Genomic DNA, 72,089 nt, shown 5'->3' with positions numbered 1-72,089 from the left:
CTCTCGAACACGCTGGGTGTGCTCCAGGAGAGAGGGGGAAAAAATCTGAATATCATATCACCCGGCACGTCATTAATGAGGCCCTGGAAGACTGCAGAAGCATTGGTCAGACCAAATGGAAGAACCAAGTACTCGTAGTGTCCCAATGGTGTATTTTACGCCGTCTTCCACTCATCCCCCTCGCGGATGTGAACCAGATGATACGCGGTCTAGCTTAGTAAAGACCCAAGCTCCCTGTTACCGGGCAGTTCGTAACGACATGGTCTGCCTTGCCACACCAGGCCGTAAGGCGGGAACGACCTATCTGCATGGGTTCCGAATCTGCAGACTGACAATGTACGGCACTGGTCTCCCGAACGGAATCCCGTCCGGACTCTCCATCAGGCTGCAGGTTGGAGTCTCGACGTCGACAGGCGGGTGGAGAAGTGCGTCTTCGGCGGCGCGCGTTGATCCGACTTTCAATCTCATCGACAATGGGTTTGTTGATTCCATCCAGATATCGCGCTCGTAGAGCCCCAGGGTTTCACTCACATGCCACCGCTAGGGTCTTGAACCGGATGGCGTAGTCAGTGATGGACGATTTCCCCTGGGTAGTGCGAGAGAGTTGTGCAGCCGCCTCATCACCACGAGCCGACCTTTAGAACAACCTGGTCATCTCCTCCTGAAACTCCCGGAATGAGCGACAACAAGGATCCTGGGACTCCCAGAACGCAACTCCCCACTGGCGAGCTTTTCCAGTTAGTAAGGTGAGGACATAGGCGATCCGAACCTCCTCAGAGTCGTATCTGCGAGGCTGGAGAGTGTAGACCAGAGTGCACTGGGAGAGGAATGCCCTGCAGGAATTGGGATCCCAATCGTACAGCGGTGGGCAGTTGGCATGGGGCTCAGGACCGCTAGTGGCCCCACGTGTATATGGGTTATGGACTCCTCCCGGGTGCATGGCACCTTGTAAGAGATCGGCTACCTGGCGTTGTAACGCTGCCATCTGTGCTTGCAGTGAATCCACCTCCTGAGCGACTGCGGCAAGACGCTTGCTGTCCCAACAGAATCCCCTGTTGCTGCAACGCCGCTCGCAGCGGATCTTGTCCCGCTGGGTCATGTACGTGGTCTGACTGTTCTGTCATGACAGAACACAGGATAGACCCAAGTGCGGGGTAAGAATGTTTATTTAGCAGTGTACAGATAATAATACACTAGTGTACAGCTGGGTGAATGCCCCCGTCCACTGCGGCGAGAATCCTGAGCACCAGATCCCAGCAGGTATGGTGAACGCAGATAAGTAAGATCTGAACCATTGTAGTGCTTTTCCCTGAATACCGGTATAATTGTGTAAAGGATCTAATAGTATTTTATGGTCTACAGCAGGGTTTCTCAAATCTTACCCTGGAGGGCCGGAGCACTGCCGAGTTTAGCTCCAACCCTGATCAAACTTGAATACCTGTGATTTTCTAGTGATACTTAACAACTTGATTAGCTTGCTCAGGTGTGTTTGATCAGGGCTGGAGCTAAACTCTGCAGTGCTCCGGCTCTCCAGGGTAAGATTTGAGGAACCCTGGTCTACAGTATCGCAAACAGCACTAAGGTAATTTCTCTGTAAAACAATTCATGAATTCATTGATACCAAGGTGCGGCGGAAGAGCCAGGTCAGGTGAAGTCTGTTTGTTTGTTAGTTTAGCAATTGTACTAAATAAAAACCTTGGATTGTTTATGTTAGTTTCTATGAGGTTACGGAAGTGCTAGGCTTTTGCAGCTTCTAGTGCCTTTTTGTAACAGTTTCCAACTCTTTCCATGCAATTTTAAAGACCTCTAATTGGGTTGGTTTCCATTTGCGCTCCAGTTTACGTGTTTCTCATTTTAGGGCGCGAGTGGTGCTATTGTACCATGGTGCTATGATCTTTTCATTAATCTTTTTTTACTTCATAGGTGCGACCACTTCTAATGTATTAGAGAAAATAGTGCCCATATTGATGGTCATTTAATCGAGCGATTCTGTATTTGTTGGCAAGGTTATTAAAGGAGTCAGATCTGGCAAGTTCTTTACGAAACTTTCTTTAGTAGTTGAGGTGATTGATTCAATTCAATTCAATTCAAGTTTATTTATATAGCGCTTTTCACAATGTGTATTGTTTCAAAGCAGCTTTACAGGGGCAAACAAGAAAAACAGAAAAGTTAAAACACAGCACAGTGCATGGTATTTATACAACGAGTAAGTTCATTCTAATAAATAACATCTAATTTCTAAATAAATAAATGAATGAATGCAGTCTCCCGGTGAGCAGGCCAACACTGCCCTGCTGTGGCGAGGAACCCAAACTCCAATGATTGATTAATGGAGAAAAAAACCTCGGGAGAAACCAGGCTCAACCGGGAGGGCCAGATCCCCTCTGACGTGTCATAGCTGCACTCAGACTGGTGACATGTGATTTTAGTTTAGCATTTAATACCAAATATTGTAACTTCAGCATTAATAAGACAAATAGTCCGTCTTTGCTCTTGGTTGGGGATGTAGTGGTCTGAGCTGGGATGGTCCGATGGTCATATTTCTCTTGGCAGCTGGTGGAATTGCCTTAGATGGAGCTGGGATGGTCAGTCAGTCTGCAGCTGTATCTGGTGTAATCTCAAATTGGGGATGGGCATCTGTCGGTCGTCTGGACATGGTGGAACTTCTTCCTACCTCGGGATGGGCATCTGTCGGTCGTCTGGACATGGTGGAACTTCTTCCTACCTCGGGATGGGCATCCCGAGGCAGAGGCGGAAAGAGAATAAAGAGAATAATTAGCGTAGCTGCTGTTCATTAACTATGCATTAAGTGAAAGCTTGGCTGAAAAGATGTGTCTTTAATCTAGATTTAAATTGGGAGAGTGTGTCTGACCCTCGAATAGTATCAGGAAGGCTATTCCAGAGTTTAGGTGCTACGTATGAGAAAGCTCGTCCACCTTTGGTGGATTTTGTTATTCTAGGTATTGTCAAAAGTCCTAAGTTTTGAGATCTCAGCGAGCGTGATGGGTTGTAACGTGATAAAAGCTCGGTTAAGTAAGTAGGTGCTAAACCGTTCAGGGCTTTGTAAGTAATTAAAATAATTTTAAAATCAATGCGATACTTAATGGGTAGCCAGTGAAGCGATGATAAAACTGGGGTTATGTGATCGTATTTTCTTGACCTAGTAAGAACTCTGGCAGCTGCATTCTGAACTAACTGTAGTTTGTTTATCGATGATACAGGACAACCACTAAGTAGAGCATTACAATAGTCAAGCCGTGAGGTCACAAATGCATGAATAAGCTTTTCTGCGTCTGCAACACATAAACTATTTCGTAATTTGGCAACATTTCTAAGGTGGAAGAAGGCTGTTTTTGTGATATTTGAGATGTGATTTTTAAATGACAGGTTGCCGTCTAATATAACGCCTAGGTCTTTAACTGTATTTGTTGGAGTAACAGTGCAGCTTTCAATTTGCAGGCTGTAATCGGAGATATTCGGTTTACTTAATTTTGGTGCTATAAGTAATATTTCTGTTTTGCTAGAGTTTAAAAGGAGGAAATTACTAGTCATCCAATGTTTTATGTCCTCGATGCACTCTGCCAGTTTGGATAGCTTAAAGGAATCATCTGGTCTTGATGAGATATATAGCTGAGTATCATCTGCATAACAGTGGAAGCTAATTCCATGTTTTCTAATAATGTTGCCGAGGGGCAGCATGTATATGGAGAAAAGCAAGGGTCCTAAAACCGATCCCTGTGGTAATCCATAATTGACTTGCGTAAGATTTGACGATTTCCCATTTAAATGGACGTATTGATATCGGTCTGTTAAGTAAGATCTGAACCATTGCAGTGCCTGTCCCTGAATACCGATATAATGGTGTAAACGATCTAGTAGTATTTTATGGTCTACAGTATCGAAAGCAGCACTAAGGTCAAGCAGGACTAAGAGTGAGATGTTTCCTTTATCTGAAGCAATAAGAAGGTCATTTGTAATTCTAACGAGCGCAGTTTCAGTGCTGTGATGCGGTCTAAAGCCAGACTGAAACTTTTCGTGCATGTCATTATTTTGTAGGAAGGTACACAGTTGAGTTGACACTACTTTTTCTAGTATTTTAGACAAGTACGGGAGATTTGAAATCGGTCTATAGCTTCCAAGTTCATTTGGGTCTAAATTTGGTTTTTTGATAAGAGGCTTAATTACAGCCAGTTTAAAGGGTCCTGGGACATGTCCTAGATTAATAGACGAGTTGATTATGTTACAAATGGGCTCAATTACAGCAGGTAGTAACTCTTTTAATAAAGTAGTCGGAATGGGGTCTAATAAGCATGTCGTCGGTTTGGATGTTGCAATAATTTTAATTAAATCTTCCTGATTTATAGGAGAAAAACACTCTAGCTTTTCTTTTTGTCTGACGGTTGAAACTAATTCTTCCGACAAACTTGGAGGTTTGGTTTTAGCTATGTTGTCTCGTATTATTTCGATTTTCTCTGTAAAAAATTTCATGAATTCATTGCTACCAAGGTGCGGCGGAATACCCAGGTCAGGTGGAGTCTGTTTGTTTGTTAATTTAGCAATTGTACTAAATAAAAACCTTGGATTGTTTTTGTTATTTTCTATGAGGTTACGGAAGTGCTCGGCTTTTGCTGCTTTTAGTGCCTTTTTGTAACAGCTTGCACTCTCTTTCCATGCAATTTTAAAGACCTCTAATTGGGTTTGTTTCCATTTTCGCTCCAGTTTACGCGTTTCTCTTTTTAGGGCGCGAGTGGTGTTATCATACCATGGTGCTATGTTCTTTTCATTTATCCTTTTTGACTTCATAGGTGCGACCGCTTCTAATGTATTAGAGAAAATAGTGCCCATGTTGCTGGTCATGTCATCGAGCAATTTTATATTCGTTGGAAAGGTAATTAGAGAAGTCAGATCTGGCAAGTTCTTTACGAAACTATCTTTAGTAGTTGAGGTGATTGTTCTACCTTGTCGATAACGAGATATACAACTGATTTCTGCAGTGCGCAGTGTACATATTATAAGATGGTGATCGGAAACATCGTCGCTTTGAGGTATAATATCGATATTGGTTAGATCGGCTCCGTGAGATATAATCAAGTCTAGGGTATGATTAAGGCGATGAGTAGGTCTATTGATGTATTGTGTTACACCACAAGAGTCTAGTAGTTCTTTAAACGCCACAGCTAATGGATCGTTAGCACTGTCTACGTGGATATTAAAATCTCCAACAATCAGTACTTTATCGACGTTAACCAATAGATCCGATAAGAAGTCTGCGAACTCTATCAGAAAATTAGTGTAAGGCCCAGGGGGTCTATACACAGTAACCAATGTAAGAGAGACCAATGATTTTTTACTTTTGTTTGGAACTGTTATGTTCAACGCAAGCATTTCAAATGATTTAAATGTATGCATTGTTCTCCGAGTAACGGTAAGAAAGTCTCTAAATATTGTTGCGACACCACCACCTCGACCAACCGGACGTGGCTCATGAATATAACCGTAGCTTGGAGGAGTAGACTCATTTAGACCAAAATAATCATTTGGCTTAAGCCAGGTTTCAGTGAGGCAAAGTATATCAAAACTGTTGTCTGTGATCATTTCATTTACAATAACTGCCTTTGAATTTAGTGATCTAATATTAAGTAGCCCAAACTTTAGGCGTTGGTTTTGCTCATTAAATATATTGTCTTTTGGTTTAATCATGATAAGATTTTTTCTCTGACTTTTAAATAAATTATTATTTGGTTGTATTATTCGGGGGACAGACACAGTCTCTATGCATTTGAAAGCAGTAACATTCTTAACAGTTGGGTGAGAAGAACACAGACTGTAGTTAAAATTTGTACTTACTAGTCAAATGGTGCGTAGCGTCTTTGAGATGTTGTCAGACAGAATTTCCGCTCCAATGCTGCTGGGGTGCAGCCCGTCGGGGCGGAAAAGCCTTGGTCGCTCCCAGAACAGATCAAAATTATTTACAAAGAGCAGCTTCTGTTCAATACACCATGACATTAACCAATTATTAAGCATAAATAGTCTACTGAACTTTTCGTTCCCTCGTCGGTAAGTTGGAAGCGGCCCTGATACGATTGTTCTACCATGTCGATAACACGGTCGATACACGACTGATTTCTGCAGTGCGCAGTGTACATATTAGAAGATGGTGATTGGTGACATCGTCGCTTTAATATAATATATATTATATTATATCGATATTGGTTAGATCGGCTTCGTGAGATATAATCAAGTCTAGTGTATGATTAAGTCGATAATTAGGAGTAATGATGTTTTGTTTTTCACCAAAAGAGTGTAGTAGCTCTTAAAACGCCACTGCTAATGTATAGTTAGCACTATCTACATGGAAATTAAAATCTCAGACAATCAGTACTTTATCGACGTTAACCAATAGCTCTCTCCTCTCGCTTCCTCCTTCGTGCCTTAAATGCGTCTCCTCGCCAATTACTAGAACGAGAAGCAGGTGATTTCACTATAGCGTTGATCTGCTTACTCACCGTCATTCTCCCGACACGCCCTCTCTCTGCAGACCATGCTAAACCACGCCCCCCTTGCCACAAATACCGTATGCAAATCTGGGTCGAATAATGCGAGAGCAGGGCTGTGAACAAGCAATTTTTTTACATCCTCAAAGCATTTCTGCGCCTGCTCCGACCAGGCGAAATCGGAGCCCTGTCTGATGCAAGCCCGCAGAGGCTCCATGAACATGGAGAAATTTGGAATGAACTTACTACACCAGGATAATAGACCGGGGAAATTGCGGAGTTGTGTTGCATCTGTTGGTGCAGGTGCATGAAGAATGGCAGAAAGATGATCCTCATCAGGTTGAATTCCTTGCGCATTCACCGTATGACCAAGGAAACGCAGACTGGATTTGTTGAACTAACACTTCGATTGATTCAATTTCAATTGAATTTTGTGGTCATGTTTGTTTTGTGTACGTCCCCAGACAATGATATCGTCAAGGTAATTGGCAACATTCGTAGGTCCTTGTAAAACTGTTCCCAACATTTTTTGAAAGGCGGAGGGTGCTGAAGCGAGGCCATATGGTACTTGGCAAAATCTGAAAAGTCCTTTGTGAGTAAATAAGGCGGTCAGATCTCGGCTGTCTTCATGCAATGGCAACTGAAAATAGGCACTCTCCAAATTGATAGTGGAAAATACACTCGCTCCCCGTAACAAAGACAATAGTTCATCAATGTGAGGTAGAGGGTAACTATCCGTAACCACAGTCTTATTGGGTTCTCGCAAATCCACACACATCCGAATGGCACCCGATTTCTTCTGTACCACTACCATAGGAGAGACCCACGGTGGGTGAAGCATCCACACTCTCGATAACGCCTAACTCAAGTAGGCGATGGATTTCCTCAGTGACGGCATCTCTAACCGAATAAAAGGTAAGCGGCGGCGTTTCTGGCGCACAGGGGCGACAGCTGAAGAAATCTTAACTCTGTGCACAAAGCCTTTTGCACAACCGACATCTGCTGAAGGCGTCAAAGCAGACAATCGCAGGACAGGAGTAGAAATCTGCTTGGGCAGCACAGAATTGCCTTCGAAACAGAGATGTAAGCCATTGATAAGATCCATACCCAGCAAAGCCGTACCCGATTCAACCACAAAGAACGAAGTAGAGCAGGTGATGTCATCCCTAGAAACAGTGACAGGTAAACATCCAAGTACAGGAATCGGATCACAAGAGTACGTCACCAGTTTCAATGACGGAGGCAGAAGGGCGTCTTTCTTGAAGTGAGTTTCATACAAAATTTTCGGAAAGGTAGAAACAGATGATCCAGTATCCACAGTAAGCTCGACTGGCACAGAAGTAGTCGCAGTCGTAATGACAGCAGTGCACCAAATTTTATCCGTCAACGAATCATGCATATAAAGAATCTGCACTTCAGGCAAGTCAATTTCACACACTGAGCGAGCTTGTCCCGCAGGACACACCCGAGAATAATGTCCCATCTTTTGACAGTGATTACACTGTGCTGATGCAGCAGGACAACTACAATCGTTCACGAGGTGTTTCGTAGACCCACATTGATAACACTCACGTGCCGACGAACAAGGTGCAGAAGATGAAGACTTTGAAGAACGCGCTGTAGACGGCGGTTTTGGAGGCAGTATACGGTGATGACACACAGCTGCAGACGGAGACTTGGCATGTATCACTTGCACAGGTACTGAACGATGATTTGATAACACTTTGGCTTGTTCACCAGCAGCTTCTGTTTGCGAAGCGATAGTAATGGCTTTTTCAAGAGTCAAGTCCGTTTCCAATAGCAACTGTACACATTCTCCACCAGCTGATCACCAACATGTCATCCAGCGTAACTGAAAAGTCACAAGTAACCGCTAAATCCCGTAGAGCTGCTACGTACTTGTAGTAGAGTAGACGGGGCGAGACCGTGGTTCGAGACCAGTGAGTAATTGTGAATAAGCGCCAGCTGTGCGCACACGGGGCTCGAATCACGTAGGAGATTGGGATCATATAAAAGGAACGAGCGACCGGACCGTCGATGAGAGAGGACCGGGCCCGAACTTGTGTTATGTTTGTATTTATATTTATATTTGTATTTATGTAATTTCGCCGGCGGTCATCCGTGAGGGGCCGCCGGCTGTTATTATTTATATTAAAACTTTATTTAAATGTCTGCCGGTTCCCGCCTCCTTCCTTCCTTTTATTAAATTGTGTTACAGTACTGAATAATGGATTCTCCCGGTGCTTGAACTCGTTTCCTGAAAGCATGGCGCTCAGCCACGATGTTCCGTGGGGAGTGATGGACTTTTCTGTCCTGCGTGGTCAAAAATTGAAGAGGAAGGCAGCTCAAATAACTCTAACAAATGTTGAAGTTTATTGATCCGAAACAGCGCGCCGGGCTTCCTCAGACTACAGAGAGAGTCAGCCCCGCCTCAGTGGTTTACAACAATTCTATATGTGTATGTGTGGGTGTGTCTTCAAGCTTGCTTCGGACAGTGGCCAACCCCTGAGCGCCTTGACCTCTGCTACTTTCTTTGTGTCCAATGGAGTGATGCTTCATCTCATATTTTCGTAGACTAGGTCCTTTTTCTTTTACTATCTGCAACACAAAATACTTCCCCCACCTGCCTCCACATAAACTTAGGACCCCCCACTATTAGGGTATGTGTGTTTGGATGTGCAGCACACATCTCTTATCTTCTCCCCTGCATGGAATGCTGCCCACACATACTCAACCCCCACATCCTGTTGAAAATACCTCTTTGCCCTCTAATATTCTCTCTTAACTCTGAGGCCCTACTCAACACAGTAAAATAATGTAATGTTATATAAGGTAAGCAGTAATAAGTAATAATCATATAAAAACACACACAGAAAATGTAATTGATATAAACCCTTAGATAAAACATATAGAACCCAGATAAAATATATAAAACCCTTCAATCCCTCTCTTGACCTCTGAAAGAGGTCACACACACATTATTGTTATCACCCTTAAATGGTAAGAAACAGACAAATTATACTTAACATGTAAATTGTAAATGACATATTAAATTGTAATTGATATATAATTGTAATTGATACAAAACATTTCCTCATACATTGTCTTTGTCCTCCTCCTCACTGTCATCATAGAAGTGGTCTGTGGTCAACAATGGCATAACATATGGTGGGGGCTCTCGTTTTTCAATTGCAGTAACAATTAGGCGGTTACATAATGATCTAATACATGGCACACAACAGCAACATCCGCAGGTGATCAAAATTCCCACAAACACAGCCATAGACACAATTATATGGTTAAAATGAAAAAAGTTTATCATACCTGGTAAAATCAAGACTCACAGTTGCAGTGTGGGAAGTTCTGGTTACAGAAGCTTCCCTGAGTCTTTTGCCAATGCACCTTTTATACCCAAGAATGATGTACTGTACTCAATGTTCATTGTGAATACAATGGTCACTGTGAAATTTAGTTTAACTCGTGGCTGACGAGATCATCAAATGGGATGCCAATTTATCTGTGAACAGGATTCCCCGATAAAGCCAATCCTCTTTAGAGGAGTGCAGGTTATGGATTAAAGTTTAAACAGTTTTAATATACTCCATGTTAGATTTGAAAGAACTAGACCCTTTCACCCATCGCACCATGACCTTTAAAACAATACCAAACATGAATCATCAAAACTTCATACTATGACTATAAATGATATACACAGAATAAAGGGTAAGCATTTTCCTAGTGATCAGGGCCTGAAGAGATGAAGGGGAGAGGTGTGATAAGAAGATGGGGTTCAATTCTTGGACATCAACAAAACCTGAGGGGAGGGCAGGATATTATTCCTCAGAATCTAGCAACAAATGGTGTTTGATTGTTTAGTCCCAGCTTTACAAACAACCTTAATTCTTTGCACTTTTCCAGCTGCCTTACAGTTCCTCCCCTGACCCCTTTGGGCAATCTCAGAGCAGTCCCAACGGGGACACAGTTAGGCATTTTTTTGGTCTTTTTTTATCAATTATTACCTCAGAAGTCTCTTTAGAGCTGGTGCTGTGCAGAGCAGGTGGATCTTTGCTGTTCTTTTTCCCAGGTTGGTTTCCACCTAAGTCAGATAGTCTGCAATATAATTTGTTTTACCAAGTCCATTCAGTCAGAGCCCATGTGCTCTGTTCGTAGAAGGTGTCTTCCCACCGAAGAGAAACATCTGTGTGTAGTAGTATGCTCCCCATGATATTTATCTGACCCTTTTATCCTTAGGAACATCTAAGTAGAAGGTATGGTTTGCAGCGCAGCTCCATAGGTTAAGGAATTCATCTCACTAATAACACATCATTGTGTATGAGACACCTGAACGGCATCTGTATAAGCATACAACAACTGAACACTGATGATTTTAATAACATTGGGAGAAGATTATAAAGGGTTACAAAAAAATATATATATATATATATTCATGGTACCTGGTGCGAGTGGTGAATAAGGTCTCAATTTCATCCAAAGCCACATAAAGTGATCCCATTTGATTACCTGATTCTTCACTACTATAGTGGAATTTAGATACTCTGAGTATTTTATAGGAAGAGTGGCAAAAGTCAATTTAACTGGCATATTCTCCAGTGGTATACATCATAAAATAATAGTTTATAATTATATCTTTTAAATATATTGCAACCAAAATACAAGTCTACAGTATGCATATAAATGTATTTTCATGCATTTATAAAATCCAGATACAACGTTATGCATAATATGGTATAGTTATATAACTTATTTTAATAACCATAACAGTAATTCAGAATACTCAAATACGAGTTAACCCTGCAGATCTATCATTACAAAGAAGTATTAGGACATATTCTGAATCTCTAATATAGCTGTTGTCAAAAAATTCTGTGAATGTTGATGTGTACAGTACGCCATTTCATGTTCAATGGTCAAAATCTGATTGAGAATTGCGAGGCCGATTGCAGAAGCGCCAGGACTTCAGATCTAACCACTCTTTAAACATATCATTAGACATATGTTAAAAACCAGTGTGCTATCTGGTTTGGAACAATGCCAATGATTTCAATTGAAAATTGCACAAATTTTCAATTTCACCTCTCTTCAACAGAAATCAAACCATTTACCATACATAAAACTATAAACATGCAGATTTACTATGTACATTGCAAGGTTTCACATAAATCAACAGAATTGTAACAACAGGTTTTATCTTATAATTAAATTAGCATCATGAGTTTGTCCTATGTGTGAGATGCTATATAGTTGTGTGTATGCATGACAGGCTATAGATCCTTCTTTTGTATCATATTTGAAATCTAGACTAATCATCCTAGGCGATGTGTAGTGTTTTGAGTCTGGATAACTTTTAAGATTATGCCAGATAATAAATTTATGAGGTTGTAGTGGCGAAAGTGTGTCCACAATGCTATATGTTCATGTCTGGGAGATGGGTATCTACAACAATCTGTGTTGCACAATTTGGATCCGGTGCTACACCGGGAGGCCGTGTAACTATTTCTTTGATGTAACTGTGAAGTGTGAATGACCCCTTGAAGTATAATCTCACCCATCTCCTCCATTTCAGGTTCTAAGACACCTCTCTGGTATCTGGACTCTAAAGGAGTCATAGTGATCAACTTGAAAAGAAAGACTTTAGGATAACAGACAGAGATACATTTTTTCTCTCAATTCAGTCAAATCTGTGGGTTAAATATCAGTCCATATGTTGTGGTGCTGTCTGTTTAGCAATTCATTTTTTATGGCACTACCCACACCTGTCCATTTGAGATCTTTGAGGCCTGTAAGGACTAGGGAATTTCTGTGTGATATTTAACAGATGGTTCACTATCACTTGTGCCATGGTATCTATAGTGTTAATGAAAAAGTATAAAAAGTATAACCCCCTCCCCTTTTTGGCACTGGGTAGTGGACCAATGAAATAAAAATTGAAGAATTCTATGAGTCTTTGAATCGGTTTGACCAATAAAAGTTAGAAATGCATGTGATGCTTCACTTTTCACCATATTTATGCTTAAATATTACTGCAATGCCTGCCGCATATGCACAATCTTCACTTACACAGTGCGCTAGAGGTTCAAATGTCACCTTTCTTCTATATGACCAATGTTCCTTTTTCTGCGCTCCCTTGTACTTCACCTTCAACACCCTCCCTCTCTTGGACCTGAGATCTCAGGTCCACAGCCGTCTGTTCCAGAGACCTGTTTGGGGAATAACAAGCAGCACAAGGAGACAAATGGTACCACATGTCGCCTTTCCCTTCAAGTGGGACACAATGCGATGTTCGGGAGGTGACACGCAATGTGTTGACCACCGTGGTTCGCTCCACCTCCTGTGGAAGGTCTTCAGTCGTACCCACTCCATTGGTCGTGTAACAGGTTCTGGTTCAGGTCCTGGTGTGACTTTCTGGGAAAAGTGTTAGATCAGAGCAGTTATTTTGTCAAAATATGCACAATGTGACAACGGTTTGATGGTGTCTGGTCTCAGCGGTGTGCTTGGTCCTGGAAAAGATCTACCTGTAAGCAATTTAAATGATGTAAAGCCTGAAATTCTGTTAACAGAAGAATGTACAGACATTAATGCTGGAGGGATTTCAGATAACCAGGTCAGTTTTGTCTGTGCACAGATTTAAGCCAATTTCAGTTTCAGAGTGAGATTCATTCTCTTCACTTTGCAATTGTTCCTTCAGCACTATCTAAACTCTGTCTGCTATGCAATGAAACAGGGGGTGTGTGGTGATTTATTAACTGTCCACACTCCTCTTCCCCCTCCCCTTGTGGAATTTGTTCTCCCTGTTCTTCTCCCTCGGTGGCTAACTGTTGTGCTGTTCCACTGACTAATCTTGTTAGTTGGTGTAATTGCTGTCTTATTTCATTTATATCAAACATTGTGTCAGGCAATTCTTTACTACGTTTCCTTGGTTTAATTTTACCATAACTTGCTGCAGTTTTGCATCATACGGTTGTGGTTTTGTCTATAGTTGCAAGTCTTGATATAGTTTTGGGGGTGGGTAATATGCTGTTTGTTCCCTGACTCCCTGACTTCTTTGTCTGCACATTTTCTCCCCCCTCTCTTTTAACCGGACTCAGAGCAGTGGCCTTAAGCACAATGCATGTCCATAGTCTTAATTCTTGCTTCATTTTAACTTCTTTATTTTTATGTTTATTCTTTTTTAACCACTTTATATATATTTTTATTTCTTCATCAACATTTCTCTAACGTTTGGCGCTCATCTAACCAACATTTTTTCCGGATCTAGCCATCCGTTTTCAATACACATCTGACTCCATTTCCATTCCCAAATTTTCCTTTCCTTTTTCTGATTTTTAACCACGGTCTGGGCTAACACCATATTTACCACATGTCCCCATTAGCTTTCCACTAGCAAACACCCATATTCATCACATTCTCTATCAAATTCTCCCTCCATTTTTTTAAAGTTATTCAATTCTCTTAATTATACAGTTATCAATTATTTTATTATTATCTGTTTTCTATCAATTATTCTAAACAAAATATTATTTCCAATTTTCCGTAATTTCCAACACGCAATTTCATACACATAAATTACACATAAATTTCAAATGTGTGTAGGGACTCTAACCCCACGCTCTAAAGTAGGACTTTAACCCACTGCTTTAAAGTAGGACTCGAACCCACTGCTTTATAGTAGGACTCGAACCCACTGCTTTATAGTAGGACTCGAACCCACTGCTTTATAGTAGGACTCGAACCCACTGCTTTATAGTAGGACTCGAATCCACTGCTTTATTTGAATGTGCCGTAAGACTATAACCTACGGTCAGCTGTGGGCCTTTCATCCACAGTCTTCTAAATTTAATGTGCCGTAAGACTATAACCTACGGTCAGCTGTGGGCCTTTCATCCACAGTCTTCTAAATTTAATGTGCCGTAAGACTATAACCTACGGTCATCTGTGGGCCTTTCATCCACAGTCTTTTATTTATTCTGATCAACAGATATCAACACTATCTATTAAATGGAACGGAATACATATCAAATTCAACACATGAAATTTAGAGTGTCCAATATGCAGAAGTTCGTTTAAACAGGTTTCTGCTTACCTTTTTATTTTGGTCGACCGTATGTTGAACCCAAAATCGTTCCGTTCCGAATTTTCGGTCCTTGCCGAATTCTACGACTATCCTTACTGCCTTTTTTCTCCAATCACGATACTCGGGGTCACCATCTGATGGACTTTTCTGTCCTGCGTGGTCAAAAATTGAAGAGGAAGGCAGCTCAAATAACTCTAACAAATGTTGAAGTTTATTGATCAGAAACAGCACGCCGGGCTTCCTCAGACTACAGAGAGAGTCAGCCCCGCCTCAGTGGTTTACAACAATTTTATATGTGTATGTGTGGGTGTGTCTTCAAGCTTGCTTCGGACAGTGGCCAACCCCTGAGCGCCTTGACCTCTGCTACTTTCTTTGTGTCCAATGGAGTGATGCTTCATCTCATATTTTCGTAGACTACGTCCTTCTTCTTTTACTATCTGCAACACAAAATACTTCCCCCACCTGCCTCCACATAAACTTAGGACCCCGCACTATTAGGGTATGTGTGTTTGGATGTGCAGAACACATCTCTTATCTTCTCCCCTGCATGGAATGCTGCCCACACATACTCAACCCCCACATCCTGTTGAAAATACCTCTTTGCCCTCTAATATTCTCTCTTAACTCTGAGGCCCCACTCAACACAGTAAAATAATGTAATGTTATATAAGGTAAGCAGTAATAAGTAATAATCATATAAAAACACACACAGAAAATGTAATTGATATAAACCCTTAGATAAAACATATAGAACCCACATAAAATATATAAAACCCTTCAGGAGTAAAGTGAAGTTTCAATGCCGCAATCGTATCTTCCATAGAATCCCCTAGATTCGGCAAAGTATAAAACAATCGCTGGCCTTCAGTCCCCACACAATGTAGAAGCAATGCTCACCTGCGTGCAACCGGCCATCCATCTCCAGAAGCATTAACCACCAGTAAATAATTCTGGAACATCCGGAGCCACGTGTCGAAAGGGATAGCTGGATCTCCAGGACATGGCAAAAACGGCGTGGGAAACAAAGAAACAGAAGCCATCCTCATCACAAAAAAAATCCTTTTCGGCAATTTGTTATGTCCTTACTACGTAACAATAAGGAGGCGTATGGACATAAAGAATACTTTATTTAAAACAAAGAAAGTAGCAGAATAGTATAGCGCATGTAGTTGCTGGTGTAACACTTCTCACTCTCAGTCTCCTATCCCCACATACCCATAGAAGCAACCTCTACTGCCACCTACAGGTCAACATGCACATATGAACACAACACCTATGTCACACTATTTGATGCCATAAGATGATCAATATTTATATTTTGTCCCTATCTGCAGCATACAGGTAAGTTGTCCGCTGGGCCTACGGCATTCTGGGCAGGCACATTAGGAAGCCAAAGCCTTCATGTGTTGTGTCAGCCATTAGAAGACAGTTTCCTGAAGTAGGAACTTACACAAGTTTTGAATGGCCCCATTTTGGTGAAAACCAATAAAAAAAATCACAAATCACAGATTTCCTTACTGTAAAAAACTTGTTTATGATCATATATATATATATATATATATATATATATATATTTCACGAGTTCACCTGCGCAGATAACAGTGATGTTGATAGGGATAATAATGATACTTGGTTATGAAGGTTATGCGTATTTGGCGTGCTGTCCGGGAAGCGGGCTCCGAGCTCGCCAGATCTATCGAACCCGAAACACTCCACCTTGGTCAGGGCGAGTGCGCCGAGTTCTGAACTGGTCTGAGCCCAGTGCACACCCCCATAAAGCGAGAAAGTGGGACAGGCGCCGGAGTACGCATACCCCCCAAACACAATGCTGAGTGCTGCGGAGGCGTTGGCCTGCGTTCGGGTAAAGACAAGAGGATGAGGGCTCCTAAGGAGATGTGGTTTGTGATGACTTCATGGGTGTTCCTGTCATTTAAAAATCACATCTCAAATATCACAAAAACGACCTTCTTCCACGTTAGAAATGTTGCCAAATTACAAAATATTTTATGTGTTGCTGACACAGAAAAGCTTATTCACGCATTTGTGACCTCAAGACTTGACTATTTTAATGCTCTACTTAGCGGTTGTCCTGTATCTTCAATAAACAAACTACAGTTAGTTCAGAATGCAGCTGCCAGAGTTCTAACCAGGTCAATAAAATTCGATCACACAACCCCAGTTGTATCATCGCTTCACTGGCTACCCATTAAGTATCGTATTGATTGTAAGATTCTTTTAATTACTTACAAAGCATTAAACGATTTAGCCCCTACCTACTTAACAGAGCTTCTATCACATTACAACCCATCACACTCTCTAAGATCTCAAAGCTCAGGACCTTTTATAACACCTAGAATAACTAATTCCACCGAAGGGGGTCGGGCTTTCACATACGTTGCACCTAAACTCTGGAATAGCCTTCCCGATACTATTCCAGGGTCAGACACACTTTCCCGATTTTAAATCTAGATTTAAGAAACATCTTTTCAGCCAAGCTTTCACTTAATGCATAGTTAATGAACAGCAGCTACGCTAATTATTCTCTTTCTGCCTCCGCCTCGGGATGCCCATTCCGAGGTAGGTAGAAATTCCGCCAGGTCCAGATGATCGACATACTGTATGCCCATCTCCAACTACAGATTACGCCAGCTACAGCTGCGGAGTGACTGACCAATCCAGCTCCATCGAAGGCAATTCCACCGCCACCCAAGAGAAATATGACCATCTGACCATCCCAGCTCAGACCATTCCATCCCCAACCAAGAGCAAAGACAGACTACTTGTCACATTAATGCTGAAGTTACAATACTTGGTATTTAATGCTAAGCTTATGTCACATGTCAGCAGTTCGAAGCTACAGCTGCATTCAGTGGCCCTGATTGGAGGTTGCTGGTTGGGTGTTTTTGGGGAGTGGGGGGGCTCGTTGGTTGTGGTCATTTTATTGTTGGGGCTGTGTGGGTCTGGTTTGGTCTTGTTTTGTGGTCGAAGTTGGACAACTGAGGATAAAAGTTACAACATGCCATTACTATTTTCCCTGGTTGTTCCTCTGTTTTCTGGTGTCGATTGTGGAGTGGGACCGGGTTGGACATGCTCGGTTTGTATCGAGTGGGACTTTCTGGGTCGCAGATGGTGGGCTCTCCCTCTTCCTCGAGGATATTTGCTCAGTGGCTTTTGGTCGGGGTCACTGAGTGCAGCTATGACACGTCAGAGGGAATCTGGCCCTCCCGGCTGAGCCTGTTTTCTCCCAAGTTTTTTTTCTCCATTAATTAATCATAGGAGTTTGGGTTCCTCGCCACAGCAGGGCAGTGTTGGCTTGCAAACCAGGAGATTGCATTTATTTATTAATTAGATATTATTTATTAGAATGATCTTGCTTGTTCTATAAACACCATGTACTGTGCTGTGTTTTACCTTTGTGTTTTTCTGGTTTTCCTGTTTGGTGATTTGGAACAATGCACATTGTGAAAAGCTCTATATAAACAAACTTGAATTGAATTGACAGAAAAGTAAAATTTATTGCGCCATTGAATGCCGAAAAGGTCCCAGAAGTCTGGGTGGATTGGCTTTAAATGACTTTAAATGTGGATGTGATGTCGCCTTTGGATAGCCAAGCACCATGACCGGCATGTTTAATTAAAGTGACGACTTGATCGATGTTATGATAGTGCAAGGAAAATTCCTCCATCGGAATGAGGCTATTAATGCTAGGAAAGGCAGAGCCGTGTGGTGACGAGAGATCGAATATTAGGCGCTTTTGCCAGAAAGTCGCTACGCCATTGGGGCTGATGCGAAATGCAGTAAAAGGGGGAGCGTCGAAGGGGCCGATAATGAAATTAGCGTTGATCTCCTTTTTATGAGGAGATCGACTGACTATGGTTCTGGGAACGCATACTGGAGGTAAGGGCAAATTAAGCTGCATGATGCAAGACTGATAACGCCGGGTCGAAGCCGTTCGAGAGACAGGTCAGAAGATGGTCAGGGAACTGAATGTCAGGGTGCAAAGAAAATTCGAAAGACAAGCAAGAAACGTTCAGAGGATTTGAGAGGTAATTTTTTTGATTTTCATTCTGAGTTTGAGACATTGGGCACACAATTTGAGCGTGTGTGCTTGGCAAAATGAGCACACATGCAGGAAGCGACAACGCAACATACAGCACAGGAAATATTGCAGACGCCAAGGAAAACCCTGTTATTCAGCTCAGTGTCCAGTGCTCCCCAGTAGGGGCACTGGTTCCACTGAGCCACACGAATGGCACATTTGGCAGAAAATAGTTTGTGACGTATAAAAATGCTCGACCCCATTGGAGAGAGCGAGCTCTGCCACGATGGTGAGGTGGCACGAGGGAACGCAGTGCAGATCAAATCAATGTAGCGGGAAAAGCGACGGTAAATTCAGGAAAGACAGCATGCGGGTGTGGTCGGGTGACTGATTTTTTTAACGTGAGCGATAGATCGCTGTAAGTGATCTGCCGCTCGGTTGACGGGGGTGATAAAGGTGAGCGGAGAAAATAAAGGTCTGTGTCCGCTGCTGTCAAGATCTGAGATCTGATGTTCCCTGAAACCGGAGGCAGTTCCAAGTCTGGTGCATTAATCGGCACTGGCAATGCTGTCACCGTGGCCAATGAGAAGTTCCATCGGCTCTGCGGAAGAGAGAAAAGGGAGGGGATGGCAGCCACCTGAGTGGCTGGCGGAGTCATGCTCGCGCTATCAGCGGCTTCTAAGGTGGCAGGGATATGGCCAAGAAACGGCGCCTGGGGCCAAGAGCCAGGGACGGGGAATGGGTGAGAAAGCACTGGAGCTCCAGGTGATGGCGAGCTAATGTTTTGAGGGTGGCCCGCAGTTTTAACTGCTGGCGAGGCGTTGGCCGGAGGTTCAAGCTGGCCTATGGCGAGAGGGAAGAGTTGCAGGTGCGGAACGTCGGAGCTGGCAGCCCCGTGATGAAGCCGGGGAATCAATTAATGAGTCCGATCCTGAGCTGGAACGATGGGATTGCAGTTTGCAGATAAATCATCGATGACGGGGTTCTCGGACATAGCGTCGAACTACATGTTGATGTTTAATCTTAAAAGATAGAGCAGGTAAAATGGTTTCCCTATTTATTAGCGAGATCGGTAGGGCTGATTGTGTATATACGGAGATTGCTGATTATAGTCTAGTCGGCTTTTTATGCTTCTGCTCCTCCCAAACTTTGTTCGTTAAACATCATATATACGTGTGACGGGTGAAGCAACGACACATACACAAGAGTACAGAATTCCGTCCCCGAAGGATATTTTATTTGGGAATAATGTAAGCAAACAATAGACGGTCTTTGTAGAGTTGCCTCGTCACGGCTTGTATAACTGTCTCGGTCGGTACTCTGTCCTCTTCCCGAGGCGTTGAGTAGCTTCCGGTCACTTCCGGGTTCTAGTCCCTACGGTGCTGCCGGTCGTTACGCGTCGGATCCTGCAAGACAAAAGGAGATCACGGCTCAGTTGCATCCGAATCTGAGGGAGACGTTGCTCACCTTCTTATGCTAGCTACCGGCTTTTGTAGCCACCGATGATTGCCTTGAGCTTCTAATGAACGGCAGCTGTGCCGCCTTGATTGTCTCCGTCTCCGGGGCGACGCTGATTGCGCCAGGGGTGACTCGTCACACTCCCCCCCCCAAAGTGTCGACCTAGTCCTGTGGGGAGACGGAGATGGATGTTGGGGGGGTTTTGTGTCACCTGACTGAGATGTCCATCCTGACCACATCCTCGACAGACCATCCGCGTTTCCATGGGAGGACCCAGCCCGATGTTTCACGGTGAAGTGGTAGTCCTGGAGCGTTAGGAACCACCTCGTCACCCTGGCATTGGTGTCCTTGGCTCTGCTCATCCACTGTAATGGTGCATGGTCTCTCATCAGGGTGAAGCTGCGTCCTAGGAGATAGTACCTTAGCTCCAGGACTGCCCACTTTATGGCCAGGGCCTCCCTTTCCACCGTGGCGTACCATGTTTCCGCTGAGGTGAGCTTTCGGCTTATGTACACCACGGGGTGTTCTGCTCCATCTTTTATCTGGGACAGTACTGCTCCCAGTCCTGTGTCTGATGCGTCTGTCTGGAGGATGAAGGGGCAGCCGAAGTCCGGGCATACAGGATCGGAGAGGAGGTGAGGGCCTCCTTCAGGGACTGAAAGGCCTGTTCTGTTTCTGGGGTCCACTTCACCTTCTCTGGCTGCCCCTTCCTGGTCAGGTCGGTCAGGGGACTGGCTATGGATGAAAAATTGGGGATAAAGCACCGGTAATATCCCGCTAGCCCCAGGAAGGCATATATCACTCCTCCTCCGACCCTGTACCCCAGCTACTGGGCCTCGGCGAGTCCTAGATGGCACTTCTTGGGGTTCGCCATTAGGCCTGCCTTCCTGAGGTCCATCAGCACTCTCCGCAGTCTGAACAGGTGGCTATCCCAGGTCCCCGAGTGGATAACGAGGTCGTCTATATAAGCTGCGGCATAGGCTTGATGGGGCCGGAGTAAGATGTCCATCATCCGTTGGAACATGGCAGGTGCCCCATGTAGCCCGAAGGGGAGAACTGTGTACTGCCAGTGCCCGGACGGAGTGCTAAAGGCTGTCTTTTCCTTGGTGTCCGGAGCGAGGGGCACCTGCCAATATCCCTTTGTAAGATCGAGAGTGGTGATGAAACTTACCTTTCCTAGCCGGTCCAGGAGTTCATCCACTCGGGGCATCGGGTATCCATCGAATGTGGAAGCTTCATTGAGCCGACGAAAGTCATTATAGAAGCAGAGAGTGCCGTCAGGTTTCGGGACCATTACAATGGGACTGGACCATGGGCTGTGGGATGGCTCTATCACTCCCAGCTCTTTCATCCGCTTGATCTCCTCTTCTATAGCCAGTCGAAGAGCCTCTGGTACCCGGTAGGGCCGCTGTCTCACGATGACCCCTGGAGGGGTACGAATCTCGTGCTGGATTATCAGAGTCTGCCCGGGTTTTTCTGAGAAGACGTCTTTGAACTGACTGACCAGGGAATGGAGGTCTTTCTTCTGGACGAGGGACAGCTGTTCCCCCATCTGGACTACCGGTTGTTCGGTCGTGGCGAAGGCCGCCATCTGTGCTGGGGAGGCGACCCATTTTTTCAACAGATTAATGTGGTACAGCTGTTCCTCCCGTCGTCGTCCCGGCTGGCGGAGGTGGTAATTCACCGGCCCTACCTTTTCCACGACTGTGTACGGTCCCTTCCAGGACGCTAAAAACTTTGATGTGGTGGTAGGGGTCAGTACCAACACTCGGTCACCGGGCTGTAGCTCCCTGGGTTGGGTAGGCCGGTTATACCACCTTTGCTGGGTGCGCTGGGCCTCGACAAGGTGTTCTTTGACCATAGGCATCACTTTCTCTATTCGGGACCGCATTTGTTGAATGTGTTCGATTACACTGCGATGAGGTGCTGGTTGCTGTTCCCAGGCGTCTCGGGCGACATCCAACAGCCCGCGGGGCTGACGACCGAAGAGAAGTTCAAAAGGTGTAAACCCTGTGGATGCCTGGGGTACTTCCCGAATTCCAAAGAGGACATATGGCAGGAGAAGGTCCCAGTCGCGCCCATCCTCTGCCACCACTCGTCGAAGCATCCTCTTTAAGGTCTGATTGAACCGCTCGACCAATCCGTCCGTTTTGGGATGATATACTGACGTTCTCAGTTGTTTCACCTTTAGTAGGTGGCAGAGGTCCGCCATCAGCCGGGACATGAATGGAGTTCCCTGGTCAGTCAGGATTTCCACGGGGATACCCACGCGGCTGAAAAGTAGGAAAAGTTCCTTGGCTATTGCCTTGGCCGTGGCTTTCCCTAGGGGTAGGGCTTCTGGGTATCGAGTGGCGTAATCCACGATAACCAAGATGTACTCGTGTCCACGGGCAGACTTCGGCAGCGGTCCTACCAGGTCCATCCCTATGCGCTCGAAGGGCACCTCAATTACCGGGAGTGGAACGAGTGGACTGGGGGAGGACGCTGGGGTGCTTTCTTTTGGCAGGTTGGGCACTCCTGACAGAACCTCTTGACTTCCGCTTCTAGACCTGGCCAGTGGAACCTGTCCCTGATTCTTTGTGCGGTATTTGCGGCCGCCAGATGTCCGGCCATGGGGTGGGTATGTGCCAACTCCAGAACCATCTCGGTCTTGGTCTTGGGTACGACCAGTAACAGCTTTTCCTCCCCATGTCGTAAGGCGGCGCAGTATAACAGACCTTGCTGGATTACGAAGTATGGGAGGGGATGCGGCAACGGCTGGCGGTCCTTCCCGTCAACAACTGACTTGGTTCCAGCAGTTACGCAACCGGGGGTCCTCCCGTTGTTCCTGTCCAAACGAGCCACCTCCCGTTACCTGCTGAAAGATATCAGCAAACACGTTAGTGTTGGTGCACTCACCCTCTGGTTCACTTTCCCTTGCCATCAAGACTGGACGCGGCTTCCGTTCTCTCTGGGGCCTGGACCTCCGAAGTCGACTCCCACGGTTGGCTGTCTGCACAGTGTTTGTTAATAGCAGGTCGAATCCAGGCCAATCTCGTCCCAGCAGCATCGGCACCGGGAGGTCATCCACAATCCCGATCTCCAGTGTCCACGACCCCGGGCCTGCGGCCACAGTTACCTGTCGAGCTGGCACGTTGCGGGTATCCCCATGGACACAGGTGATTGGGATGGAGGACTTACCTCCCAGGCGAGGTCGAACCACCCCGGGTTGGACCAGGGTAATAGAACTGCCGGAATCCAAGGTGGCCGTCACGGGGCGACCATCTACTCGCACGGTTCGCCTGGGAGCAGTAGATGGCACGGCCTGGTGCAATGTGCAGCCTGCCAGCCAAGCGGGTGGTCCGGGGCTTCCTGGTTCTGTGGGCATGGGCTCATCTGGGGGGGTTGACATTCCAGGTCTGAATACTGGCTTCGAGCTGCCATCCGCAGCTCGCCATCCTGGGTTGACCCTTCGGGAGACACCTATCGCTCTCTCTCCTGCATCCCGGGCTGCTGAGGTCTCTGCCAGCTCAACTGCCTCTACGACTTCCCGGATGGTAGTGGGGCCCCACATGCTGACTGCCGTCCGAAATCGTCGGGGAAGGGACCGTAGTAAACGGTCCACCACTACACGCTCGGCTACCTGGGTGGCTGAGGGTTCCCCGATCAACAGCCACAAATGTCCCAGTCGAGTTAGTTGGGCGGCTTGGGTTCTTACAGGTATCTGGTCATCATAGGACCATTGCTGAAAACGTTGGACCGCACTGATTGGGGATAACCCTATCCGGGCAAGAATCTCCTGTTTAAGGATGTCGTAATTCTCACTGGCTGGGGGTTGCAGAGCGAAGTAGGCTCTTTGAGCTTCACCGGTCAGGAAAGGGGCCAGGATCCTTGCCCACTCGGCTTTGTCCCACACCTCTCTCGTAGCGATGACCTCGAACGTGTGGAGGTAGGCCTCAATATCATCCTGGGAGGTGATCTTCGTCAGCACGTGGGACGCTGTAGTTCTTACATCTTGTTTGGGGGCCCGGGATGCCGCGGTCTCTCTCAATAATCCTAACGCCTGGTCGGTGCTTTCTTGTCGCTGGGCCAACTGCTCTGAGAAGCGTTGCTGCCGCACCACCACTTCAGCCAGCCGGCGAACAATCTCTTCCATGACAGCCCAGTCGATAAGCACCAGAGAGAGAGAGAGAGAGCAAATAGGGTTCCTGCAAGTTGATTTATGACAGTTTATTGACTGTGTATGTGTCGTAACTTCATTAATATGCCCGCATTCTCCACCAGTTGTGACAGGTGAAGCAACGACACATACACAAGAGTACAGAATTCCGTCCCCGAAGGGTATTTTATTTGGGAATAATGTAAGCAAACAGTAGACGGTCTTTGTAGAGTTGCCTCGTCACGGCTTGTATAACTGTCTCGGTCGGTACTCTGTCCTCTTCCCGAGGCGTTGAGAAGCTATCTTCTGGGGTTCCGGTCACTTCCGGGTTCTAGTGCCTACGGTGCTGCCGGTCGTTACGCGTCGGATCCTGCAAGACAAAAGGAGTACACGGCTCAGTTGCATCCGAATCTGAGGGAGACGTTGCTCACCTTCTTCTGCTGGCTAGCGGCTTTTGTAGCCACCGATGATTGCCTTGAGCTGCTAATGAATGGCAGCTGTGCCGCCTTGATTGTCTCCGTCTCTGGGGCGACGCTGATTGCGCCAGGGGTGACTCGTCACATATGATTGGGACTGGGGCTCCATGCAAGATCTCACCTCGTGGGGTCTCAATGATCCTAAGAAAGGTGAGAAATCAGCCCAGACTTACACGAAAGGAGCTGGTCAATGACCTGAAAAGAGCTGGGACCACCGTTTCCAAGGTTACTGTTGGTAATACACTAAGACGTCATGGCTTGAAATCATGCATGTCACGGAAGGTTCCCCTGCTTAAACCAGCACATGTCCAGGCCCGTCTTCAGTTTGCCAATGACCATTTGGATGATCCAGAGGAGTCATGGGAGAAAGTCATGTGGTCAGATGAGACCAAAATATAACTTTTTGGTCATAATTCCACTAAACAAATGATGAGTACCATCACAAGAACACCATCCCTACTGTGAAGCATGGGGCTGGTAGCATCATGCTTTGGGGGTGTTTTTCTGCACATGGGACAGGGCAACTGCACAGTATTAAGGAGAGGATGACCGGGGCCATGTATTGCGAGATTTTGGGGAACAACCTCCTTCCCTCAGTTAGAGCATTGAAGATGGGTCGAGGCTGAGTCTTCCAACATGACAATTACCCGAAGCACACAGCCAGGATAACCAAGAAGTGGCTCTGTAAGAAGCATATCAAGGTTCTGGCGTGGCCTAGCCAGTCTCCAGACCTAAACCCAATAGAGAATCTTTGGAGGGAGCTCAAACTCCTTGTTTCTCAGCGACAGGCTAGAAACCTGACTGATCTCGAGAAGATCTGTGTGGAGGACTGGGCCAAAGTCCCTCCTGCAGTGTGTGCAAACCTGGTGAAAAACTACAGGAAACGTTTGACCTCTGTATTTGCAAACAAAGGCTACTCTACCAAATATTAAAATTGATTTTCTCAGGTGTTCAAATACTTATTTGCAGCTGTATCATACAAATAAATAGTTTAAAAAAATCATACATGGTGATTTCTGGATTTTTTTTTAGATTATGTCTCTCACAGTGGACATGCACCTACGATGACAATTTCAGACACCTCCATGATTTCTAAGTGGGAGAACATGCAAAATAGCAGGGTGTTCAAATACTTATTTTCCTCACTGTATATAAAGTATATACCATACTATACATTAATAAATTCTGTTATATTCAAAGTGATTTTTATGTCTTGCAGTCGCAGTAAAGAAGAGATTTCCAAATGTATGTAAAGGAGCTTTGGGGATTGCAGTTAATTCTAAATTGGGGAAATTGAGACTGCTTGAAAAAAAAATTGTAATTTCCAAATAAATCTTGTAATGTTGTAATTTTTTTAAACATTGCATGTGCTATATGGTTACAGGTGTTATACAACAAATAAAGTTTGTTCTTTAAATGTCACATGCAAATATATTTTCTTGCTTTGAAATAATATGGAGAGCAAAGTATATTTAATGAATGCTTTGAAAATATAAATACATATTTTAAATATATTTCAAAATATTCAAAATTATATTGCGGGGAAATACATTTGTTTAAATATATATTTAACAAATACATTTTTGCCCATTTTTTGTATATTTTGAAATGAATTTAAAAATACATATTTTTTACCGTATGGATATCTCATTGTTTGCTTACCAGAGTTTTTGACACTAAAACGACTCTTGTGCTAAAATCATCAGACTTGTATTGCTAAACACAAGCGGGAGTTGTAAAAAAACTTACCTTTGATCGATCATATGAGAAAGCTGCACCACGATCCCAAAAATACATTGTGATCAGGACTGTATATCAAATTCATTTGTGCATTAATAATTGTTTAACCAATTACTTTTGCCAGCCGCACTGCCACAACAATGGGACATAAAATCCCACTAATAATGAGTTGAAAAAAACCTATTTCGTCCGTACGAAATATTAATCACTCACAATCCTACAGGGTAAGCGTTATATTTCTTCAGAACAAGAAATATTAAGAACACTTACCCCTTTTAATGTAGGTCTGTATCCGATCGTCAGTGCGCCTGCCTCAGGTATGCTTTGGTCTTTTGGTTCAAAGAGGTCTTCCCCCTTTCACGGACTGAGCCCCCAACTGCAAGATTATTACTTTATGCCTAGGTAGAAGGTTAAAGAGTCTAGTCGATGGAACAGACAAAGTTGCAGGCCTGGGAACCAAGAATGACACAGACACAGAAGTGCAGTTTAACCTGAGTTTCTAAATTTATTGAATATAGGTCCAATAATTATATTCATAAAAGCGGAAGTAAATATGTCATGGAAACATACCAGAACTGTATTAATATTATTCAAGTGAGTTAGTTCCTTGTTCTTAGAAATTCTTAGAAATACCTCTATTAATATTTTTTGCAAAAGGCAGCACGATGTTCTGAACATTCTGGTAGCTTGGTCAGCACTTAAACTCAAGTTAGATTAGACATAATTTGTGAACAATGATCATTGAAATACATTTCACATAATATGTGGGACACAGGAAAAACCTAAATTCTCACAGACCCGGAAGTAAAATGGCGGCTTCAAATCTCTTTGCCGTGTAAGACGTGGAAGTACGACTTGAATAGTATTGCATCCGTAGTTTTTTAGCACAATTGTTAAAAATGGCTGGAAAAACTGTTTAGGGCCGTTTAATGAAACAATCCCCGCCGGCCGTACATAAAACGTTTACCTGTGGATTATCTCCATTATTTCCTGAGGACATACAATAAACTGTTACAGGGTATTTGTGGTGTGGCTTGTCTTATATCCAGTAAGAGTGGTGACAATTATCAAGTGCTAAATAAATGGAGGTTTACAAACAATATAAGTTTGGGTTACAAAACTGAAACATTAAATATTCAAAGCCTTTTTGGGGAATCAAAAAAGGATTGTTTCATTAAACGGGGATTGTTTCATTAAACGTGAATCAGTGTTTTAAAACTAAAAAGGTGAACTAAACTTGCACTGCATAACTATTTGTTACAGTAAATCATACAGTGCACAAAGTGTGCACACATTCAAGTGTATTTTACTATGTGAAGTTCTGGTAAACAACAAAAATGGAATAGTGGGCGTTGTGCCAGCCAAAGTTTTTCGATCAAAATGTGATTTGTCAGTTTTGTTATCTGTACAAAATTATTTCAAAACCTGTCTTGGCTAGTTACAATTGGACAACTGAACTCTAATTTCATCACTTCAAATAATGTTCATATGTTAAGGAGCTTCCGTTCATATAATTTTAATTGTATTTGTGGTTACATCCATGGTTACGGTGAAGAGGAAATAGGTTTGACTTCTTTTTATCTCTCACATTGATACTGTGTCCTAGGAAAGTTGATCATACGACTTTCCTTTTTACATAATTCGTCAACATTCATGTGAAACAGCACTGAGGTTGAGAAAATGGTTTAGAAATTTGATGTCCAGTCATTGTCATACTCTGCTCTTGTGGCAGTGTTTAAGGGCATCGGCCAAAGCCTCTAACACCTTGTCCACATTGGTCTTGCTGCTGTTACATCCCATCAGTCCCACACGCAAAACCTGTGAAACAACATGAGAAAATGAAAGAATCACCAACCCATTAGTTTCAGTAACATGCCATGCTCTTCAGGCACACGGTCATTTCTTACCACGCCAGCTGATGGCCCCAGACCCCCAGAGATTTCAATGTTATAGGTCTTCATAATGTACCCTGTGATTTCACGCCAGTCATATCCTGGTGGAGCTACTATTGTGGTCACTGTAGGAAGTCTTAGTTTCTAATGGACATAACAGGTTTTCAGGGCGGGCAATAATAGTGACAGTCACGTGATTTGCTATTTATAGGAATGTTTGTGATCTTTCTATTGTTCTAACCTTGTCCTGCACAAACAGTTTCAGGCCCATCTCCTTTAGCCCTTTGTGGAAGTATTCTGCAACTTCTTTGTGTTGTTTCCATAAGTTATCAAGACCCTTTAAAACAGAAGATATGACAAAACAATAACGGCATCTCTTTCTGCTTTTATTTGAGGTAATTTGTTATTGGTTTTGGTCAGTACTGACCTTGTGATACAATATAAGCTGTATTGATTTATGGTTTGGAAGATATTTAAAAACATTGTACATATGTAATATGTATAAAATGTATGTTATATGTTATTAATATGTAAATGCTCTTACAGTTTCTGCAAGAATTGCCAGACTTTCCCGTAGACTATAAAAAGCAGAGACAGGCCCAGTGTGATGATAGCTGCAGAAACAATCGTGTTTTTTACCTTAATATGAATTTAAATGAATTATTCATATTACTATTAAGTCTTTGATGTTTGATTTTCATTTCACATCTGCAGTTGGTAAATGTGATAAAAGGTCCTTACGCACGTACAGTCTTGTCATCACAACCCCAATAATTTGCCAGCCAGTTCATGTCCAAAAAGAACGAAATGGGCTTTGTTTTCCTGTTAGATAATTTCTTGCTGTTTTGCAAAATAAAAGTAAAATCTATACAACTGAGATACCACATAGCTAGTTAAATAAAATCTGGCATTACTGATGTTTTTAGCTGTTTTGTCTTACCAGGCTCTCTCACTAAAAGATATTGGCGCTGTTCCTGGGGGGGCATTAAGGACCTTCTGAGAGCCGGTATACATAATGTCAATACCTTAAGATATATTTGTAGATTAAAATCACAGATTCCATGCCACTGATAGTTTCACAGAGCACATAATGTGCTAATACCTTGTTTATCCATGTAGATTGGAGCACCTCCCAATGAAGCTACAGAGTCAACCAGAAACAAACAGTTGTTCCTGAGTGAAAGATAAGGTTAAAAAACAATTTACAATTTGTTTGCATTGTACATTTTTAATATTTTATAAATATTAAGAATGGTCAAAAGGCTTTATGGATGTTAAGGATGTTAGGTGGTAACACCAGTAAAACACAGACAATACAGTACATTCAAAATGTTTTTTTCTTAATCTGGCATCCATTGAAATCAATGCTCAAAGCGATTTCTCACTTGTGGCAAATGTCACCTATGCCATCTATTGGGTGGACCACTCCCGTGGATGATTCCCCATGGGTGAGAAAAAACACCATAGGTCTATATTTGTCTATCGCCTATAAAAACAGCATATACCCTTTTACACGTTGAGCATATAATTGGTAAATGGAATATGTACTGTGTGATGCTGTCATGATAACAGTACCTTCTCAATTTCCTCATTTTTAAAGTAGCCACCAGCAGAGGTGACAATTGTGTTCACCTTGGCACCTGTTCAGGAGTATATAAGATTTTAATTGATGTTCAGAATCACCTTTATAACTATAGTTTCAGGCTTTATTCTTGTTATAAAAGCAGAATCAGTACCTATCCTCTCAGCTATTTCCGCAGCCCTTTCCCCCCATATGCCATTGACCGCAATGAGCACACTGTCTCCAGGCTCAAGTGAGTTAAAGATGGCACACTCCATAGCAGCATGACCTGGTCCACTCACAGCCAGAGTTACTCTGTTTCGAGTCTGAAATGCATACTGAATGCCACTCTTGATATGATTCATTATCTGAAATAAAAAAAGACAACTGAAAACTAGATAAGTAGTTTACTCTGATGTGGGTTTTGTAAGTAAAAATGTACAGTCATTTGGTCAAAATAATCCCAGACAGGGTGATCAGGACTCTGATGTGAACCATAGGAATTTGTATCTGATAAAGGGTTTTTATGATAGTAACCAGGGCTTGTATTTGTAAAGCTTCTTGGACTCCTCTTAGAAAGCTTCTAATTTCCTGTTCCAAGGTTACCGCAGGATGCAGTTCATGCCCAGACCTGATGGCAGAGCTGAGAATGGAAAGCGGTGACCTGACAAGTGCTAAGAGGATAGAGCTGGATAAAGGACGCGACAACTTTGTTTTTCCTACAACATTTCAAATGCTATTAGATTGTTAATGATAATCTTTAATCCTTAATTTTTATATTTTTACTAAGCCTTGTTGTGCAAGCACTGTTGAGCTTGTGCAGAGGCAGCAGCTTTTGCCAGAGGGGAACTGGAATCCCCTGGTTGGGCCTGGGTTCCCCTGAGGTTTTTTTTCTCGATGGGAGTTTTGGGTTCCTCACCACCGTTTGCATATTGTTTTGCACTATCTGCCTGGCCGGGGGGGCTGCTTTAGAATTCATACTTGTATTAAATGTGTCTCATGTACAGCTGCTTTGTAACAATGAAAATTGTAAAAAGCGCTATATAAATAAAGTTGAGTTGAGTTGAGAATTTAACTTAAGTGCTTCTACATAGGTGTCTTCGTCATGTCACAGATTCGTTTATCATTCCTTAGCACCACCTTGTGGCTGTTTGGTGTAACTAAAAGTACATTGATAACTGTGAGCTAATTTCTTAGTGGCAGTCATTTGACTCTTGGGTTAGAGGTTAACTAGGAAGTAACCACAGCCTTACGGATTCTATTCATGTGGTTGGGAGAGATGCTCTCTGCCTCCTTTACGTTTGTGCCTTGGAAAGGCCTTGCGTGTAAGGTATTACCTTTTTTCAGTGTTCGTATGAATGCACATATATATTTGTAATTCATAAATTGAGTTTAAAATAATTATTCTGGAATAAATAATTATTAAAAGACATGTGAACTTATTCATGTCTATTTGTGAACATACTATAACGAGACATTTGTAATATCTGTATGTTTCAGTTTTACAAAAAAGAGAAGGGAGAGTAAAGAACATAACATTAAAGCTCTCAACCTTACTACCTGCGTCTGACCTTTTCTTACTACTGTTAGCTATCTGTTGGTTTTGTGTAGATGCAACACGCATCTGGGACAGAATAGTCTTAGTTTATGAGCAATTCAGGACCAATCTGAGAGCGACTTTGAGCAAGGTAAAGACAAAAACTATTATCTTAGTGAGGAGACGTGGCTTATTTATAATATATGTTATGGTTCTGCCCCATCTTGTCTTGCTTTTCTTGATCTAGTGGCAGAATCATGACAGAACATCTAGTTTTATGTGGAGAGAGACTTTTTTGGCACTTACGCTTTGCCATACTCTCCATCCGGTCCCGTCTTTGTTCCTGCCCTCTTGTTTCCTCATTAGTGCTCAATATGAATTCATGCCCCACACCTGTTCCCCTCTTGAATTACTTGGCTTGACAGAGCCAACATATTGTTCTTTGTTCTAAGCTTATTAATATTATTATTATGTTGGCTTGACAGAGCCAAAATACTGTTCTTTGTTCTAAGCTTATTATGTTGGCTTGACAGAGCCAACATACTGTTCTTTGATCTAAGCTTATTATTATTATTAATATTATTATTATGTTGGCTTGACAGAGCCAAAATACTGTTCTTTGTTCTAAGCTTATTATGTTGGCTTGACAGAGCCAACATACTGTTCTTTGATCTAAGCTTATTATTATTATTAATATTATTATTATGTTGGCTTGACAGAGCCAACATACTGTTCTTTGTTCTAAGCTTATTATGTTGTCTTGACAGAGCCAACATACTGTTCTTTGATCTAAGATTATTATTATTATTGTCGTCCCCAAAATTTCTGACTACTACTCCTCCTAAAGCTTTCAAGCTACATCCACCAAACTTTCCACAAACCTTCAACCTGGTCTGACTTGAGTTGGTACTTCTTTTTAAACTGATCGAGGTTCTAGTTTTCGAAAATTGGACTCTCAAAACCACCAAATTTCCCGTTGACTTAACATTGGGACAAATTTTGACGGCTCATATCTCAAAGTAAGGATTTCGTAGAAACTTGCGAAATATGTGGTATGTATGTAAATATGTGGTTCATATGTGGTAACTACCACATATGAAGAGTCTGGCTGGCTCACAATTGGCTGTCAGTTGCACCCCTGGGGTGTAAGAGCCCCCCCAAATTCCCCCTATACTTATAATGAAAGAGGAAATATGCCCATATAAGGCGTTATAACTGTCCCGTGTTAAATATCTTTGCAGTACAACCACTTAAAGACATGGGGGTGGGCTCATTTTACCCAGGCAACCAATCAGTATCCCAGAAACATTATTAAGTTACGAAGCCACGCCCATAGCAACCATTTATAGCAACCGCTCCTATAGACTACCATTATAAAAAGTCCGGATGGATATCTTTGCAGCACAGTGTCGTAGAGACAATAGTATCCCTGAAACTTCAGTAGAGTAGGCGGGGCGAGACCGTTGTTCGTGTCCGGTGAGTAATTGTGAATTAGCGCCAGCTGTGCGCACACCGGGCTCGAATCACGTAGGAGATGGGGAGCATATAAAAGGAACGAGCGACCGGACCATCGAGGAGCGAGGTCCGGGCCCGAAGTGTTTGTATATGTATTTATGTTCTAGTGTTTTGTATTTATGTTTTGTTCGCCGGCGGTCGGACGTGAGGGGCCGCGGGCTGTTATTATTTATATTAAATGTTTAAATGTTTGCCGGTTCCCGCCTCCTTCCTTCCCTTTTATGGAGATGTATAACATTCTTTAAGCTACGAAGCCACGCCCATAGCAACAAAACATGTTAACTTAGCAACCATATAACAAGACTTCTACATCAGAACATCGTAGAGGTGTCATTTCACTTTATTTATTATGACTGAACTTGTATACTTAAATGTTCTGATTTCTTTGTATGAATTCAATATTTGGTTTGATGGCTACATCTGGTGGAAATTTTGTGTCAATAGCCAACTTAGAAATCCCCTTACTGATAAAAATGCTGATGTGTCAAATACTTATTTTCCCCACTGTATATCTCTGCATCAGAACATCATAGAGACACAGGGGTTGGTTTGTTTCACTCACAGCTTAGAGTATCATCAAATGGCAGGTGTTAAGCCTCGCCTATAGTAACTAAACAGCAACCGTTTAGCAATACCTACTATACCTACTGTATATCTCTGCATCAGAACATAGTAAAGACATGCAGTTGGCTCGATTCACTCATAGCTTAGAGTATCATCATCTGTAAAATGCTAAGCCGCGCCCATAGCAATCAAACAGGTTGTTCTAGCAACCATTTAGCAATACCTATATCTCTGCATCAGAACATTGTAGAGACACGGGGGTTGGTTCATTTTACTCATGGCTTGGAGTATCATCCTAGCAACATGCTAATTATGCAAGCGAACATGCTAATCATGCTAACAACATACTTAGCCCGGTTTTTACACACTGGGGTCACATTCTTTTTTCCATCATGTTGGAAAAAGTTGAACAATAAAACCTTTCAAACAATTTCAAACTATTCAGGACAGGCTTTGTCAAGCCAACATAAAGTTTGTACTCAAACTTTAAAATCTAGGTTTTTATCTTTAGTCTTGTGTTAACTTACTCGCTGTCTGCTCCTGGGTCCTCTGTCCTTATTTCAACTCACGTTCATGACATATGTATTGTGACGTGCGTCCCAAGCTCCAACCAGTGTTGCCCTGGAAATGGACGAGGAACAGCTGCCGTCACTCACGGGTCGATCGGTCACTGCTGCAGACGATCAGCGGGCGGTCTCATAAGCCGCCTGAGCGTCAGAAGAAGGTGAGAAGCCTTTTGACGGAAGACATGCTAACGCTCTCTCTCTTCCCCAGACAGCAGTGTGTGACCAAACACCCCCATGACGAGAATCCCACAGACTCAGGGGCAGACACAGACATCACACCTCCCACCACTGAGAGAAGGAATCACTGCAAACATTAGCTCACCTCCTATATTTAATAAAACCCACCCTCTGGAATCCTTGTTTTGTATTCTTCCACCCCGCTACTGGTAGAGAATGCGGGGCATAGGATACCGACAAACGCACCAGATACCACGATCCAAAAGGGGGTTGTTTATTTATTTTTTTGGGGGGGTTTGGTTGTTTTTCTCTCACTGGTTGGTCTTTTAGGCCGACGCTCGCTTACCCATGGATGAACTCCTCCAAAGACTGACGGAGGTCTGGATGCGCAGTGGTGGCCAACTCCTACACCGAGCTGAAGAAGGAGATCCTAGCCGGTTTGGGCCTCTATGCGGCCCAACTCTTCCACACTTGGGAATACCAGCCCGATCACCCAGCCCGGACCCAGAACCCCCCAGCTTGCCCACCTTGCTCAACATTGGCTATTCAAAGGGAACCCCCCCGGCTGCCACCATAGCAGAACGCGTTGGAGCGAGTTTTCCAGGAGGATGGTCCTGGAGCAACGTGCGTCGAAGGGCACCTATCCTGGGGTGAGTCTCAGACTTTCTTCCCGATCACCTGCGTGCACAGGGATACCAGACACATACCCGCCCGAGTGGTGACGACATCGACAGGCATCGGTTCCTGGCCAGTGGAGGTCGGAGTGGTCGAGGACCACTAGCCGGTACTATTGGGAAGGAACTGACCCGGGTTCTACCGGCTCCTGACCGCCGCCGTGCAGTCTGCCAGCCGGAAGAGGGGTCGCCGCAACCGGAGGACCGATCAGGGAAACGGACATCACCCCTCCCTGATGACGACGGACAGAGGGAGAGAAGGTGAGACCCCTGGTAACCCTTTCTCAGATGTGTTTCAACAGGTAACGGGGAACTCGTTTGCCAGGTAACAGCGTGAGGACGACCGCCTGAAACACTGCTGGTACCAAGTAAGGACGGTCGATGGGAAGAAGACGCACCCTGGTCCTCACCCTCTCCCGCACTTCAAGGTCAGAAATGACCTGCTGTACTGTGTCGCCCAGCCGAGGTAAAACCATTATTGGTGGTACCCCGGTCGAAGACAGAGACTGTGCTGGAGCTCGCCCATTCCCATCCAATGACCGGTCACCTGGGCATCAACAACACCATCCAGCGCATCAGCAACCGCTTCCATTGGCCAGGGTTGGATGCAGAGGTCCGGCGCTTCTGTCAAGCCTGCCCTACCTGCCAAAAGACGTCTCCAAGGACCCCTCCCCCAGCCAGAGGTCGATCGGTCACAGCTGCAGACGATCAGCGGGCGAGCTCATAAGCCACCTGAGCGTCAGAGGAAGGTGAGAAGCCTTTTGACGGAAGACATGATGACACTCTCTCTCTTCCCCAGACAGCAGTGTGTGACCGAACACCCCCACGACGAGCATCCCATGGACGGACACGGACACCACACCTCGCACCACTGGGAGAATGAATCACCGCACTCACGAGCTCACCCTCCGCGGACTTCTTATCATATGAATCCATGTTGTTTATTCTTCCACCCCGCAACAGTATACACTCACCTAAAGGATTATTAGGAACACCTGTTCAATTTCTCATTAACGCAAGTATGGTGGTGGTGTAATGATGTGGGGGATGTTTTCTTGGCACACTTTAGACGCAAATTGGGCATCGTTTAAATGCCATGGCCTACCTGAGCATTGTTTCTGACCATGTCCATCCCTTTATGACCACCATGTACCCATCATTTGATGGATACTTCCAGCAGGATAATGCACCATGTCACAAAGCTCGAATCATTTCAAATTGGTATCTTGAACATGACAATGAGTTCACTGTACTAAAATGGCCCCAACAGTCACCAGAACCCTAACCCAATAGAACATATTTGGGAAGTGGTGGAACAGGAGCTTCGTGCATCCCACAAATCTCCATCAACTGCAAGATGCTATCCTATCAATATGGGCCAACATTTCTAAAGAATGCTTTCAGCACCTTGTTGAATCAATGCCATGTAGAATCAAGGCAGTTCTGAAGGCGAAAGTGGGTCAAACACAGTATTAGTATGGGTTTCCTAATAATCCTTTAGGTGAGTGTATATACTGCATATACTGTATATATATATATATATTCGCTCAATACGACTAGGTGTTATAATCCCACAATTTCAGCACAGTTCAATTGCCCAATAGGACATTTCCCATGCCTTATGCATGACAGAGGGAGTTTCTCCTAAACACAGAGGATGCCTACCTGACAAACCCATTAAAAACTCGGACCTATGCATATTATATAAACAGTTTTTGTATATATATTCTTTATTTTTATTTACCATGCTGTTAATGTCATCCTAAACTAATTTGTTAGGAAATGAACAGCAACACAAAAAGGTTCTGAAAGCACAGTAATTCTTCCTTTGATCACTTTACTTACAGGAGTTGGGACAAATCCAAATCATCTCTTCTGCATACTTGCATTTTGTCCAGTTGCCTGTTATGTTAATCTAGTGATTATCATTTGTGGCGCTATGGCATTTCTGTGCTGTGTCGAGATATTAGCGTGTCTCTATTAAGATCGGTCATAAACATGATCTCTGCACAATCTAATGTGTTGTGTCTTATCACTTATAACTGTCATGCATTGGCGCAACACATTTCTTCTAACTCTTTGCATTTTGTCCATTTTCTCTGAAACTCTTAAGCCTCTTAAAAGTCATCCTCTCTACAACTTTAGATCTTAAGAGCTCTTTTAAGGGTTAAGATGCTTTATGTATTACATTTTTCTTTACTTTGATCTTTTCTGTAATTTTCAGGGCAACTGTCCATTTTTCTAAGATTTTCCTTAGAGTTTTGTCATTAGGAGTCACTCTATGCACTAAGATTTTTAATGAATACAGGCACAGATAACTGTATCCTGCGTACACGAGTACTACCAAAGAAATGGAAATTAAATATTGGTATTTGGTATTGATGGTTTGAGTATTACAAATAGTAGAAATTATATAAAATAATATGATATACTCCAGATGTGTAAAAGTTTAATGGGTTTAAGGTTAGATAAGTTGGAATAACAGGATTTCATCTTATTTACGTAGCTAAAGGTACCACAGCTTTTTAAAGCAGGGCATTAGTAGGGTACTATGCTTTTTCCTTTTGTACACTTTATATGCATTTATGATATAAGCACATATTACTGCTATCTTGCAAACTACAATAATTTTACTAAATGATTGCATTTTTTTCCAAACAATACATTCTAATATATTCAAACCCACCTATCTAACCATTAAAACCTAATTTACTACATTGTTTCATCTACTCTTAAATTATCAATTAAGTACCTCAATGGTTTCTGGATGAAGATGGCCTAATATAGGCTGCGCTCCAGCTGCTGAGATCCGAGCAGGTACATTGGATGGTCCTGGTCCGAGCATGAGACGTTGGGTGATAGGGAAGGGTTGTAACAGACATGCTGGTGGATGAATGGATAGAGTGGACATAATGCTGCCAGTACACTGAGAGACTGAAGCAATGGTTAACTCATATAAACTGTGGGAAAACCTTTCACCTGTTGGTCAATCATCAATCTCTGAATCTTGATACAACTAGCTTAAGTCTAGAGTCTAGAGAGCTCCTGTTTATTAAAAAAGACTTATATTAAAAATAGTGCCTTGTTGACTTTTTCAGAGAAAAATGTTTTTGCAGGGATATAGTTTTATTTCAAGTCTCCTATTAATATAGATTAGGACAGCTCAAGACAAAGAGTTTTTTATATTTATGAAATGTTGTTAAAGTCCAACTGCATTCGATAATTTTATCACATAAAACACATATTTAAGCATTAAAATGTTTGCATGTTAAGCATCTGTGACCCAAAAGCTGAATAAACAAGCTTTCTATTGATTTATGGTTGTTAGGATAGGACAATATCTGGCAAAGATACAATTGTTTAAAACTATGGAATCTGAGGGTGCAAAAAATCTAAATGTTGAGAAAATTGCCTTTGGAGTTGTTAATTGAAGAAGATATTTTTGGCTAAAATATAGAAGAATAATGTATACAATTGCTTACAATTATAAAGTCATTTTAAGAGTTTCTTATCTGGGGGGCCGAATGCTAGTTGACACAGAGGACCCTATGTAGGCTGGGGGAGGAAAATACATCTGTTTTACATTATATTGGGGGCTCAGAGGACGTGTGTGTATGTGCGTGTTAAGCACACTATATAAGGGCTTCTCCAAAAACGGAGAAGAGAGTGACATTGCAATCCTACTCCATTAATAAAGTGTTTTTGTATCAAAACTCGAGACTCAAGAATAATTCTTCAGAACACTCAAAGAAAATTCACAACATAATCAGGATGGTCACAGGTCATCCACTAACAAAAATAAACTTTTTTTGGCTTACAGTATAGGAAATTAAAAAAATATCTTCATGGAACATGATCTTTACTGATTTGTGACATAAAAAAAATTAAAAATGTATTTTTGGCTTTTACAAAAAAAATTCCGGTGCTAATAAAGACTGGTTTTGTGATCCAGTTTCACGTATGCAAAAGTTTTTTCCTTCATGCCTTAAAATGAATTGAATATAACTCTACCCCAGTGATACATTTAGTTTAAGGGGATTAATCAATATGCTAATATGTCCCTGCCCTGATCTTGTACCATTGATTATAGGTGAAAAAATCATGCACTAAAAATACGACAAATGCTTTACAATTTTGAAGAGAGATCTCACATGGGTATTTGACGCTGATAAAAACGTAATTTGTCCATGGTAAGGTTGATATTTTAACGGAATTGACCATATATCATATGAATACAGTATATATTCAATGATTTTGTATTTTCTCTCAGAGTTGGCTGGTCTTTGTTGTGAAATTATAAAAGAACCAGTTCCTGCATAGACGGAGTGTTTCTACATGAAATAGGTAAGAAATTTGTTTTTAAAAGCAGATGCGAATCCGAGTGGAGAAGATATTCACTCTGCCTGGGTTCTTACTCAACTCAACTCAACTCAACTTTATTTATATAGCGCTTTTTACAATTTTCATTGTTACAAAGCAGCTGTACATGAGACACATTTAATACAAGTATGAATTCTAATGAATTCTTACAACAAGCAATGGCTGAATCGACACGGCTGATTGCTCTTGTATCACAGGCCTTTGCTTGCAAAACCTCATAACTCATTCTGTGGTAGAATGAACTGTCATCTCAACCAGAGCAGCAGCATTCATTACAACTTGGAAAAAAAAGTATCACACGTATCTGGCTAACCAATAACTGTCTATGTTTTTTGTCTATCAAAAAATGTCTCATGTAATTCATTCTAGTTCAGCTTTAATCCTCATAGATGCATAAATAAACTATCAGTTAACTATCAGTTCTGTTTAAAGTGTTGACAAAAAGTTGAATGCTCTCCTAGCTGTACAGTAAGTCGCTTTGGCTAAAAGTCCTGTAGTCATGCAGCTGCGATCCTCTGGAAGGTAAGTTTGCTTTAAGTTTTTAACTTTTAAATACACAGGAAAATGTTAACAGCTAAATTTTAATCACTACTTAGATACTGTTTATTAAGGTGTGCTAAATATGTTTTATATATAATCTGACGATTTCTACATTTAGTGTGACTGTCCCCTAATTCCCTTCCTCTGAACCATGTTTATCAGTTATTGTTGTCAAGTAGATACATTTTCCAGGAGAAGGACAACAAGTAGATTAAAATAATGGATGCAGATCATAAGGTGCACCACATCCTTATTCAGCTTTGGTGTGAGGATCATGGTAAAAGCATATGTTTTGAGTAATTTTTTGACGTATGTACCATCTATTATGGCAACCGCAATTATGGCAACTGCAGACGTTAAGCTTGTACACCTTTAGGGTTCCGTAATAAAATTAATGTAACTAGCCAGTCAAACTGCAAATGACTGACTCATATGACTACCACTACTACAGTGACTACTAGCTGTAGCGGCTCACCAGAAGTCTTTTGACAAACAGCTCAAAGATGGCAGTGCTCAGGTTTATGCCAAATATTGAGGTGAATGACTTAGAACATGGCTCAACCATTTTGAATCAAGAACCAGAACTGACCGTTTCATAATCATACATTTGCAAAGGATATTAAAAACAGCACATGGACATATAAACAACATTAAAAACTTGATTTTCACAACAAGGGGACTTTAATACCTTTTTCATTAATTAATTCATTAATATTCCACAGTACATTTTATTTACATTTAGCAAAAGAATGTAAACTGTTTTAATATGCACCAAACTGGGTTAATTATTAGTTGCTTGCTTATCTTGACAGTGATGTTACCAAGTTTTATTTATACTTTCTGAAAGCACATATGATTAGAGATGTATGACTCTCATTCAAAATACTGTACCGTATGTTTTAGCATTATTTATTAATGCATTGCATATTTCTTAGCAGATCTTGAATGTTATAAAGACGATATAACTGGTCCTAAACCTTTTCATACATATTTATAAATGCAATATAAAGAAATAATGGCCTTTGGCTCTTCATTAACAATGAAAACATGTTTTAATACTACAATTATAAGATAAGATTTTGCACATGAATTGCTTAATGAATTAAATGATAAAGGATATAATGCAAAGATTGCACATTACAGGCATATCAATACTGTAACTCTACCTGATAGTGATAGCTAGAGATATATTAGTAGTAATATGCTTTGTTTGCTCACAGAAAGTCATGCGTCTTGTGTTGGATAAGCAAATGCTTCCCCAAAGGCTGGGAACTAAAAGAGCCATGACTGTAAACCACCCTCCCCCGGACTATAGTGCTCTTTACCTCCCCAAGAAGAGAAAGACCAATGTATGGAGTCAGCTAGAAAAAGAGAAACGTAAAAAAATCACTGTTATTTTTACTCACCAACGCCAACATCAGTGAGTACACACTGAGCCAAATAACTTTAGTTTTGTTTGACTTACTTGGTTTTTGTGATAAATGTGTTCTTCTGTAACCTGGGATATTAAATGGTACACATTTCAAAAAGCTTAAAAAAAACTGTTGATGTATGAGGTGGATAAAATCCTTCTTACTGTAAACTCTTTTTCTGGATCCCAAATTACGAAGTCTGCATCATGCCCCGGAATGAGGCTCCCTTTTTTGTTGTCAAGTAGACAGAGCTTGGCAGGCTCTTTGCACAAGAGTCTTACTGCGTCATTAAGTGAAAAACCTCTTTTAGCAGCTGATGTCCAGAACAAAGATAAACCTGTTGAAAACAGTGGGATAACTAGAAATTATAGTAATGCTGGACTTTGACTTTAAAATTTACTGATAACCCTGGAAAAGGTTTAACATGTTGTCCAGACCGGCAATTAACAAAACAACAGGTCAGGATTCTTTGCCAAGCTCTTGGTCTTTGTGTTTAAAACAAATGTACAAGCAGTTTTTGTGGCACCACATCGCTCCTCTTATCTCAGTCATTTTATCCGACAAATGCATCTTGCTTAATTGTAAAAAAAAACATGAAGCACAGGTGCTCTGACCAAAACCGATCCGATCTTTTCTCTTTAATTGTCTTCAAGGTTAGTGCACTCTAGACTCCCAACTAGAGAGGTCATTAGCTTACTACTTTCTCCACTTAGTTTTGTTTACAAAGTATGTTCAGTAAAGTCATTGAAATTATATGAACTGATTCGCCCTATTTATAATTAAGCAGTCTGTGTGTATCTCTTGTTGTGACCTAGACCAATTTATGCAAACATATAATATAAACATGAACTGTTTCTCTATGTTAAGTTAGATCACAGTCGGGTCTGTGACTTGATCCCTGAGGTGTATGTTTCTTTAGAGTAAATCATTAATCTGATTAGTAAACAGTTAGTGGACCACAGTGTATCTCCTACGGGACTTTGGTCACGATAAGACACACATGCATTCTTACAATCAATAAGAGTACTAATGTATTGATATTCGAAACACAGCCTACCAAATTGCAGAGAAGAGATGCCTCCCCATGCCTTTGTGAAATCCCCACTGTCCAAACACTTTAGGTCAGGCGTGCAGGGTGAGTGATCGGACACAACCATGTCTATGTCACCAGATTTTAATGCGGACCACAAGAGCTCCTGACAAAACCATTCAAAAAATGTATTGACAGGTTATAAGTGACTAGCAATACAATAAGGAATCATAAAATAAGTTGTAGTGCAAATATTAGCCAAGCTGGACACCATACTTGAGTTGCTCAATTTTGCTGTCAACCTGGCTGAAATTCATTGGTTAAAATGCATTTTTGCTGATACCTGGTTGACTGCATTGCGTATGGGGGGGCAGCACTTGAAATGTGTGGCCCCTACTGGGATGTTCTCAGCAGACAGATTGAGGTAGTGATGTGTGGTCTCTACAGTTAGGGGAGCTCCTGCCTGTCTAGCTGCCCTAATGAGCTCCAGAGGTTGTGCTGATGACAGATGCACAATGTGGCATCGTACTCTAATGGAGAATTAAAAACAGTGTTTCAGTTGACGTTTTACCTTTGTAATCTTATGATTGGCTAAAACACCACAGAAGCCTAATTAAAAATAAGTAGATGCCTCATGAGTTATGTGGGTTTAACTATATAACATTTGAGAGCATCTGGGTATTCATGTTTTTGGCTGTGAGATAATTTTAGTAACAGTTTTAGTAACATACTGATACTGAAGGCAGAGTTGAGTGACTGTGTGGATGGCCTCAAATTCCATAATGTCAGGTCTGGACCTCAGAAATGTGGAGTATTTACATGGATCTGATTTTATAGATGAATAGATAAATCTTAATGATTAAGGTAGTGTGAAAGAGAGTTAATTGGCTTTTACCGAACAGGATCAGACCTCCTTTCTCGGGGACTAGATGTTGGACTTCTCGCTCTGCATGAAACTAAGATGATAATAATTTCAGTAGATATAATACGTAGACTACTGGGGCAACAGCATTATTAATTGATTTTCCATCAGCAACTGAAACACTTAATCTACTACATTCACATACTGTAATTCCAAACAATATATTTGGAGCCCTTTCTTTGCTCATATTTTGCATTAATGCCTATATACCTTTGTTTATACAGTACCTGAACCTGTCTGTTGTAGCAATAGTTCTTGAAATTATTAAATGGGAAAGCGTGTGATTGCTCACCAGGAGAACGCTGTCTGTGCCCTGGAGCTGCTTCATAGTTGCATGCAGATCTGCATCACTTACATGAGGAAATTCTTCTACTCCACTGTGAATCAGGAAGCACTTAAACCCAGCCACGCCAGCCTGGAGCATAGGCTTCAGCTCCATCTTAACAGGAGAAACAGGGAGATGGGTAGGCAATATTTATGGCTAGGCAATGTTTATGGCTAATTGATATTCTGAAGAGTATTTGTATATTTGATATACTATAGTAAAAAAAAGGAAAAACTAATTTTGATGTAAATTGTTCAACAAAAATAGGTTTGAAGATTTATAAAACAAAAGATATCACATACGACATCTATACAATAAACTAAGTGGAGTGGAAAGGTTTAAAATAAAGCGCATTTGGCGCTACATAAAGATATTAGAGGTTAAAGCGGCAAAGATCTATTACATAAATGTTCCTGAGAGCGTGTGTCATGAGCCTGTGTATGGAGATGGTGGTCTAGTGGGTTAAACCACTGAACTGGTAAATCAAAGGTTGCTGGTTCGATCCCAGCAGCCACCACCAGTGTGTCCTTGAGCAAGACACTTACTCCATGTTGCTCCAGGGGGATTGTATTGTGTATAATCTGATCATATTCTGTATACTATGGGGCTTTTTATTTACCCCGGTTATGAAGAAGTATTCATAGGAATGTTTGTAACATAGACGTGTTAGTAGATCAGAAATCACATTAACTTAGAGATGAGTATTAGAACGATAAGATTGTTTGAATGATATAATCAATACATTTATGCATGACTCTTGATTTTATAAACTATTTTAATCATTTTCAGCAATACAAAATCCAGGGATGGTGTGAAGGCCAGACCCAAATAAATTATAGCACAGCTCATTTTTGAAAAGCTAGACTCAAATAAATTATGGCACAACTTATTTTCCATTAGACATGAAACCTTGTTGCCTAAAAATAATGGTGGCAGACAAGGACAGTTAGGATAATAAAAAATAAGAGATAACGGGTAATTACCTGATTGGTTTTGAGAGGCAACACCTTTGAAAAGTTTCACTATAACTAGAGGCTGGAAAACACCAAGTTTTCAGATGTTTTGGGGACTTGGAACATCTCACTTTGTTTGACTTGTACAAATAAAGTTGAAACTTTGACACCTGGACCTTCCTTGTCTGAGCAATTTTTTTGAGCTTGAAGATCAACATTTTCCACATCAATTGTCCCTGTAATAAGTGCACTGTAAGTCGCTTTGAATAAAAGCGTCTGCCAAATGACTACATTTCTGAGATTCTCTGGTGTGATGTGATTCTCTGTAGTGAAGAACCTTCAGACCATACGTGTCCCGATACGCACACCAAACCCATCTCCGAAGGGCGGCAGTCGAATGACCCATAGTGCACCCATGCAAGAGCATGACGAGGCTTCGAGGCATGACCAGGCTGGATCCCTGGCTGCCGCGAGCGGCTGTACTCCTGGTACCTGGATACGGAGCGCGTTACCAAGCCTCTTTTCGCCCCCATGCCCTTTTTTGTGAAGGTCCATCAGGAGCTCAACAAGACCAGGAACGCCCCCTTCACGTTAAACGAGCACCTCCGCCCTAACTTACCTCGACACCGGGGCAGCTAAGGGATATGTTGACATACCACAGGTCGGCTTGCCCCAGCTCATTTGGGAGCAGTTCAGGCAAGCACAGGTGGACCTGTTCGCCTCCCTGGACACCGTCCATTCCCTGCTTTGGTGCTCCCTGACCGAGGCCCCCATCCGATGTGCACAGCTGACGACAGGACAAGTGGAAGTACGCCTTCCCCCCCAGTGAGCCTCCTTGCACAGGTCCTGTGCAAGGTCAGGGAAGAGGAGAAACAAATTAGTTTCGCCCTACTGGTCCAACAAAACTTCTCAGATCTGACGCTAATGACGACGACTCCTCCCTGGCCGATTCCCCTAATAAAGGACCTATTTTCTCAGGGGAAGCTCATGGTTTAGCACCCAAGACCAAATCTCTGGACCTCCACGTCTGGCTCCTGGACGGGACAAGGAAATCCTTCCACCCTCAAGGTGTATGTCGCGGCATATCACACACTTGTTGCCAATGGCAGTGAGAGCTCACTCCATCCGAGGTGTAGCCTCCTCCTGGGCACTGGCTCAGGGGGCCGCTCTGGCAGACATTTGCAGAGGTGCGAGTTCGGCTATAACCAACACTTTAGCAAGATTCTACAACCTTTGTGTAGAGCCGGTGTCTGCCGGTGTCTGCCCTCGCACTACCAACATGGAAAGACCGGGGGCAGGATGGGTGTATACCCTTTGAAGCACCTTCTCTCCTTCATCAGACAATCAGTGAGCTATATCAGCATCCCTACTTCCCCCACCGAGCGAAGTACAAGCATCCCATCCATCACTGAGCACTTTTTCTCTCACGAGGTGAAAACCTATATCTGAGCTAGTGCTCCACGCGTAGCGACTCCCCACTTGGTTCATCCCGTCTGACATTTCCTCACTCTTGGTTCCCCTGTTGGTGAAGCTGTGACATCCCCTTGGTGGATCCGACCGCTTTTGTGCACCCCTGGTTGGGTCAGCACTACTATTCCCATGAGATCTCCCCACTTGTGAGACCATTTGGTAATACACATATAACCTCCCTATGGCAGGATGTGGTCTCCATAGCGTTCGCTATATTCTTGAAAGGATAGAGAAACAAAACACAACAAGGTAAGGTTAGTTCTCAATGTCCTGTCGGGAGTCGTTGCTCCCCATTCTCTCTTTGCCTCCTGCTTTTATTCCCTTTTGTAATGCGATTCATGTGGCGACGACCGGCAGATGTGTATGGTGATTGTCTCCGTCCCCATGGCGACGCTGATTGAGAGATCAGTGACTCGCCACACTCTTTGTCAGAACATCGTAGAGACATGGGTGTTGCTTCGTTTCACTCGTGGCTCGAAGCATCATCTATTGGCATCTGCTAAGCCACGGCCAAAGCAACCAAACAGTTTTGTTTAGCAACTGTTTGGCCAGACCTATATTTCTTTATCAGAACATCGTAGAGACATGGGGGCTGGTTCGTTTCATTTGTGGTGTGAAACATGATAATCTATATATCTTTTAAAACTTAACAATTTCTGACTTAAATGTACTAATTGTAACTTGCAAGCTTGTGTAGTTTATTTGTTATTTATTTTCCTTGTTTTCAGACAATCTGCAGGGCTTTATACTTTGCAGGTGACTTCCGGATGTTAAGTTCGGGACAAAAAAGCGTGCATGCTAAGTAAAGTTTGTTTATGTTGTTGCTGGTGAAACCGTGTACAGTTTGTTGCATTACCTGGTTGCCAGGGATGACCCCTCCCCAGAATGCTGTGTCTACAAAACATTTTCCAGTAGCTGCATAAAGCTTTTCTTGAAAATTTTCAACAGTTGTAGTTGGTGGGATGCTGTTTCTAAGTAAAGTGGAATATAATAAATATGTCAGTTTTATATGAATCCAACCAAAATGGTTTCAGATTAAACTAAATGTTTCTTATAAGCACAGACAAGATATCAGCTATAAAATATATTAAGTTTACTTACAGAGGCATATCTACAATAGTGGTCACCCCCCCAGCAGCTGCTGCTTGTGTGGCGGTCCAGAAACCTTCCCAGCTGGTCCGACCAGGCTCATTAACATGAACATGACAGTCCACTAAACCTGGCATAACCAGACTGTTACCCATATCCAATACCTGTTAATACCAGATACTGTTCTGTCAGTGCATGAATGATAACATTTTGGAATATTAAAAAAAAGAAAAATCAGTAAAGGTTAACCTGAAAATATAACATGACTCAAAATATTGCATATCCCAAGGTATTACCAAAAAACAACTTTATTTCCATTCAAAAATCGTTAGTATCATATTCACAATAATTTGTAATAAGGACTAACACGTGACTGTAGCTTATTTCATATATATTTCATAAATATTCTGAATTTCATTTGAATATAGGGAAGATCAGAGCTACTGTAGAGGTTACACTCAGTCAGTGTCCATAAATTTACCTTCTTCATTAACATATATCTCAGTGAATCGTCTTTTGAACATTTCAACTGTTATTGCCCCAAAAGGCAATAATGTTTTTTTATATATAAATAATGACAGGGCATGTTGTCACACCATGTAAGGGTAAATTGTTACAATGAACCTGTAAATAAACCTTTTTAGAACAACATTTTTACATAACTTTTTTTATATTAAAGTTTTATTAATCGAAAGAACATTCCTTATGTCTGGTTTCTTCCCACATTATGCAGTACCTGTTGTCTCCAGCAGGAGGTCTATGTCTCATTTTCAAAGTTTCTCTCACCTCTCCAGCTGTGTTCATTGAAGCTGCTGAATCAGGAAGTATGCTATGAATCTTTCCTTCTTTAATAATGATAAATGCCGGTTGAATTTCCTTTCCATACAACACCCTCTGGCTCCGCAGAGCACTGACAACTGATCCAGGCTCCATTTCTGCACCTGCAGTATCTTATGCTGTCTATCCCAGCTTGCGTGTTTTACTGACTATATTAGCACATGTAAATCTGGGGTCAAGGTACATTCAACCACTGGCCTTTATGCAACCGTTTCATTAGGGAGATACACTATTTTCTACCTCTCTTGTTTCTTACATGTTAAACATACTAGACTGTAAATAAAAGGAATAACTGGCCTTCAGTACAATAATTTGCCCCCATGGTTACACCATTAAAGACAAGGTCACTTTTCCTTGTGAAATGAGCTGCCAGCCTTCACCCAACTGGGTGTGACCCAAAACCTTTATTATTGCCTCTTTTATACTTTTTCATTCACATCCAGCTTCACTGCAATTTTGTTGACGTATGTTCTTTAAGGGAACCATTGCCTTAAACCAGGGGTGGGCAAACTTTTTACCCCGAGGTCACATCAAGTTTTTGAATCATTGTTAAGGGTGGCATACATATTTCCCACTTTAAATTACATATATTTTTATTTATTCCAAACTCAAATTTGACAACTACTGTAATGTATGTACATGCAATTCCTTCTTTCCTGTTTTATAAACACTTTCATAATGAAAAAAAAGCAAAACATTTGCACACTGTGATAAGACACATTATTATATAATTTACAGTATACATAATATTTTATTCTTGACATATTTGTCATATATTCCTCTAATTCAGGGGTGTGCAATTAATCCCAAGGGGCCACATAAGAAATGGGAGTGTAGTGTAGGGCTGAACCAAAAGGCTAAACTTGATTCTGCTCAATACTGAATTTATGACTTTTAAAATGCAATAAATTTCTTATCTGATCTAACTCTTTTACTTTTAAAAAAGGAAAAAAACACCACCACTAATACTTTTCTGCTCCTCTTACCTTTGTGCATATCACTGATTATACATGTACATACTCGTGTAAAATTAGATGTGTAATATACAGTTCTAAAAATAAAACATTGTTATATAACTATACGAGTTAAACATTTGACATTGCAAAATAGATCTCAAGTTAATTTATATCCATTGTGAGCCGTATTTACAATTATTTTGGTTCTCGATCATACCATATATATCACTATGGGAACTATATATATATATCTATGGTGGGAACCATTTCACAGTCTGTGTCACTCTGCCATTTTGCCAAGTCACTTGTGTCTTGTCAGTAAAAATTCCAATACCTGCCAGTCATCAGCCTCATCACCAGTGGACTATTTATAATCATTCTGTTTGCCCCATCGTTGTCCGGTTTTCTAATAGTAATACATACAATTGTGTTCCTGTGTTTTCTGTGTTTTTTTTTATTAAATACCTGTTTGTATTATATACAAGTTAAAGCAGACTCTCTTAAAGCATTTCTCAGCAATAGTGTCCGGTGGCAGAACACCAGAATCATATGTCACAGCCGTATCTCTTTCTCAGCGCTAGTGTCTCGAGATGCACTTTTGATAACAGAAATTGCCATATCATGCTAAAGTACACCAACGCTCAAAACACTCGTCCTGCCTCAGGGTGAGAGGCGCTCCAAAAGACGCGAGCGCAGCATTCAACCCTTCCGTCTAGCTAGCCCTTAAGATATTTTAAAATGCTATTTTTGCTCATTACTTCTGCAACAAATCAACTCATTCCAATCTTCCCTTCCCTCCTGCAGGCCTACAGCATATCCTCCCTCCCTCCGATCCAGCGGCCGCTATTCACTCCCTTCTCCCTCTTCCAAAGGCCCGACCGCAGTTCTCATTTGCTTTATTCAACTCTCCATCAACAGCCATAGCCAGCTCACAAACATCTATGATTATCAAAGGCATCAAGAGAACCCAGTCCGCCCGTCGAGACGCCATGCATCTCTACCCTCAGCAAAGGATACCACTCCAGGCATGTCGCCCGCAAACTCGACGCCATGTTCAACCTAGCCATTTTTTGTTTTCTAAGATCCTCAAAAATCTCCACCACATCCACCTTTAACCCCCTAGTCCATCCAACCATATCCGACCTATCAGTAATCGATCCAGAGACAATGTCATACTCGATCAGGCAAAGCAAGACCAAACCAGAATAGACCCTTCTGTCTATATTTTCAACCCCCAGTCACCGATTCAACCTTACCAAACCTCCCTAGCCTACCTTCACTTCAGGAAACCCCAGACCAAAGCCGCATCAAGTCCCCTCTTCATCGACAACTCTAACCGGCCATACACTTCTGGTTCCAAAAGCACTTCAAAGCCATCCTGCTCCAATCCGGCATCCAAGCAGACCACTTTTCCGGTAACTCCTTCCGCATAGGCGCAGCAACCACAGCTGCTCAAAAAGACCTCTCTCAGTTTCAAATCCAAGCACTCAGCCGCTGGTCATCGGAAGATTTCAAGAGCTGCATCTGGTCAGATCGCAGCCCATCTAACCCTAATTTCCTGAATCATCTAAAAACACCTCATTCCCCCGCATGGGTTCGAACCTCCACTACCTCAGCAGTCAACTCCTCATTAGGAGATTTCAGCGCCGCAGCAAACGCCTCAACAATCACCAGGGCTTTTATCTCAAGACCTGTCACTCCAGACCGCCTCTGCAAGTGTGAAGCAAGAAGCAAGTGTGGCACTACCGCCTCCACAGAGGCCCACGCTTCCATCTCTAGCGTAGAAGTCAGCATCGCCGCAGCAATTGCCTCCGGAGAGGCCAGTGCTTTCATCTCAAGCTTAGAAGCCAACATCGCCGCAGAGGCCAGTGCTTTCATCTCAAGCATAGAAGCCAACATCACCTTAGCGACCACCTCCGCAGATGACAGTGCTCCCATCTCGCACTTTGCCGAATAAGACTTCACAGCTGAAGCCAGCATCGCTTCAGCATTCACCCAAGCAAGGGTCAGTGCTTCCATCACGCCCTTTTCTACAGGGGACGCAACTTTTTTCCATTGCCTCCATTGTTACCACCGGGGACACCCACAAAGTCCTGCCTGCTCCAACGGGATCAGAAATCCCCATCATAATAACCTCTGAATTCACTGCACTCAGCCGCTCAGCAACCAACACGATTACAGGAAACAATATCCCACCTCATTTAAGGGACCCTACACCAGCTTCCCGTCTTCTCACAATGACATCTCCCGAGAAGCCCTCATCCTCTCGTCTTTTCCAGAACGCAGGTCACCACCTGCGTAACGCATACGCCGCGTTTTGGGGGGGTTATGCATACACCGGCTGTTGTCCCACTTTATAATGCCCTGGGGGGGTGTGCTCTGGGCTCGAGCCGGTTCCCAGCTCGGGGCACTTGCCCTTGCCAGGGTAGAGTGCTCCGAGTTAGGATAGATCCGGTGGGACTTCTCTCACAACGCAGTGCGAGTGATAACTTTGCAGGTGGGAGACACATTGTTGGGCATTTAAAACACTCTCCGCTTGCATAATTTTATTTGTTTCCATTTATTTATCCCCGTTTATCAAGCTAGTGAAGGTATTGTTCTATTCAGCTGCTTAATTTGCAATTTAATTTTGAATGTCAATGTGGCGCAGCGCCCAGGTCCTAATCAGCGTTGCCAGGGTAACACGCAACTAACCACTCACAGCTGCCGGTCGTCAGCACCTGCAGCTCGTTCCCGGGCCCTATAAAGGCGGGAGAGAGGAATGAGATGACAGACTTCCACTCCACATGCTAACCCCATGAATATACACTGTCTCTTTCTGTCTTTTGAGCAGGTAACAGTGCAAGAGGACTCGCAGAGGAACTGACACAACATTACTTCATTACAAAACACATGACTGCACACGGAAACCCCAGAGGGACTATTTTGCACATTTTCCCCCAACTGCACACTTAATAAACTGCACTCCGGGGGGTTTTTACCCTGTGTTGTTTCGTGCTTTGCTCGCCACAGTCAAGTTTAAGATAGTGAACATTTTGTTTTATTATTCATTTGTTGCACCATTGCTGGTTTAATAAACAACTCAGTACATTTTTGAATAATTTGTTTGTTATTTTGTTTTACGGGGTTAGGAAATTAATGTTAAGTCGAGCCTGATGTCTTGCACAGCAATGCACACAGTTTATCGAGTAATTGTTATGAATCTCAGGTATCGGAATCGGAAGCAAAAAAGGTGGATCAGAGCATCCCAAGTACTTAATGTAGTAGTGTACACATTTAGTGTAATCTTCCAGATCTTGGTGACTCCAGTCTGTGTTATCAAAGTAGTCTTGCAGCTGTGAGGAGGCACCAGCAGGCCATATTTTGACAGTTTTTGAGGTGGGGGGGTTTCTTTTCCTGATAGGTATGTAGGTTGGTAACATGAACAGGGAGATATAACCCGACTGACACAGAAGTTGTAATGATATAGCTCTATAACCATGCTTAATGTTTGTGTATACTTTATCAGGTGGGTTTTTCCACGTGTGGGACAATTCACGTGTTGATAGAATTTTTTAACAACTTTTTCAAGTCCAGGTGATTAAAATCCCCCGCTATTATGTTTATTAAGTTCAGTGTTAACTGCACTGTATAGGAGGTTAAAGGCCAATTCAACTTTAGAATCCGGGGCTATGTATACTCCCATGATCAAAACAGCCGTTGACAACTCTCAAATATTCTCAATCCGGAGAGCAGTGACTGTCTATAGTCTTGGTATTAGTAGCCCATTTTTCACTAATATAAATACAAAGTCCCCCACCTCATTGTTTCAGTGATTGTTGGTTCCGGTTGTGGAGGTGTAGTATGAAGCCGTTTAACTCCACAGGTGCATCGGGAATTCCAGGGTGAAGCCACGATTCTGTTTCCTGCACTCTCCCAGTTTGGTTTCCGGTTCCTGATTGCATCGCTGCCGGCGGCTAGTTTGTATCCTCTGACACTTGTTTCACCTCACATTTGTTCTTGGTCTTAATATTAGTGTATTTTACTATAGTTACCTATCACTGCCGTTGCCGAATTATTTATAACTTTATATTCTTAAACTTTATTAAATGAAACGTAATGCCGCTAGCATAGTATTAGCATGTTAGCTTGCCTTCTGTTTACACTGTGGAATATCATCTCCCCCTATTTGTCTTGTGTTCTTACTGTTTCTCTTTTTAAGCAGATATACTAAGACTCATCAAGCAGCCTTGGAAAGTTAGGATTGCACTTCATACCCGGTGAGTCATGGCTTCTATTCCTATTGTTGTTACTTGCACCTCATGTCATATGTTTAGCTAAGCCTTCTCTGTGAGGGTTTAACATGCGATAAATGCAGGGAAGTAGTTAGCAGAGGTGGGGGACTCGAGTCACATGACTTGACTCGAGTCTGACTCGAGTCACAATTTTCAGGACTTGCGACTTGCTTGATTGAAGTAAGAAAATGACTTGACTTGACTTTGACTTGAGAGCAGGTGACTTCAGACTTGACTTGATTTTAAATGGAAGACTCGACAATGACTTGAACTTTGTAAAGTAATGAAATTACCTAAAATAATTATTGTGACTCGGCAGCACTATAGCGCCTGTGCCTTTAAAGCTGCTCAACTCAAACCGCGCCAAACAAGGTGAAAAGCCAATTACTGTAGAGCAGTTACGATAGAGAGGAAACTGCGCATGCGCCTGGCGGCTTGAAACAGTTGTGGCCGTTACAATGGCGGACAACAGTCGAGCTCCACAGTCACGTTTGGCTATAAGGACTTTGAACTGGACCGTGAAAATAAAAAATTATTTGCCAGATGCAGAGCATGCAACGCGAGGATTTCTGACGCGACAACCACAACGTCGAATTTCATCCGACATTATAAGAACCACAAGGAAAGGTTACAAAGTAATTTCTTTATAGTCAGTGTAATAAAACGATTACTAATATAATGAATTAATCGTTTCTGTTTGTCATAATTTTGCTTTGGTTGTTTTTTATCATTAGAAAAGTGATAATCGATCATCACTGGTAGGCCTACATCTCATCTCATAAGGTGATGAATTGGGGAATCTGGCTATAATGGCGTAGCCCGAATTGTTATGTTCTTAAAACATTAAAATCATCTTAAAATAAAGAAGGGCTTCTCTGTATTACATGTAGGCGAATGTCTATATTAAATGTGCGCATGTTCAAGTGTTTGTGTTGACTGCGTGTGGAAACTGAATAGCAGCTCTCTTATATACTGCATGACTGGCTAACATGGACGCGCCGGTGAGATCACTTGAACTTAAAAAAACTCTTTAAAAACTTTTCGGTCATACTGACGAGAATAATTTCATAGTTCGAATCTGTTAAATGTCTAAAAAAATTGTATACTCACAATAACAGCAAAACGTTTTGTGCTGTAAAATAATGAAACCAGTTCAAATAGAAAACAAATATTCTCAGATTATATATTACGTATGAAACGTGCATACTGCGTGTCCACCGCAGAGATGACGATTAAGCATCATAACTTCATCACTGGGCTATATTAACATACATTTTATTTATATTCTACCGAAATGAAAAAGATTCGTTCATTTTGATAAACAAGATTCAATACCGAAGTCAATAAAATGATCCGGGATTCCCATCAATAGATGCAAATTCCCTATAGGCCTACTGTTCACATTAATGGACAGCACAAGTATTACAGCATCATATACTTAAAACATACAATAGTCAAGTTTTCAATCACAATTCTTAGTTTATAAGCTTCATAGCCTGTATAAATGCATTCTCTCAGATACAAGTATTTCCATTTCTGTGTAGACGTTGCAATTAAATTGAATTAGATTTTATTATACATTTCAGACTGGATTTCTTTTGTGTAAGCAACACTTTTATTTTCAGATATTAATGTTGCACAGATATGCATATAATTCATATATAGCAATGTGAATAAGATACATAATGTATGTATATAAGTTCATCTTTTCTGTGCAAAAATAAACATGTATCTAAAAAATTAACCTCTGTTTATTTTAGTACTGCGACTTGACTTGACTTGAAACTTATCAGGACTTGACTTGACTTGCTTGATTTGTCTAAACTGTGACTCGAGACTTGACTCGAGACTTGATAGTTAAGACTTGAGACTTGCTTGGACTTGGCCATATGTGACTTGTTCCCATCTCTGGTAGTTAGGCTGACGGAGAAGATCTTAGAAATAGAGTCTTGCATCCAATCTTTAATTGAGGATAGTAAGATTGTTAGGACCGTAGAAAACACTTTGGATGCGAACAATGTTAGCGCACACAGCTCGGTTCCGGATGAAAATCCCCTGCAGCTGGGAATCTTTTTGACCATGAGACGGCATGGTCGCAAGACAAAACATCACTCAACCTTTCCGATTAAAGTCTCGAACAGGTTTGCCCCGCTCAGTGATGCAACGACTGAGAAACCTGCTGAAAGTGCCCTAGTGATCAGTGATTCTATTGTCCGGAATGTTAACATAGAGGCACCAGCCACCACAGTCAAATGTTTACTGGGAGCCAGAGCGCCTGACATCAAGTCAAATTTAAATGTGCTCGCTAAGGCTAATCGTAAATTCATTAAGACTGTTATTCACGTCGGCACAAATGATGTTAGACTCCGTGAATCGGAGATCACTAAAGATAATATTAAAGAGGCATGTGAGCTTGCAAGCACGATGTCAGACACTGTAATATTCTCTGGCCCCCCTCACTGCTCACCGTGGTGATGAGATTTATAGCAGATTATCATCACTAAATGGCTGGTTGTCTGAGTGGTGCCTGCAGAATAATATAGATTTTATAAATAACTGGAAGAGTTTTGAGGGCAGACCTGACCTGTTGAAGCGAGATGGTCTCCATCCCTCCTGGGATGGGGTTTCCCTCCTCTTTAGAAATTTGGCACACAGTCTTAATAATGCTAAAGGCTGACTACCTGGGGCCCAGGTCAGGAAGGAGACAGAATGGCTTAACTAACTGTCTGCTTGCCGTCTCACGTTACAGAATAAACAAAATATACAACATGTAATAATCCCTTCTCACAAACAACATACAACAGAGACTGTGTCTGTCCCCCAGATTAGCAAACATAAGATAATGCGTAAACATCTTGAAAGTAATTTAATAAACGTTAAACAAATCAAACATGAACAAAATGAAGATAATCAACTGTTACGGCTCGGATTGCTTAATATTAGATCTCTCTCAAATAAAGCACTTTTTGTTAACGATATGATAACCGATCATAAAATAGACATGCCCTGTTTGACAGAAACATGGCTAAAGCCAGATGATTATATTACTCTAAATGAATCCGTTCCCCAAGATAATTACCATAAACATGAGCCTCGTCTAAAAGGGGGAGGTGTCGCTGCACTTCACAATAATTATTTCATCACCTCTCAGAAGTCTAATTTTAAATACAATTCTTTTGAATTCATGGTACTTCACTTATCAACACCTAGCACTAAGGACAAAACATTTAAAAAAATTATTCTAGCTATTGCATATAGGCCTCCAGGGCACCACACAGATTTTATTAAAGAATTTGGTGGGTTCTTATCAGAACTATTACTGGCCGCAGATAGAGTCCTTGTCGTTGGTGACTTTAACATCCATGTATATAATGGATACTCCTTGTTACAAATATGGTAGAACGATTACTTCAACTACCAAAGATGCGTTTCTCGACAATCTGCCTGAATTGTATCAAATGTCTAGCATGAGTAAAAACGTTGACGATCTTCACATTACTATTGAAAATTTTAACTCTACCTTCTCGGAAACATTAGACACAGTTGCTCCTCTGCGTTTAAAGAAGATTAAAAATGGCAGCCCAACACCGTGGTATATTGAACACACTCAGGCTATAAAAAAGTGTCCCGGAAAATGGAGCGGAACTTTAAGAAAAGTAATTTAGAGGTATTTCCTATAGCATGGAAGGATAGTACTCAAAAATACCATAAAAACATATAGATCCGCCTACTTTTCATCCCTAATAGAAGAAAACCATCACAACCCTAGGTTTTTATTTAACACAGTGGCGACTTCAGATTCTGATTATCAGCATAATGTTGATGAATTTATGAACTGCTTCACAAGTAAAATACAAGATATTAGAGAAAAAATTATAACAATATAACCAGAAGTTAAACCCGCTTCACAAACTAACTACAGCACCCCTAAGGGGAAATTGCAATTATTTTCAACAGTAGATCACCATGAACTCTCTAAAATCATTAGATCATCTAAATCAGCGGTTCTCAACCCTGGTTCTCGCGCCCCCCCCGCTCTGCATGTTTTTTGTATCTCTCTTGTTTAACACACCTGATTTAAATCTCTAGCTCATTGGACGAGAGCTCAATGAATGAACCGTGTTCCGATTGACGTGTTCCCTGAACTGTGTTCATTGCTCTCTTATCCCTGCACACAGGAAATCGGCTGACGTTAACTTAAGAACACAAATTTGCGCAACACTACTGCCTGCAGCGTCTTCACACAGACAAAACCTACTTTTGTCTTTTTGTCCTTCTAAGGATCTTCTAATAATACTTAGAAGATCCTCTTCTAAGTATTATTAACTCATCTCTGACATTAGGACATGTGCCTAAAGCATTTAAGGTGGCTCGAATTTACCTTTTATATCTAAAGTTTTGGAAAAAGTAGTTTCAACTCAATTATGCTCCTTCCTCCAAAGGAATGACATTAATGAAGAATTCCAGTCTGGATTTCGAGCATGTCACAGTACATAGACTGCTTTGATCAGAGTTACAAATGATCTGCTTTTAGCGTCTGACCGTGGCTGTATTTCGTTATTGGTGCTGCTAGACCTTAGTGCTGCATTTGACTTAATTTACCACAGCATACTCCTACAAAGACTCGAAAATTACATTGGAATTAACTTAAGGGCATTGAAATGGTTTAAGTCTTATTTATTCGACCGTTTTCAATTTGTAGCAATAAACAATGAGGTGTCCCGCAAATCGCAAGTCTAGTATGGTGTACCACAGGCTCAGTCTTAGGGCCTCTGCTCTTCGCATTTTATATGCTACCTCTAGGAGATATAATAAAGCGACACGGAATTAGCTTTCACTGTTATGCTGATGATACTCAACTTTATATTGCCTCGAAGCCTCATGAAACCCAGCAGTTCCATCAAATAAAGGAATGCATAGTTGATTTAAAAAACTGGATGAGTAACAATTTTTTACAAACTGAACTCGGACATAACAGAAGTGTTACTTACTGGTCCGAAAACCACCATACGTAACAACCAAGAATACTGCTTAACTATTGACAGATGCTCCATAAAACACTTGTCGTCAGCTAAGAATCTTAACGTTGTATTCGATAGTACTCTGTCATTTGAGAGCCATGTCGCCAACACCAACACCATGTCACCAACACCTGTAAAATTGCATTTTTCCATTTTAAGAATATATCTAAACTACGTCATATGCTGTCACTGTCAGATGCAGAGAAATGAATTCATGCATTCATGACATCAAGACTAGATAACTGTAATGCAGTGTTGGGGTTGCCCTGCAGGTTAATTACAAAAACTCTAACTGGTCCAAAATGCGGCACCATGTGGCCAGGTGCCGGACCTCCTCCCTGTAAGCAGTCTCATCGTTGTTGCTAATGAGACCAATAACTGTTGTATCATCTGCAAACTTGATGAAGGAGTTAGGTCCGTTCACAGGCCTGCAGTCGAGTGTGAAAAGGGAGTAGAGAGAGGGGCTCAGTACACAGCCCTGTGGTACACCAGTGTTGAGGGTGATGGTGGTGGAGCATATGTGGAGGAGGGGTGCACTTCTAACCAATGGTATAGTCTAAAGACAATGAACCAAAAAAAAGGTTTGGGTTTCCATCCTGACTGATTTTCTGGAGATGTCTGTGTTTCTACGATCTGGTGTGACAGAAAATCTTTAATGTTTGTGTAAGTGATTCTTTTTAATAACTTTGGCATAAACAAAATCGAACATGTACTACATCTGGTTTAGGTTTAAACTTTATAAACCAGAAATAACACAAAAAAACTAGTCATTATCTTCATCTTCAATTGTCATAGTTCTACACTGTTTTATTTTATAATTGTTTCAGATGATATTTTAAGATCTACAAGAAGGATGGTGCTATCCCCTAAAGTTCTAACCATGGGGCCATCCATCCATCCATTTTCTACCGCTTATCCAGGGCCGGGTCGCGGGAGCAGCAGTCAGTCTAAGCAGGGATGCCCAGACTTCCCTCTCCCTAGACACTTCCTGGGGTCCCACGCGGCATCTTGTGGAGGCTGCTCCGGGAGTATGGAATTCGGGACCCTATGCTAAGGACTATCCGGTCCCTGTACGACCGGAGCAGGAGCTTGGTTCGCATTGCCGGCAGTAAGTCAGACTTGTTTCCGGTGCATGATGGACTCCGGCAGGGCTGCCCTTTGTCGCCGGTTCTGTTCATAATTTTGTGTTCAACACTGTAAACAGCGTTGGTAGGGCACTGCTTACCCCTCCTGAGGCACCGAAGGGTTTGCCAGAATCTCTTCGAGGCCGACCGATAGTCCTTCTCCATGGCCTCACCGAACTCCTCCCAGGCCCAAGTTTTTGCCTCCCAAACCATCCGGGCTGCCATCCGCTTGGCCTGTTTGTACCTGTCAGCTGCCTCTGGAGTCCCACAAGCCAGCCAGGCCCGATAGGACTCCTTCTTCAGCTTGACGGCATCCCTTACTTCTGGTGTCCACCACCGGGTTCGGGGATTGCCGCCTGACAGGCACCGGAGACCTTACGGCCACAGCTCCGAGTGGCCGCGTTGACAATTGAGGTGGAGAACATGGTCCACTCGGACTCAAAATCTCCAGACTCCCTCGGGATCTGGTCGAAGCTCTGCCGGAGGTGGAAGTTGAAGATCTCTCTGACAGACAATTCGGCCAAACGTTCCCAACAGACCCTCACAGTACATTTGGGTCTGCAGAGTCTAACCATGGGTTATAATACAATTGTTTAGCACTCCTAGAATAGAATAGTCCAATAACTTCTTCACATCTTGTTGAGTAAAGACTGAGTCACAACAGTGGGTTTTAAATGTAGCTTCTGTTAATAGAGTAGTAGCTAAGGATGTGTTTATGGTAATAGGTCAAAGAATTTTTGGGGGACTCAAACACCCCTACATTCACTTTTCACAGCGTAACTCTTGAGACTGCATCAGACTGAGACTGTAGTAGTTTCTTTTTTATTTCAACCCTCTTCATCGCCATTATTTCATGTTGTACATTTGATAGCAAAGAAGCATAAACAGATAGTGTTTACATTTCTCATTGTTTTACGGGCATTTGTAAGCGTTAAACAAATGGTTAAATGTTTTTTTTAACGGTTCTCTTTTTCCCTTTCTGACAGAAACCAACTGAATGTATTAAAAATAATAGCAAGAGAAGGCCACTCTGCAAGTTTTTTAATTATCACCGTATTTTCCTGTATGTGTTATATGCTTTTTATGTTTTTCCAGACAGATCTAACAGTTTGTGTGCTGGATTGTGCAATACACATGATTGTTAAAATGTAGTTGCATTAAAGAATATCTTTTAAGTGTAAAAAATCTAGATTTGTAGTTCTAAGAAACGTACAAATAAACTAAAAATGTCAATTGCGTGCAGGAAAATAGGCAACTTATGCAGACAATGTGTCTTGTGAAACGCTGCAAATGGGGTTTTAAATGTTTAAAAAACACATTGAGCTACTGAGATAGATTTGCTAGGGTTTCCGTTTTTGGAAAGTTCTTCATTTTAAAGGATTGGATGTTTTAGCCTAGTTTAATCTGATTTAGACAAATGTTCTGGTCTCTTTCATCTTCTTTTCTTGATTGCTCTACAAGCTCTGGCAAACATGCATATTAATTTAGCATTTTAATTTACCTTCACCCTATGTCTTTCCGTGGTGCAGACAAATGGGAAGTCCATGGGCACTACCCAATCCGAATCTTACATGATACTTTATGTAAAGATGGGTTTAGTCATATAGAGACACTATTAACATTGCAACAATATCTCTATAAATCAGTGCATCAGTAAATGAATCAGTTTAAAAATAACTAATTAATTGAAGGATGAATACACATTTTGTGTTACCATGTTGTCCCATTAAATAGATATGCTTTAAGAATTGAGTTTGTGATGTAATCATTATACTACACCCTCAAATTCACATCATGCACACAACGTGGATCTCTCACTATATATCAACAGTGTTGATCAAAACTTTTGACCAATTTTACTACACAAGTTTGTATCCTCACCATGTAAATGTCAAGAACATTTTTACATTTTTTTAAGCTTTTGATCACTTTTTTTGTAACAAAATAGCATAATTTTATAATTCAAATCATACAAATGGTTGTAGTTGAAATAATCGGCCTTCTTTTCCTTTTAGTTGTCATTCTTTTTGCTACACATTTTAAAATAAACTTAATTTCCTTTTGTATTATGCATTCTTAAGCACTTGTGATTTTAACTAATTTACTCTCTAAAGAACTCATTCATTAAATATTGTTTTTCTTTGTGAATTAATTCTATGTAACGCACTTTGAATTACCTTTGTGTAAGAATTGCGCTATATAAATAAACGTTGCCTTACAATGCCCAACCGTGAGAGAATCATTGTTTAGTATATAGACAGATATGCAAAACAGAGATATTTTGTAGAGTATGAATCAAGAATTCCTCATAAACGAGACTTAAACAAGAATTTAATGCATTTTTTATCATCTGTTGTGAAATTAGAAAAAATTGAAATAATGAAATGTTTTTGAAAATAGTTCCAAATTATGAACACTAAAGACAACTTTGTTACAACTGCTGAAAACTACCAAAAGAGTAAACATTTTTTGAAATTTACTAACTACTAAGACGTACTACTTAAAAGTCAATGTAGCACATGTGGTAAGAAAGGATAGTCACAATAACAAACTTTTTGTGTATTTTTAGATTGGGACATCAACAAAATAATTAACTGTACCACTAAATGTCACCAAAGAGCAAAACAACAAACATATAGCTTTAAGATCTTTTATTTCACCAGTGCTTGTCAGCAACTCATTGACACTTCACAAATCAGTGTCATTGGTCAATATGTAGGTGACACTAAACATTAATATAAAAGTTTTTTAATATTGATGAGCTTGGACTAAAATTGTATGATATTGGAAAGTTGGGGTCAATGTGGTCTGTAAAAATCTAAATTTGTTTTTGCTCAGTTAATGAAACAGCAATATTATGATCTAGTTAGATCTTTTTCAGGAATTAATTTAGAGTTTACCAATCCTGAATCTGAATGGCGGTAATGAAAATGCACATTACATTGGAAGATATAGTTACCTTACCTTTGAATAGTTTCTGGCTTCAGGACGAATAATTATATTTTCTTTATTTGCTATTATAATTACCATAAAAACTGCATACAGACTATAGAACTAAATCAAGATGCTTTCTTTAGTAAAATACAACTGAGCTACAGCATAGCAATCTTATATTTAGATCATAAGGACTACGTGCATATTTTGTGCCAAATATTGGTGCCGATGTATAAAATAAAACATACAAACTCAATAGCTAAAATACTAGATTTGTACTAAAATTTTAAGAGACATTAAGATGAAGAAAGTTTTGGATGTAAATGCTTGTTTTTTTTATTAAATCAAAGCAAACATACATCAACCCTAAAACATGGCTCGAACAATGAGAAAACTTAGAACAACTGATCTTACCAGCATTAAAGCAAGACATTTTGGATAAATTAGTGAGGAAAATAAGACAATTGAGCAAGAACTCAATTCAGTCAGGACCACTAATGTTTGAAAACAGATTTTATTGAATAGTAATGCATCTATTTGGTATTGGGGTTATGGTTCTGTTCTGGGCCGACTCCACGTGCTTGTCCGGCACGATTTCCTGGACGGGGCGGGGAGATCAGAGAGTCGAAACCCCAAAAACAAAACTAAATGCCGATAACCCCAACACAATAATGCTGATAACCTTAACGATTAATTAGGTTAGCCGATTGCCATAGTAATTGATAGTAGACACAACGATTATCTGTAAATTGTAGGAAGGGGAAGCATACACCCTGAGCATGATGGCTGGTGAATGGTGAGCATGAGCGCGTATATCGTTCGTAAGCGTCGGAAGACCATCTTCCCAAAGCTTCAGTATGTAGCTCGAGGTTACTGCGGCAGCTGTTGTTGCTCCTCATGGCGAATGATCCGCTTGCCGAAATTAAGATGTCTGAGCAGTGAAAGCAATTCCCTTTTTGTAATACTCTCGTGACGTGTAACTTCCCTCATTGTCTCTCTGATGCGCTGAAGTTTATCGAGAGGCAACGAAGCTTGCATGAGATTGCTATCTAAAGTGATACCAAGGAAGTCAATGACATTTACTGGGCCGATAGTTTTTTCTTCTGATAAAGGAACACCTAATTTGCTGAATGTTCTTTTTAAGGTATTGATACATCGCTCTGGCAAGGAGTGGGGATAATCCACAACCAAGAAATCGTCTAACAAATGAAGCACGAACGGCCATTTACAATTCATCCATCCATCCATTTTCTACCACTTATCCGACCATTTACAATTATTTAACAAAATTCAACATAGCGCTTCCGATAATGCATCGAAAATACGTGTGCTGCTTCGACACCCGAAAGCGAGTCTTACGGAAATGAAGGTTTTTTCATGCCATTTTACTCCAAACAAATGCCATTGCGACGGATGGAGTGGCATGACTTTAAAGGCATCGACAATACCTGCTTTGCCCAACCAGGCACCCTTTCCGGCCTTTTTATATCAACTGAATGGCATTTTTTTCCTTACATTACTTTTACTTTTATACTTTTAAGTAGTTTTGAAACCAGTACTTTTATACTTTTACTTGAGAAAAAAACTTGAGTTGATACTTCAACTTCTACAAAAGTCATTTTAAACACTAGTATCTATACTTCTACCTGAGTAATGAATGTGAATACTTTTGACACCACTGGATGAAATACAGAAAATAGTTAAGGACCTTGAAAAAGAGTCCATATTAATTTTGGCAGATGTAAGTAGGCTTATATTCTTATTTTATTAGCTTTACAAATTAACATTTTAAGTTATTTTAGGCAGTATTTTAAAACATTTTTTAAACACTGTGTTTTAAAGACAACCGCAACAAAGCAATTCATTAAAAAAAAATTGTCTGCCAGCCACTCCTAGTCAAATTATGCTTGGTAAGTGAACACTTCCCTGTGACTTTGAGAAAGGTTTTTGTTTTCCATTTGGGTTATACTTAAAGGTGTGTAATATGTACATTGTTTTCAGGGAACACATATCTCTCTGCAAAACATTGGATAGTGAGGCTTGATGGAAAGTGGCGTATGTCTTGGGGGATCACCTGGGCTTTGCAGACACATTGTAAATCTTCTTAGTAACCTTCTATGTTTTGAACATAGAATTTCAGGAGCCGGCTTGTGCTACATTGGAACTAATTCAAAGGTTAGTGCCTCTCTTTGTTTCTCCAAATCAGGGAAAGGCCAAGTTGTTCCTGGAATGCCACTGTCCAGCAGATTTTAGGTTTTACCCTAGTTTGATCTGGGTTAGAGCTAAAATCTGAAGGACAGCAGCACTCCAGCACCTACGTTGTTTATTCCTGCTTCACGTTACTTTTAAAGGAGAAGCTTTTAGATAATAATTATTTTCCTCTAGTTTACACAACCCCATTCTGTCTTAGCTGTGTATGTCAGCCAAACAGAGTGTAAGTGATTGTTTACCCAAAAATTAAAGTTCTGTCATCATTTACTAACCCTCTTGTCAGTGCAAACCTGTATGACTTTCTTGGTCGCTGGTACCCATTCATTGCATTGGTTTTATGTTCATCCAATAGAAGTGAATGGGTGTCGCTGCTGTTCAGTTACCAACATTCTTCAAAATATCTTCTTTTGTGTTCTGTAGAAGAAAGAAAGTCATGCAGGTCTGAAATGACAAGAGGGTGAGTAAAGATATGAAACGTAAGGATGCTTATTACTTATTATCCTATTTTTTTCAATTATTTCCCTGTTAATGTAAGATTTTTAGTGGGGATAAATCCAGAGGACGGAACACAGTGCACTGCAAAGACCGGAGTGAGTCGAAAGATTGCAGAATTGTGATTTAACACAAATTAAATTAACACCAGGGTATCTTTTTTACTTTTGCGCAATACCCCTCAGGGCTGTATCAGATGTGTATTTGAAGGTATGGTATAAGGATTACATCACAAACTCATTTCTTAAAACATTTCTATTTAATGGGACAACATGGTAACACAAAACGTGTATTCATCCTTATAGTAATAAGTTATTTTTCAACTGATTCATTTACTGACGCACTGGTTTATCGAGATATTCTTGCAATGTTAATAGTGTCTCTATATGACTTAACCCGTCTTTACCTTAAGTAACATGTAAGATTTGGATTGGGTAGTGCCCATGGACTTCCCATTTGTCTACACCACGGAAAGACATAAGGTGAAGGGAAATTAAAATGCTAATGATAGGCATGTTTGCCAGTATTTGTAGAGCAATCAAGACATTTAAAACCCCATTTACAGCGTTTCACAAGACATTGTCTGCATAATTTGCATATTTTCCTTCACGCAATTGCAATTTTTAGTTTATTTGTATGTTTCTTAGAACTTTAAATCTAGATTTTTTATATGTAAAAGATATTCTTTAATGCAACTACATTTTATCAATCACGTGTAATGCACAATCCAGCACACAAACGGTCAGATCTGTCTGGAAAAACATAAAAAGCATTTTCACGCATGCAGGAACATACGGGGGTATTTAAAGAACTTGCAGAGTGGCCTTCTCTTGCTATTATTTTTAATACTTTCAGTTGGTTTCTGTCAGAAAGGAAATTATAATCTGCACATGTTGTGAGTGAAAAGCATGCATTTACATTACATTTATGCATTTGGCAGACGCTTTTATCCAAAGTGACTTACATTGCATTAACCTATACATTTATACTTAGGTATGTGGAATTCCCTGGGATCGAACCCACAACCTTGCAATGCTCTTACCACTGAGCTACAGGAAAGCATGCAACACAAGAAAAGGATGACAATTATATAAAACATGCCCATTTGATCCAACTTCTACTTTGTTTGTGTAAAGTTCAGATCTCAAGAAAACTATTAAAAAACGTTTAACCATTTGTTTAACACGTACAAATATATGCCTTTAAACAATGTGAAATGGAAACACTGTCTGTTTAGACTTCTTTGCTATCAGATGTATAACATGAAATAATGGCGATGAAGAGGGTTGAAATAAAAAATAAACTACTATAGTCTAAGTCTGATGCAGTCTCATGAGTTAAGCTGTGAAAAGTGGATGTAGGGGTGTTTGAGTCCCCCAAAAATTATTCGACCTATTACCATAAACACATTCTTAGCTACAACTCTATTAACATAAGCTACATTTAAAACCCCGCTGTTGTGACTCAGTCTTTACTCAACAGGATGTGAAGAAGTTATTGGACTATTCTACATTTTTTAAAGAATACATTAATAGATCTTTAATTTTGAAAGGAGTGCTAAACAACGATATTTTAACCCATGGTTAGAACTATAGGGGATAGCACCATCCTTCTTGTAGATCTTAAGATATCATCTGAAACTTAACATTTATTAAATAAAACAGTCTAGAACTATGACAATTGAAGATGAAGATATTGACTAGTTTTTTTTTTGTTGTTCCTGGTTTTAAAAGTTTGACCCTTAACCATTTGTAGTACATGTTTGATTTTTTTATGCCAAAATTATCAAAAAGAGTCACTAACACAAACATTTAGGATTTTCAGCCACAACAGATCGTAGACACACAGACATCTCCAGAAAGTCAGTCAGAATGGAAACCCAAACCTTTTTTTTTTATTCATTGTCTTAAGACTATACAATTTGTTAGAAATGCACCCCTTAGAGGTGTTAACAAAAAACAATCCCCCATTCCTCCATGACCAGGAAGAACATGTCAGGGAATGTCGTTGAATCAAAAATACATAGTTTATGACACAATGATAAAATGCTGACACAAAAACTTTAATCATTTATCAGATAAAAATCTTAAACCTGGAACCAACTTACTCTTAGATGAAACACCACATAACCATTATCTCTCTCTAATTTAAAAACACAACTGTCAGATTTCAAACTGTGGTGTGAAAACAGCACGCTGTCATGCCAGCAGGATGAAAACACCTTTTATTGTAGGGATAGGCCTACAACAACAAAAGTTGTAAAATATAAACTTTAAAACAAGACTGATAGATCATAAAAAACCCAGCTTTCTTTGATTGACTGGTCAAATGACTTGCCTGAGATAGTACGGGGAAAGTCACACTTTAATAAAATTGCAAACCTAAAGTCTCAATTAACTCATTAGCATGATAAAAGCGATGATAAAAGCAAACAAGGAAACAACAATCTTAGAAGAAAAACCCCAATAAAACATTTATTTTATCTCTCTAATGTACAAACGTCTTTCACAAATAGCCTAGTAAAATCAAACAGGATGAAAACAAACCTTTTTGATAAGGGAGTGATGAGGGGGGTGTAGGAAGTTCGACCCACTGATGGAAGGGTTGGGGTCAGAGGAGTCCCCAACAACAGCCATAAAACATAACTGTCATCAAGATTGACAGGCCATAAAAGTCTCAGTTTGAGTGAATGGTTGACAGAACTTTGAAAGGGGGTCATAAATCAATCAAACTTTTGACAGACAGTATATGATTATACTACTTACCAATAGTCCTGAGCTTGTGACTTTACTTATCAAATTTATGCTTAATAATTGGTTAATGTCATGGTGTATTGAACAGAAGCTGCTCTTTGTAAATAATTTTGATCTGTTCTGGGAGCGACCAAGGCTTTTCCGCCCCGACGGGCTGCACCCCAGCAGCATTGGAGCGGAAATTCTGTCTGACAACATCTCAAAGACGCTACGCACCATTTGACTAGTAAGTACAAATTTTAACTACAGTCTGTGTTCTTCTCACCCAACTGTTAAGAATGTTACTGCTTTCAAATGCATAGAGACTGTGTCTGTCCCCCGAATAATACAACCAAATAATAATTTATTTAAAAGTCAGAGAAAAAATCTTATCATGATTAAACCAAAAGACAATATATTTAATGAGCAAAACCAACGCCTAAAGTTTGGGCTACTTAATATTAGATCACTAAATTCAAAGGCAGTTATTGTAAATGAAATGATCACAGACAACAGTTTTGATATACTTTGCCTCACTGAAACCTGGCTTAAGCCAAATGATTATTTTGGTCTAAATGAGTCTACTCCTCCAAGCTACGGTTATATTCATGAGCCACGTCCGGTTGGTCGAGGTGGTGGTGTCGCAACAATATTTAGAGACTTTCTTACCGTTACTCGGAGAACAATGCATACATTTAAATCATTTGAAATGCTTGCGTTGAACATAACAGTTCCAAACAAAAGTAAAAAATCATTGGTCTCTCTTACATTGGTTACTGTGTATAGACCCCCTGGGCCTTACACTAATTTTCTGATAGAGTTCGCAGACTTCTTATCGGATCTATTGGTTAACGTCGATAAAGTACTGATTGTTGGAGATTTTAATATCCACGTAGACAGTGCTAACGATCCATTAGCTGTGGCGTTTAAAGAACTACTAGACTCTTGTGGTGTAACACAATACATCAATAGACCTACTCATCGCCTTAATCATACCCTAGACTTGATTATATCTCACGGAGCCGATCTAACCAATATCGATATTATACCTCAAAGCGACGATGTTTCCGATCACCATCTTATAATATGTACACTGCGCACTGCAGAAATCAGTTGTATATCTCGTTATCGACAAGGTAGAACAATCACCTCAACTACTAAAGATAGTTTCGTAAAGAACTTGCCAGATCTGACTTCTCTAATAACCTTTCCAACGAATATAAAATTGCTCGATGACATGACCAGCAACATGGGCACTATTTTCTCTAATACATTAGAAGCGGTCGCACCTATGAAGTCAAAAAGGATAAATGAAAAGAACATAGCACCATGGTATGATAACACCACTCGCGCCCTAAAAAGAGAAACGCGTAAACTGGAGCGAAAATGGAAACAAACCCAATTAGAGGTCTTTAAAATTGCATGGAAAGAGAGTGCAAGCTGTTACAAAAAGGCACTAAAAGCAGCAAAAGCCGAGCACTTCCGTAACCTCATAGAAAATAACAAAAACAATCCAAGGTTTTTATTTAGTACAATTGCTAAATTAACAAACAAACAGACTCCACCTGACCTGGGTATTCCGCCGCACCTTGGTAGCAATGAATTCATGAAATTTTTTACAGAGAAAATCGAAATAATACGAGACAACATAGCTAAAACCAAACCTCCAAGTTTGTCGGAAGAATTAGTTTCAACCGTCACCCAAAAAGAAAAGCTAGAGTGTTTTTCTCCTATAAATCAGGAAGATTTAATTAAAATTATTGCAACATCCAAACCGACGACATGCTTATTAGACCCCATTCCGACTACTTTATTAAAAGAGTTACTACCTGCTGTAATTGAGCCCATTTGTAACATAATCAACTCGTCTATTAATCTAGGACATGTCCCAGGACCCTTTAAACTGGCTGTAATTAAGCCTCTTATCAAAAAACCAAGTTTAGACCCAAATGAACTTGGAAGCTATAGACCGATTTCAAATCTCCCGTACTTGTCTAAAATACTAGAAAAAGTAGTGTCAACTCAACTGTGTACCTTCCTACAAAATAATGACATGCACGAAAAGTTTCAGTCTGGCTTTAGACCGCATCACAGCACTGAAACTGCGCTCGTTAGAATTACAAATGACCTTCTTATTGCTTCAGATAAAGGAAACATCTCACTCTTAGTCCTGCTTGACCTTAGTGCTGCTTTCGATACTGTAGACCATAAAATACTACTAGATCGTTTACACCATTATATCGGTATTCAGGGACAGGCACTGCAATGGTTCAGATCTTACTTAACAGACCGATATCAATACGTCCATTTAAATGGGAAATCGTCAAATCTTACGCAAGTCAATTATGGATTACCACAGGGATCGGTTTTAGGACCCTTGCTTTTCTCCATATACATGCTGCCCCTCGGCAACATTATTAGAAAACATGGAATTAGCTTCCACTGTTATGCAGATGATACTCAGCTATATATCTCATCAAGACCAGATGATTCCTTTAAGCTATCCAAACTGGCAGAGTGCATCGAGGACATAAAACATTGGATGACTAGTAATTTCCTCCTTTTAAACTCTAGCAAAACAGAAATATTACTTATAGCACCAAAATTAAGTAAACCGAATATCTCCGATTACAGCCTGCAAATTGAAAGCTGCACTGTTACTCCAACAAATACAGTTAAAGACCTAGGCGTTATATTAGACGGCAACCTGTCATTTAAAAATCACATCTCAAATATCACAAAAACAGCCTTCTTCCACCTTAGAAATGTTGCCAAATTACGAAATAGTTTATGTGTTGCAGACGCAGAAAAGCTTATTCATGCATTTGTGACCTCACGGCTTGACTATTGTAATGCTCTACTTAGTGGTTGTCCTGTATCATCGATAAACAAACTACAGTTAGTTCAGAATGCAGCTGCCAGAGTTCTTACTAGGTCAAGAAAATACGATCACATAACCCCAGTTTTATCATCGCTTCACTGGCTACCCATTAAGTATCGCATTGATTTTAAAATTATTTTAATTACTTACAAAGCCCTGAACGGTTTAGCACCTACTTACTTAACCGAGCTTTTATCACGTTACAACCCATCACGCTCGCTGAGATCTCAAAACTTAGGACTTTTGACAATACCTAGAATAACAAAATCCACCAAAGGTGGACGAGCTTTCTCATACGTAGCACCTAAACTCTGGAATAGCCTTCCTGATACTATTCGAGGGTCAGACACACTCTCCCAATTTAAATCTAGATTAAAGACACATCTTTTCAGCCAAGCTTTCACTTAATGCATAGTTAATGAACAGCAGCTACGCTAATTATTCTCTTTATTCTCTTTCCGCCTCTGCCTCGGGATGCCCATCCCGAGGTAGGAAGAAGTTCCACCATGTCCAGACGACCGACAGATGCCCATCCCGAGGTAGGAAGAAGTTCCACCATGTCCAGACGACCGACAGATGCCCATCCCCAATTTGAGATTACACCAGATACAGCTGCAGACTGACTGACCATCCCAGCTCCATCTAAGGCAAGTCCACCAGCTGCCAAGAGAAATATGACCATCGGACCATCCCAGCTCAGACCACTACATCCCCAACCAAGAGCAAAGACGGACTATTTGTCTTATTAATGCTGAAGTTACAATATTTGGTATTAAATGCTAAACTAAAATCACATGTCACCAGTCTGAGTGCAGCTATGACACGTCAGAGGGGATCTGGCCCTCCCGGTTGAGCCTGGTTTCTCCCGAGGTTTTTTTCTCCATTAATCAATCATTGGAGTTTGGGTTCCTCGCCACAGCAGGGCAGTGTTGGCCTGCTCACCGGGAGACTGCATTCATTCATTTATTTATTTAGAAATTAGATGTTATTTATTAGAATGAACTTACTCGTTGTATAAATACCATGCACTGTGCTGTGTTTTAACTTTTCTGTTTTTCTTGTTTGCCCCTGTAAAGCTGCTTTGAAACAATACACATTGTGAAAAGCGCTATATAAATAAACTTGAATTGAATTGAATTGAATTATCTTATTTTGGAATTATCTGGTTTAATAGCCATCAGGTTTTTTTCTAGGTTCCTTAGAGACTTTCCTGTTCTTCAAATTATGATGACAAATTTACTATGGAACAAACTACCTATGCAATAGTATCATTTAAGTGGGAGAAACAAGCAATCCTAACTATAATTTACACTACCATTTAAATATACTACATATATATTCAAAAATAAAACGGCTCTTTTATATTGTGGTTGTAGCGGCCCCGTTTGCATTCGAAACATGAGGCAGAGAGTTATGACGGGTGTTAGCAGTTTTATTCAGCCATGACGCTATTAAGAATGCCGTGATTATTTTTCTTTCCGTACATCACAGCATGTCAATGCACCACACTGCATCCGTACTGCACCTTTTATCACCAAACTATACATAAATAAACATAACCGAAATTAACTCAAGCAGTATGT

The 72,089-nt window shown here is 41.2% G+C and overlaps 1 protein-coding gene and 1 long non-coding RNA gene across 8 annotated transcripts; one reads left to right on the top strand and one right to left on the bottom strand.

Moving 5' to 3' along the window:
• Positions 1 to 26,917: 26,917 nt before the first annotated feature.
• Positions 26,918 to 48,115, bottom strand: LOC130417107 (alanine--glyoxylate aminotransferase-like). Of its 7 annotated transcripts, none has more exons than XM_056742406.1 (21): positions 47,831 to 48,041; positions 47,057 to 47,208; positions 46,812 to 46,926; positions 43,500 to 43,646; positions 43,196 to 43,241; positions 43,017 to 43,110; positions 42,629 to 42,815; positions 42,313 to 42,451; positions 41,420 to 41,592; positions 41,309 to 41,341; positions 41,169 to 41,204; positions 30,066 to 30,258; positions 29,905 to 29,969; positions 29,715 to 29,815; positions 29,432 to 29,502; positions 29,270 to 29,354; positions 29,071 to 29,169; positions 28,874 to 28,943; positions 28,571 to 28,666; positions 28,345 to 28,473; positions 26,918 to 28,255 (listed from the first exon to the last, which is right to left on the bottom strand). In XM_056742406.1, the coding sequence occupies exons 1-21, from the start codon at positions 47,975 to 47,977 to the stop codon at positions 28,148 to 28,150; spliced, it is 2,286 nt and encodes a 761-aa protein (XP_056598384.1). In that variant the 5' UTR covers positions 47,978 to 48,041; the 3' UTR covers positions 26,918 to 28,147. The 7 variants fall into 7 exon arrangements, with proteins under 7 accessions (XP_056598384.1, XP_056598385.1, XP_056598389.1 ...); XM_056742407.1 differs by lacking the exon at positions 47,831 to 48,041 and adding an exon at positions 47,781 to 47,804; XM_056742411.1 differs by lacking the exons at positions 47,057 to 47,208; positions 47,831 to 48,041 and adding an exon at positions 44,516 to 46,172.
• Positions 39,563 to 60,666, top strand: LOC130417108 (uncharacterized). The gene is made up of 3 exons (XR_008906147.1): positions 39,563 to 39,825; positions 49,642 to 53,096; positions 58,960 to 60,666. It is a non-coding gene; the product is annotated as an uncharacterized LOC130417108 (long non-coding RNA).
• Positions 60,667 to 72,089: the final 11,423 nt, after the last annotated feature.

This window comes from Triplophysa dalaica, unplaced genomic scaffold (assembly GCF_015846415.1).
Source record: "Triplophysa dalaica isolate WHDGS20190420 unplaced genomic scaffold, ASM1584641v1 Contig15, whole genome shotgun sequence".
In the NCBI taxonomy this organism is placed as follows: Eukaryota; Metazoa; Chordata; class Actinopteri; order Cypriniformes; family Nemacheilidae; genus Triplophysa; species Triplophysa dalaica.
The sequence above is the reverse complement of the archived record's forward strand: the minus strand, read 5'-3'. Positions and strand labels throughout refer to the sequence as shown.

What these genes read in the sequence shown, in the direction of transcription:
- LOC130417107 (XM_056742406.1), bottom strand. Translation starts at nt 47,977, where the DNA reads ATGGAGCCTGGATCAGTTGTCAGTGCTCTGCGGAGCCAGAGGGTGTTG. An exon ending in GCACAGACAGCGTTCTCCTG is followed by an intron (nt 43,242 to 43,499) that starts GTGAGCAATCAC and finishes TTATCATCTTAG; the next exon opens with TTTCATGCAGAGCGAGAAGT. An exon ending in TGGCAATTCTTGCAGAAACT is followed by an intron (nt 28,667 to 28,873) that starts GTAAGAGCATTT and finishes TCTGTTTTAAAG; the next exon opens with GGTCTTGATAACTTATGGAA.